This window comes from Oryctolagus cuniculus, chromosome 10 (assembly GCF_051225735.1).
Source record: "Oryctolagus cuniculus isolate XC-2025 breed Fujian yellow rabbit chromosome 10, ASM5122573v1, whole genome shotgun sequence".
NCBI classification, from domain to species: domain Eukaryota; kingdom Metazoa; phylum Chordata; class Mammalia; order Lagomorpha; family Leporidae; genus Oryctolagus; species Oryctolagus cuniculus.
In genome coordinates, this window is record NC_142876.1 from 67,352,742 (window position 1) to 67,424,341 (window position 71,600).

At 48.0% G+C, this 71,600-nt stretch overlaps 1 long non-coding RNA gene across 1 annotated transcript; it reads left to right on the forward strand.

Moving 5' to 3' along the window:
* The first annotated feature begins 27,533 nt into the window (after positions 1-27,533).
* LOC149123804 (uncharacterized) lies at positions 27,534-42,787 on the forward strand. Its single transcript, XR_016215151.1, has 3 exons — positions 27,534-27,718; positions 27,884-28,042; positions 42,597-42,787. It is a non-coding gene; the product is annotated as an uncharacterized LOC149123804 (long non-coding RNA).
* Positions 42,788-71,600: the final 28,813 nt, after the last annotated feature.

The window sequence follows — 71,600 nt, forward strand, 5'->3', positions numbered from 1 at the left end:
TTTCAGTATGGACTGACTTTAACCTTGGAAAAGGCTGAGACCCTCCAGTTGGTAAAACTGTTGAAAGCTTGGATTGGGCAGGGGTCAGTGTGGAGGCGGAGTGGGGAAGGGTGAGCCTGGAGATGAGAAAGTGGCTGAGGGCTACTAAATATGTGTAATGTGCAGAGTAGATAATATTTTACTTTATCACACAATTCTTTAAAAAGACTTATTTTACTTATTGGAAAAGCAGGGCAACAGAGATAGAGAGGGACAGAAAGAGGGGAAAGAGATCCTCCATCCTCAAATGGTGGTGATGGCAGGGGCTGGGCCAGGCCAAAACCAGTAGCCTGGAACTCCATCCGGGTATCCTATCTGAGTGGTAGGGGCTCAAGTCCATGGGCCACCTTCCACTGCTTTCCCAAGTGCAATAGCAGGGAGCTGGATCGGAAGTGGAGCAGCCTGGACTTGAACTAGGGCTCTGATATGGGATACTGGCACACAGGTGGTGCACCATAGTGTTGGGCCCTAGATAGTATTTTATAGATTGTTACTACAGGGGCGCTTTAGAAAGTCTGCAGAAGAATGGATTGAGAAGATATTTATTATGCTGCAAAAAAATTTTTTTTGAAATCCATGCATAGTGTTTCATAATGCCCATTTCCTATTATCTTTGTGAAGTCCTTGCATACAAATATGTACAAGAATGCTAGGGGCAGCACTGTGGCATGGTGGGCTAAGCCTCCGCCTGTGGTGCCAGCATCCCATATGGGTGCCAGTTCATGTCCCGCTGCTCTCTTTCTGATCCAGCTCTCTGCTTAAGGCCTGGGAAAGCAGTGGAAAATGACCTGAGTTCTTGGGCCCCTGCACCAGCTTGGGAGACCCAGAAGAAACTCCTGGTTCCTGGCTTTGGATTGAGCCAGCTCCGGCCATTGCAGTCATTTGGTAGCATTTCTGAGTCTTGTGGCACACGACAGAATACAGTGCTGGGTGCACCACTCCTGCTCTCTTGTGTGGCCTTGCTCAAGGATGAATGCAGTGCTCTCAAGTTCCTGTGGTGCCCAGGGAGGCACATCTACATTGAAATGCATTACAGGTTGAGCTTCCCTAATCTAAGATTTGAATTCTGAAATGCTCCCAGATCCCAAATATTTTGAGCACGGATGTGATGCCACTAGTAGAAAATTCCATCCCGATCTCACGTGACAGGTTGCAGTTGAAACATAGATGCCCTAAAAATATTATATAAAATTATCTTCAGTGGGCGGGTGTTGTGGTGCAGTGGGTTAAACTGCTGCCATCCCATAGCACGGTGCTGGTTCAAGCCTGGGCTGCTTGGCTTCTGATCCAGCTTCCTTGTAATGCACCTGAGAAGGCAGCAGAAGGCAGTCTAAGAACTTGGGCCCCTGACACAAACATGAGACACCTGGTTGGAGTTCTTGATTCCTGGCTTTGTGGCCATTTGAAGAGTGAGCTACTGGATGGAAGATCAATATCTTTCTTCCTCTCTCTTTGTTATCCTGCCCCTCAAATAAATAAATTTTATTTATTTACAATAAATAGAGGGAGAGACAGAGAAAGGGGTCCCCCAGTGGCTACAATGGCTGGAGCTGTGCTGATTCGAAGCAGGAGCCAGGAGATGTTTTCCAGGCCATCAGCAGAGAGCTGGATCAGAAGTGGAGCAACTGGGACTTTAACCTGTGCCCATACTGAGATGCTGGTGCCACAGGTGGATGCTTAACCTAGTATGCCACAGCGCTGGCCCCTCAAATAAATAAATCTTTAAAAACTTATCTTTAGGCTACATGTATAAGGTGTCTATGAAACATTAACAAATTTCATGTTTAGACTTTGGTTTAATTCCCAAGGTATTTGCATATACAAATATTACAAAATCTGAAAATTCTGAAATCCAAAGCACTACTGTCCCAAGCATTGGGATACAGCTCCAGGATACTCAACCTGCATTAGGAGATGTAAAAACTCCTTACTTCTGGTCATTATGCACAGGCCTTCCTCTGAAATCCGAGCCTCTCCTAGCACGGCTGGATGAGAAACAGGGAATTAAGCAAGGACCCTGCCCTACTGAGTTCAGCCCTATTAGATGCTTGTTTCCTATGAGCACACATTTTTACCTTATTTTTTTGGTACAGAAAAATTTTATCTTTAAAATTTTTAATTGGCATCCTTTTTAATGATACATATTTAGAGAGCACAGTGGGATATTTTGGTACATGTGTGCAATGAATTATGCTCAGAGAAGGGGGTAATTAGCAAATATATCACCACAAATGTTTGTTTCTTGTATTGGGAACTTGTTAGGTACAAAAATACAGTTAGAGAGGAGATAATTTCTAGGGTCCCATAGCACAGTAGGGTGGCTATGGCTAATAGCAATGTATTGTATACTGAAAATAGCTGGCAGAAAGGATGATAGGCAGCCCCCAGGCCTGGCCATTTGAGCGAGGACTTCCAGGTCTGGGCAAGAGATGTGTGCGGGAGAGGGCAGAAGGGAGACAGGTCAGTGGGGGCATTGCAGGAAGGAAGTGCAGTGGGCAGGCAGAGGAGGGCATCCAGAGAGTGAGGAAAGACCGCTGGGCTCAGGGTGCACAGTCTTGACGGACAAGGCGAGAGCTTGGCCAGAGCTGCGACTCCACGTGCCCCAGAGCTGCACAGACCTTGCATCTGTCAGCAATGTCCGAGCACTGCCAGATGGAAGCAGCTTTGTGCTCATTTGATTTGATTCAGGATCCAGAGCCTGGGCTGCTTCAGGAGGGCAGATGGCTGATGATGAGCTGGCAATAGCCACAGGTGCCACTGCTTTGGGGGTGGGGACTGGTCCAGGCCAGGCTTCTGTTCCATGAATGGCTGTTGGTTTCAGGGTTGATTTCCCTTTAGATTCCATCTTCTTCTTTTAAAATGTATTTATTTATTTGACAGGCAGAGAGAGAGAGAGAGAGAGAGAGAGAAAGATATTTCCCATCTGCTGGTTCACTCCTCAAATTCATGCAACAGCCAGGCAGCCAGGAGTTGGCCAGGCAGAAGCCAGGAGCTGGGAACTCTGCATCTTCCACATGAATGGCAGGGACTCACGCAATTGAGCCATCACCTGCTGCCTCCCGGGGTGCACATTAGCAGGAAGCTTGGTAGGGACCAGAACCAGGAATTGAACAAAGATGCTCTGATATGGAATGCTGGTGTTCCAGCATGCTGGTCTCACTCTGTGCACTAAATGCCTGCCCCTGCATCCTTCTTCTTCTTCTTCTTCTTCTTCTTTTTTTTTTTTTTTTTTTTTTTTTTTGACAGAGTGGATAGTGAGAGAGAGACAAAGGTCTTCCTTTTGCTGTTGGTTCACCCTCCAATGGCTGCCATGGCTGGCACGCTGTTGCCGGTGCACCGTGCTGATCCGATGGCAGGAGCCAGGTGCTTTTCCTGGTCTCCCATGGGGTGCAGGGCCCAAGCACTTGGGCCATCCTCCACTGCCTTCCCGGGCCACAGCAGAGAGCTGGCCTGGAAGAGGGGCAACCGGGACAGAATCCGGCGCCCCGACCGGGACTAGAACCCGGTGTGCCGGCGCCGCTAGGTGGAGGATTAGCCTATTGAGCCCCGGCGCTGGCCTGCATCCTTCTAATTGGAAAAAACTTCAATTCCGTATTCAATTCTGATTCTTGCATTTAAGCTTATAGTTTGTCATTAAAAAAAATGAAAAAAGGGGGAGAGCATGGAGAGGACTTCCGGCAGGTTCTGTGCTGGGATAGGGAAAGGGCCAGGCACCACATCTGCTGAGTGTCCTCTGCGTGCCAGACTCCTTCACATGTGCACCGTGTGCAGCTAGTGTGCTAACAAGTGCAGAAAGCATCTGGCCAGGTGTTTCCCTCTCCACAGCACAGATGGAAAAGCACAGTTGGGAAGTTGAGTAACTCGCTCATGGCTGTAAGCTGGGAAGGGGCTGAGCTGGTGGATGCTTGTCTGCAGTCTACCACGCAAGGACTAGAAAGGGCATTTCCATCAAGCAGGACTTGGAGGATCATCTCAAGTCTCTAATTCATAGAGGAATGTCTTAATGAAGTGTATGAGGGCGGAGATGGGGCAGGAGCTCTGAAAATTGCGTTGGTTCAGCTGTCTTGAGGAAAGTCAATGCATGTGAACAAGTTGTAGAGTGTGTTAGCAGCATGCACCTGCTCTGTGGAGGCCACGGCAGGATGGTGTTCAGCAGGCGCGGCCCAGCTCAGCATGGGGCTGACTTTGCAGGTGGATGTGCTCTGTGCTCCGGACAGTCTGCTCGCAAGCAAGTCTGTGTATAGACCCGTATGGGATGCTGGCGTTGAGGCAGTGGCTTTACCTGCTGTGCCAGAACACCGGCGCTGGATTTCCTCTTTAAAACAAAGAAATCTTTCCAAAAGCCCAGGAGCTGACTTCCTTTGGCCAGCATTGCAACATGTGCTAAACCCTAAACCAATTGCCAGCAGGAGGAGTAGAATGATCACGAATTTCACAGAGGAGTCGGGATGTAGCCCTTCTGTAATGGACGGACACCTGCATGAAGCCAGGGTTCTGTTGGCAAGGAACTGGCCTGCTGGAATGCAGCCACTGTCCTTCTGACTGTTAAACCCATCCTCTCAATCAGAATGACCCGCTCCATTCTCCTATCACAGCGCTGGCAGAATAGAGTGTGCTAATGTGTTTGCCCAAGGACTTGATTTGCAGCTAAGGATTGTGTAATCACCGTGCACTCTTTCAGTTAAACTGTGGGCTCAGTGAGGGGACAAAGTCTTACTCATCTTTGAAAACTTGACACTCAGCACAGTTCCGGGCATACCCAAAGCTCTATCAATATTTGTTGAATTGAATGTATGTTTATTCAAGCACAACTCGATGTACATTTTCCTTCCTCATCTATTCTCTCAAAGTCGGCACCTGTTCGGGTCAATTGCAGCTGGAATTGGAAGGGAAACCTGTTTCCACTGAAGGAGAAAGTATAAAATAAGCAGACAGATGGCAGCTGGCTAGCTGCAAGGGAAAGGGTGAAAGGGAACAATGTTGCGACTGTCGGAGTTTAGGAGCTGAATCAGGAAATGCACTTAGAAAAGTGAAGTGTGCTGTTAATACAGACACTTGCAAGTGGATTCAAGGATTATAGCCTTCAAGAGGTTGATGTGATTGGTTCCCGGAAAACGTTTGTGTTAATTCACACACACACACGCAAATACAAAAACATTGTATCTGGACTCTTCCATTTATTGCCTTTATTTCTCTCCTTTGATTTTCACCTTCTCTCTCTTTCTTTTCTTTTTTTTTTTTTTAAATATTTATGTATTTATTTATTTGAAAGTCAGAGTTACACAGAGAGGAGAGGCAGAAGATAGAGGTTGGTCTTCCATCCGATGGTTCACTCCCCAGTTGGCCGCAATGGCCGGAGCTGTGCCAATCTGAAGCCAGGAGCTAGGAGCTTCTTCCGGGTCTCCCATACGGGTGCAGGGGCCCAAGGACTTGGGGCATCTTCTACTGCTTTCCCAGGCCATAGCAGAGAGCTGGATCGGGAGTGGAGCAGTCGGGTCTTGAACCGGCGCCCATATGGGATGCTGGCGCTTCAGGCCAGGGCGTTAACCCACTGTGCCACAGTGCTGGCCCCTTCACCTTCTCTTTTATGCCTGATTTCCTAAATCCTGGGCATTTGACTCAGGTGCGTCTGCAGCTTCTTTCCGGATGTTTAGTGGGCATCAGATGCCTGCACACTGATTGCTTTTTTATTTTTTATTTTTTTGTCTCTGGGAATCAGATGTTATGAGACATAAACCAGGATATGACACTACACACTCCGCTGCCCTGCGTCAGACCCTCAGGAAGCAATGCACCTGGGTCTCATTGTCTTAGTTCTCGACAGAGCCGTTCCCTGCTGCCTCCCAGAGTGTGCATTAGCGGGAAAGGCTATGTCTCTGCAGATGAACTTTCTGTTGATCAGCCAATGACAAGTGCATTCACACTTCCACAGGGACTCAGCACTGTCTTTTGCCTCCAGAGGAAGCAACCTTTGGAACTTGGGGCCTGGTGGCACCCATGTATTAGGTGTTTCCAATTGATCTTGATTCTGTTGTTATTATTCCCCTTTCTGTTCTATATCGCAGTTAATTTGCTGAGTGTCTCATGGGTTAGTAAGCCTGTGTGCAAGTACTTTTCTCCTACTGACTTATTGATCCATCTACCCGCTGACAAGCACATTTGAGAATGTTTGAGGAATGTGGAAGTGAAATATAACTTTATTTTGGTGGGAAAAAATTGAAGTCCATGCTTGTATACTTTTTCATAATATACATTTTCCACTCACATTTTTAGGACCCCTCACACTTACCTACCTCCCTTCCTAGCTCTGTGAATGGTTCATAATCACCTGCAGCCTGGACCCCTTTAAAGCAAGATTTTTTCCCTAATCTCTCATTCAGACATTTCTTACAAAAACATGGGTGATTCAGAGGCAGGTGTTTCATGGAGCTAACCTATGAGGCTGGAGACTAGGTCAGATTCCAGCTTTGAATCCTGCTATATATCAAATCCTAGGTGAGTCATTTAACCTCTGTTGGGTTGTTTCTACCATGAGAATACGAAGATCTGCTTCATCTGTCTTGTCGACGCCGACTGAAGACACAAATATCTTGGTGGGCTAATATGAGGCGGTATTGGAGACAGTGTTTACTAGGATACATCATTGGCCAGCAGCTTGGGCAGATCCATTCGTATCCTCAGGGTAAATCAGAGGGAGCTAAAGGTTTTTCTCTAGTAATCTTAACGTTTCCACTATAGATCCTTCTATCAGTATCCTGATGGAGACTTGTGTGTTTTACAAGCTATTTACTCAATGAAGACAAATTTCTACTTCAATGTACTCATTTCACATTTTTGTTAAAATGTTGAAAGAATATGAATGACTTTAAAAGTTAAGATTGGATTGCTACTCGCTTAGATTACATGTGTAAGTCTGAATTTTTTTTTGAATTCCAGCATCACAGGTAAAAGCTTTCAAATGAGTGCTTTTCTTGACGGTGCCAGGGAAGCTCACAGTGTGTGAATCTACATTAATATGGATACAGGCTTAGCTGCTTCGGGACCTATGGTCGGGGGCAGGAGAATGAGATCTGAGGTTAAGTGGATGTAGGAAAACTAAGTGGTAGTTGGAGGTGGGGTAAGGAGAGAGGGTGGAGAAGGAAGTTTCTGGAGTACTTAGTATTTAGCACCAGCCTGAGGAGGTGGCACCACAGGTGAGCTTTCTCTGTAAGAATGGGGAAGCTGGCGAGAACTTGAGCTTCTAGCATAAACACAGGCTGAACCTGACCTTGTGGAATTTGGGCTACAAACCTATTTACAAAGTGTCACTCTCTTTGTGTGGATTGGAGGAGATCCAGCAATGACTTATGGATTCCTTGGAGCCCCATTGCAACCAGTGGAAGTTCCAAAGCAGGAAGTCAGTCCTCACACTGCTTCCTCAAAATTCCACTAACCTCCCCCACCCCACCTGCCTCCCACTTGGATTCTGTGACCCTGCAAAAACAGTGGGGCAGGGCCGGTGCCGCGGCTCACTAGGCTAATCCTCCACCTTGCGGCGCCGGCACATTGGATTCAAGTTCCAGTCGGGGTGCCAGATTCTGTCCCGGTTGCCCCTCTTCCAGGCCAGCTCTCTGCTGTGGCCAGGGAGTGCAGTGGAGGATGGCCCAAGTGCTTGGGCCCTGCACCCCATGGGAGACCAGGAGAAGCACCTGGCTCCTGCCATCGGATCAGCGCGGTGCGGCGGCCATTGGAGGGTGAACCAACGGCAAAGGAAGACCTCTCTCTCTGTCTCTCTCTCTCACTGTCCACTCTGCCTGTCAAAAAAAAAAAAAAAAACACAACAACAGTGGGGCACATGTTAGTGTATGTTGAGTATCCCTTCTGTGAACTATTTGGAATCAGAAATGTTTATTTTTTTGGATTTTAATATACATTATATATATTTGAAATAATATATACTATATGTATATTTAAGATATATTTGCATATATGAAGGGATTTCAAAAAGTTTGTTGGAAAAGTGAAATGAAATGATAAATATATTTTGGTGGAAATAAATTTTATTTTTTGAATCCATGTGTAGTTTTTCTTGATGTGTACTTTCTATGAACTTCCTAAAGCACCTTGTACATAAGGAGATATCTTGGGGATAAGACCCAAGTGTAAGCATAAAGTCCATTTATGCTTCATATACACCTTATACACATAGCCTGGGAGTACTTTTACCATGACATTTTTCATAACCCTATGTTGTGACTATGACCTATCACATGGGATCAAGTGTGGAATTTTCTATGAAGGTAAGTGTGGAATTTTTCCCATGTGGGTTCATGTTGGTGCTCAAAACATTTTGGATTTTGGAGTCTTTTGGATTTAAGATTTTTGGCTAAGGAATGGTCAAGCTGTATTACCAGTTTACTGATAAGGAACATAAGGAGCCAGAAAGATTCCATGCTCGTTTAAAAGGGACACACTAGTTAATGGCAGGAGCTGGGAGCCAACACTGGGAGAAAGAGTCTGTTCTGGCCTCGTGAGCTCCTGTGGGGTGTGCTAAGACTGTGTGCTCCTTTCCAGGCCAACCTCAGGGCCTATCCTATCCACCGAGCGGATACACCGAGCGGATACCCTAGAGAAATGAGACAATGTGTTACCCGTTCCGACTAAAGAGCAGATGTTCTTACTGCTCACTAGAAAAGCTGCGGGTTCCCCAAGCTCAGGGCTCCACAGCGGTGCCACAAGTCCACTATCAGCCTGAGCCCATGGGGTCCCTTATGAGGAATTTAAGGGTAAGAGGAACCAGTGCCCACTTGCCCACTCTCAACCTGCTTGTTCTGTCATGAACAACACGTCCTTTATTTCTGACTTGGAAGTCTCATGTCTGCTGCCGACATCCACAAAACAGGGGAACTTATTAGCTGCTAAGTGGGGTAACATCGGATCTCACCGGACACCCAGTTTCTTCAGTCTTGAAGGGAGCTCTCCCACCACAGCACACAGCTTAAATGACCCATCTAAGAGGAAGAAGTGTTGTTCACAGAGACTCTCAGGTGGTATAGTCAGATCTGCTGCGAGTGCCCCCTTTTTAGCTTACCTGGTCCCTTGGGAAGTAGATATCCTTGGATCCCAGCCGAGGCAGGAGGGACAGGCAGGAGAAAGAGTGGACAGAGACGAGGAGGACACTCAGCGGAGACATCTAATGGCCTTCAGCATTTTATGTATTCGTTGTGTCACAGCACCAAAGAGTAAGGGTGGGGAAATTCTTCTAGGGGAACTGCATCCTTGAGAATTTGTGAAATGGATTGGGCAGAGAAGGGGAGGAGTGGGGAGAGGACCCTGTGAGAGAAGAAGGCTTGCTGTAAGGAGAGTAGACACGGGACAAGCGGTGCTGAGTAGTCTAGAGTAGAAGAGGGGAAACAGGGCCTGGCCAGCCTCGCCATCTCACCCTTAAGATACCCGATTTACGTGGCTGGTGTTGTGGTGTAGCAACTAAAGCCACCTCCTGCGACACCAGCATCCCAGATTGGTGCCAGTTCATGTCCTGGCTGCTCGGCTCAGCCCTGGCCATTGTGGCTACTTGGGGAGTGAACCACTGAATGGAAGATCTCTCTCTGTGTCTCCCTGGCCTCCTGCCAACTGGTCCCCCACCCCCATAACTCTGACTTTCAAATTGATAAGTAAATCTTATAAAAAAGGATATCCAAGTTATTCGTAGCCTTGCTGACCAGTTTCTTGCAGCAATCCTGGAGAAATTCTACACAGGGAGGAAAGGGTTGACGATGACTGAGTGCGACGAGTCTTTTGCCACATGTTCACAGAAAGCGAGGCTGGCTCTGGCCAAGACACACCAACGGCTACAGGAATCTGAACCGATAGCAGGTGTTTCTTAAAATAACTTTCGCTTCCGTGAGTGAAGTAGATAGGTTTCTGTCATAAAATCTTTAACTGCTTGTCAAATATTTGACTAAAATTAAATAGCATTCCTTCAGGGAAAGTTAGGGCTCTTCAATCATCAGCAATGAGAGGTTTGTAAAAGGTTTGCTAAAGCACCTGTGTGTGTGTGCACAGGGGCTAATGGTCCATAAATAGGTAATCTTCTTCATTGCTCGAGGTTCTGTTTAATGTTTAATTTAAAAAAATCATGCCACTTAGCTTAGGTATCTAAAGTAGCCAACTTCACTGAAACAGGAGTAGCAGGGTGGTTGCAAGGGGCTGGGGGAGGGGAAATGGTGACGTGTTGCTTAATGGGTCAGAGTTTTGCTTCTGTGGTTGAGATGAGAAAATCCTGGTGATCTGTTGCACAGCCACGTGAACATGCTTCCACCACTCACTGCACACTGCCAAATGGTTAAGTGGATACATTTAATGTTAGGCATTTTTTTCAAAATCATGATTTAAAACACCATAGAGGACATCTGTGTAGAGTGGATGTAGCTTTAACTTCCTTGGTTGGTTTAGACTACAATGTTTATACAGAGGCCAGCGCTGTCATGCAGCAGGTTAAACTGCCACTTGGGATGCCAGCATCCCATATCAGAGGGACAGCTGGAGTCCCAGCTGCTCTGCTTCTGATCCAGCTTCCTGCTAATGCATTTGGGAAAAGCAGCAGAAGATGGCTCAAGTGCTTGGGCCCCTGCCATCCACATGGGAGACCAGGATGGAGTTCCTGGCTCCTGATTTGCTCTGGTCCAGCCTGGGCTATAATTGCCATTTGGGAAGTGAACCAGCAGAGAGAAAATAATTTTCTCCCCCCCCGGCCCCGTCATGCCCCGCTCTCTCCCTCTGTCACTTTGCCTTTCAAATAAATAAATCCTTTCTGAAAAGTTCATGCAATGGCAGAGACAAAAGTTAGAAAGGGAAGGAATTGATTTTCACTGAATTTTAGGTAACTCCTCAAGCTACTGATAAGAGGCAATTGGACCATTGTCCAATCTATGGAGTAGTATATGTAATATATGAACTCATCGGGTACAGAATTTGAATATTCATCTTTACATTTCAGTGAATATCATTGCATGCTTTCTTTTTTTTTTTTTTTTTTTTTTTTTTTTTTGACAGGCAGAGTGGACAGTGAGAGAGAGAGACAGAGAGAGAAAGGTCTTCCTTTGCCGTTGGTTCACCCTCCAATGGCCGCCGCTGCAGCCGGCGCACCGCGCTGATCCTGGCAGGAGCCAGGAGCCAGGTGCTTTTCCTGGTCTCCCATGGGGTGCAGGGCCCAAGCACCTGGGCCATCCTCCACTGCACTCCCTGGCCATAGCAGAGAGCTGGCCTGGAAGAGGGGCAACCGGGACAGAATCCGGCGCCCCAACCGGGACTAGAACCCGGTGTGCCGGCGCCGCAAGGTGGAGGATTAGCCTATTGAGCCACGGCGCCGGCTCTGCATGCTTTCTTGATGAAGGGAGGAGAGAGAGAGAGAGAGAGAGAGAGAGAGAGAGAGAGAGAGAGAGAGAGAGATTATTCTCAGGGAGCTGGATGGGAAATGGAGCAGCTGGGACTGAAACTGGCACTGATATGGGATGCTGGTGACACATGCGGTAGATTCACCTGCTGTGTCACAATGCCAGTTTTGATTGCATGTTTTCTTGTGCCAAAAAAAAATCATATCAACGCTTATGAATCTTCTGGCCATTATAAAAGTCACCAGTTAAGGAAGGCAATTCTGGGTACAGATCTCAAAGAGGAAAAATTAATTGTGCATCCTTGGTCATAGCAGAATCGTTCCTAACAGCCAAAGGGTAGAAGCTGTCCAAGTGTCCACTGAGGGATGAATGGATAAGAAAAATGTGGTTTTAAACACAGTGGAGCAGTAGTCACCTTTAAAAAAGAAGGACATTCTGATATTGAGAATATTACGCTTTGTGAAATGAGCCAGTTACAAAAGATAAATTCTGGAACATTCTATGCATACAAATATGAGGTGCCTAGAAACGTCAATTGCATAGAAACAGGAAGTGGAACAGGGCCTAGCAGGGACTTTCAGGGGTGTGTGTGATGGAATGGAATGGGGAGTTAGCATTTCATGGATGCAGAGTTTTGGTTTTATTAAGATGGAAATGGCTCTGGCAATGGAAGGTGGAACAGTGGGATCGTACTTAATGCCCCTGCATGGTGCACTTAAAAGTGGTTCAATTTTCTTGTTAAGAATGTTTTCCCACAATTAAAGGTAACACCAGAAAGTATTGTTGAGGTAAGGAAGGTAAGGAAGCAGGTTGTGAACCTGGCAGTCTGGATCACTTGGATCAGAAGCCCTGGCCCCCACCACGCGCTGGCCTCACAGCTCACAGGTGGACAGCAGCAGCCCCACATGATGTACGCTGTGGCCACACCCACACCAACAGGGTCCAAACACGTATGACCACCACACGTGTGCCTCCTGACCCCGTGGTCCTCCTGTGTGATCGCTGGAAGGTGGCTTACACACAGGCCCTGCCTGAGCTCCCTCTGGTACTCTTTCCACATGCTGCAACCTCCGCTCCTGTGTGCGAGGAAGATTTTCTAGCATCTGAGATGTCTGTGTTGTCATCAAGAAAGACAGCCGTCCTGACTGTCAAGGAACAACTTACTATTTTATTCCTTTTAGTTTTTTTGTTCTACTTAATACTATTGGTTGAACTCTTTAATTAACACACAATTATTCTTAGGCGTTTAAATTTAACTGAAAAGTGATCCTTGTTAAATATAAGAGTGGGAATAAGAGAGGGAGGAGGTGTACAGTTCGGCACATGCTCATTTGGACTACCCCTAATGGTAGAGTTAGAAATGTGCCAGAGGATTCCAATTCAATCCCATCAAGGTGGCATGTACCAATGCCATCTTACTAGTCAAAGTGATCAGTTTTAGTTCATAATTGATCATAATGATAGGATTAAGTGTCAAAGGGATCACATAAACAAGAATAGTGTCTGCTAATAATAACTAATAGAATTAAAAAGGAGAGAATGATCCAACATGGGAAGCGGGACACACAGCAGACTCATAGAATGGCAGATGTCCTAAACAGCACTCTGGCCTCAGAATCAGCCCTTAAGGCATTTGGATCCTGCTAAAAAGCCCATGAGAGTTTCTCAGGCATGGAAAGCCAAGACACTGTGGCAAAAAAAATGACCTAAATGAAAGATCTCTGTGAGTGAGATCCCAGTTGAAAGAACAGGCCATCAAAGAAGGAGGTACCTTTCTCTGAAGGGAGGTGAGAACTTCCACTTTGGCTATGGCGTTGTCTAAATAAAATCGGAGTTGGTGAACTCAAGAGGCTTCCATAGCCTTGGCAGCTCATGACAAGAGCCTTGGGTGATTACTGACGTCATAAATAAGTATCAATTATTAAATCAACAATGGGAGTCACTGTGTGCCTACTCCCCATGTAGGATCTCTGTCCTTAATGTGTTGTACTATGCAAATTAATGGTAAAACTACTACTCAAACAATACTTTATGCTTTGTGTATCTGTGCGGGTGCAGTCTGTTGAAATCTTTACTTAGTATATACTAAATTAATCTTCTGTATATAAAGGTAATTGAAAATGAATTATGATGTGAATGGGATGGGAGAGGGAGTAGGAGATGGGATAGTTGCAAGTGGGAGGGAGGTTATGGGGGGAAAAACTGCTATAATCCAAAAGTTGTACTTTGGAAATTCATATTTATTAAATAAAAGTTGGAAAAAAAAGGCAGCCTTTGATTTGGCCATAATCATCCCGCAGTGAGCTAATTTCTCCAAATGTCAGTGAGTGCAAAATTGGTGATTCCTAAGGAAGGCTCTCACCATGTTGGCCCAAACTGTCCATTTGGCACCGCCCTGGGAACCTGGCCAGGTGTACGTAAGAATCTGATGTTGGCTTTTTCCCATCCCAGCAAACCTCACCCCCAAGCTGTACTGACAGAGATTGTGTAATGGAAGCTGCACGATGAGAACACTTTCTCCCAAAACCACAGGTCCCTGTGTTGCTTTGTACATGAAATTTCTGCCCAGAAAAGAGCAGTGTGGGCAGTTAAGTCACCTGGCAAAGCTGCAATGGCTGGAAACATACTTTAATCCATATTTCAAGAAAGTCCAGGTTTCCCTGGTCGTCACGAAGCTGTAGGTATAGCTGGCTTAAAGGAAGGGAATGACAGAGTGAATCCAAGCTGAAAAGCAAGCACTAGCAAGTTCATGAATCCAGACCAAAGGTGGAGCATGGGGTATGGGAAACCAACCACAATGTCAAGGCCCTGTCTTTGTAAAGGGCCCAGGCTCTACAGGTAAGGCCGAGGTTTTTGTCTAGGCTCACCACTTCTCAGCTGGATGGCCCTGTAGAAATTAGGACAGCTTCCCCTCTGCCTCAAGCAGGATCAGCTACATGGCTTGTGAGGCCTAGTGCAAAAAACAATGCAGAGGCTGGCACTGCAGGGCAGCAGGTTAAGCTGTTGCTTGTGACACAGGCATCCCTTATCAGAGTTTGAGTTCCGGCTGCTCCACTTCAAATTCACTTCCTGCTAACTTTCCTGGGAAAGCAGTAGATGATGGCTCAGCTACTTGGAATCCTATCATCCATGTGGGGAGCCCCGGATGGAGTTGGCTCCTGGCTTCAATCTGGACAGCCCGAACTCTTGCAGCTATTTGGGGAGTGAACCAGTGGATGGAAAAGCTCTCCCTCTCTCTCTCTCTCTCTCTCCTTCCCTTCCTCCCTTTCCCCTTTCTTTTTTAAAATTTTTTATTTTATTTTATTTTTTATTTTTTTGACAGGCAGAGTGGACAGTGAGAGAGAGAGACAGAGAGAAAGGTCTTCCTTTTGCCGTTGGTTCACCCTCCAATGGCCGCCGTGGCCGGCGCACCGCGCTGATCCTAAGCCAGGAGCCAGGTGCTTCTCCTGGTCTCCCATGGGGTGCAGGGCCCAAGTACTTGGGCCATCCTCCACTGCACTCCCAGGCCACAGCAGAGAGCTGGCCTGGAAGAGGGGCAACCGGGACAGAATCCGGCGCCCTGACTGGGACTAGAACCTGGTGTGCCGGCGCCGCAAGGCGGAGGATTAGCCTAGTGAGCCGCGATGCCGGCCCCCTTCCCCCTTTCTGCTGCTCTCTGCCACATCTATTTATTTCAAATAAATAGATAAAATAAAAAGCTTTAAAAAATGCAGGGCCCCTGGGGGCTGGCACTGTGGTGCAGTGGGTTAATCCTCCGCCTGTGGCACCGGCATCCCATATGGCTGCTCCTCTTCCAATCCAGCTCTCTGCTGTGGCCTGGGAAAGCAGTAGAAGATGGCCCAAGTCCTTGGGCCCCTGCACCCACATGGGATACCCGGAAGAAGCACCTGGCTCCTGGTTTTGGATGGGCGCAGCTCTGGCCGGTGCAGACACTTAAGGAGTGAACCAATGGAAGGAAGACCTTTCTCTCTGTCTCTCCTTCTCACTGTCTGTAACTCTAGCTGTCAAACAAATAAATAAAATCTTAAAAAAAGTGCAGGGCCCCTCCCAAAAGTTATTAAGAGAAAATACAACCAAGGTGGGTGGTGTGGATACAGGTCACTGCCTGGGAAGCCAACCCTGGCCTTAACCTCCTCATGTAATTGATGAAGCTAATAATTGATAATTGTGGATTCAATGTGGTTTTTTTTCACTAACAAAGAGTTTAAAATGAGAATTGCTAAAAATTATTTTATTTTATTTATTTTTTTGACAGGCAGGGCTAGAGAGAGAGAGAGACAGAGACAGAGAGAAAGGTCTTCCTTTTTCCGTTGGTTCACCCCCCAAGTGGCCGCTATGGCTGGCGTATTTGCTGCGCTGATCTGAAGCCAGGAGCGCGGGTGCAGGGCCCAAGGACCTGGGCCATCCTCCACTGCCTTCCCGGGCCACAGCAGAGAGCTGGACTGGAAGAGGAGCAACAGGGACTAGAACCCGGGGTGCCGGCGCCGCAGGCAGAGGATTAGCCTAGTGAGCCGCAGTGCCAGCCTTATTTTTGTTTTGATGCATGATAATCATACATCAATATGGCATACATTGTGATCTTTAATATACATAAAATGTGTCGTGATCTACGTGTTATGTCATTGGCATATACATCTCCTCTAGTGTTTGTTATTTCTTTATGTTGGGAACATTCAAGATCCTCTGCACTAAGGATTTTGAGACACACAATTAATTGCAATCAATCATAGTTACTCCACTGAGCTATAAGGACTCATGAGAGGTCTGATACCCAAGTTCAAAGGCACAGCTGTTTTCTGGGATCAGGCCAGTAGAACTCTAGCATAGCCCTGCTATGCTACAGGTGTGCAGGATCTCAGGTGATTTTCGTCCAGCCCTTAGTGTCTGCAGGGGTGGGCGGGAGGTGATAATACCTGCCCCACATCTTCACAGAGCAGTGAGGCGGGAGGAGAGCAGGGAGAGCTTGCACGCCCCAATAAGAGGACCACACATCCTGGTGGACACTGGAATCTGGCCACTGCATTGACTCAGGTGTTTTCCTAGGCAAACGTGTGTTCCTACCTTCACCCAGGCCCCCACAGCTCCGTGCACAGGTGACAGAATCACCTCTGCTTTTCACATGCCGAAGCTGGCTTTTTGAGAGGTAGCTGGCAGTAACTCTGGGGTTGGAACTGGGAAAGATCGATTGCATTTCCACTGCAACATTGTTGAGAAATCAATGGCAACAGTGAGCAACCAGGGTGGGATTTGCTATCTCCGAATGCACAAAGATGGAATGAGGCAGTGGGAGCTGAACAGCTTTGGAATGAAAAATGCAGGTGTGATCCTCTATCCAGAAGGCTCAGAACCCATCAGAGAGTCAAGTACATGCTGGTGTCTTCATAAAGATCCAGGCAAAATCAAGGAAAAACATAACAAGACAGAAGGAACAACAGATGGAAGGTGTTGGGTCTTAAAAGTGTTTTTCATCTCTGACTTTGAGAAAATGCTGCTGGCATCAGACAAGCAGCACCACCCCAGGGCAGCTGGTGCTCCTGACCTACAAGGCCTGCACGCACAGAGGCGCAGGCTTACAGACCTGCAGTTGGCAGACATCCCCCAGCAGACAGCGCTGAACTCTGTTGCTTTCTTTCTGCTCAGAACGTGCTAGTCCTGGGACAGCCCACATGACTGGGAAGCAACTGTGCGCAAAGGGCGCTTATGAACGCCTGTCTTGCTCAGGTAGGGCATCCGGCATTGGGGGATAGGATGGCCGCAGTTAGAAACAAAATCAGCCCTCCTAGCCAACCACTCCACCCTCCAGGCACTCAGTTCAGTTTGAATTTCAGATCAACATTGGAAATATTTTAGTGTAAGTGCGTCCTATGTATCACTTGAGAAGTATTTGTACTAAAAAACTATTTAGGGGCTGGTGGTGTGGCATAGCAGGTTAAGTCACCACTTGCAGTGCCGGCATCCCATATGGGTGCTGCTTCCAAACCAGCTCCCTGCTCTGGGAAAGCAGCAGAAGATGGCCCAAGTGCTTGAGTCCCTACCACCCATGTGCGAAACTAAGAAGAAGCTCCAGGCTCTTGGCTATGGCCTGGCTCAGCCTTAGCTGTTGCAACCATTTGGGAAGTAAATCAGCGGATGGAAGATCTCTCTATGTCTCTAAAAACCTATTCATAACCTACCTATATTCCAATTAAAGCTCTTCCATCTGGGTCTCCCGAGTGTGTGGCAGGAACCCATTTACTGGTCCATCATGTGCTGCCTCCAGGGACGCGTTAATAGGAAGCTGGATTGGAGGCAGAGCAGCCAGGACTGGAACCAGCTCCCTGAAGTCGATGCAGGCTGTGCCACACACTCACCTGCGTTCTAATTTCAGCCGGCACCTGTATTCTTTCGGAAAGCCTGCTAGGAAGGACCAGTAGGTAGCACCAGGCACACTGCTCACGATAGCACTACGGGTAGGGAGGACAGGTGTTCCTCCATCTGTCTCACTCCTGGAGATGCCTTCAGAGGGGCCCCGTTCCCCAGGACCTGGGGGGGGGTGCTCAGTTCTCTGGCTGTGTTTTCTCCTCTTCACGACTCTGGCTGCAGTGCGGACAAACACATCACAGGAGCCGAGCCTCTGCCGCACGTGCGTGGCTGGCTGCCTATGGAAACTTCAGGGAACTCAAGTTGCTGGAATTAGCTGGGTTTAAGCCAGCAGCTCAACACCTCCCTGGGAAGGCTTCTCCTGGGCCTCCCGGGTCTCCGCCGCTGGCCGCGTGGGGGCAGCAGAGGGTGACAGACGCCCTCCAGACAGGCTCTCGGGGCTGGGAGGCCTGTGTGTGCAGCAGGAGGCCTGGCTGTCTGGCAGGCCCGTGCTGCGGGTTGTGCGGCTGGGCCTCGGGGTGGCTCAGCAAGCCAATGTTCTGAGCTGGGAGTCCCCGGCCCAGGAGCGGTCTCTGCTGTGCTCGGATGTCCCTCAAAGCAAAGGCGCCGTGGGGGTGCCATCCCGGGGGCTCGCAAGAAAACCGGGGGCTCGCGAGTTAAAGTTCCAGGGAGGCGGTCGGGGGATGCGCGCGCGTGTTCTGGGCTCCGATCAGGCTTGGTAAGGGTAAGAAAGCAGTTATTTTTTAAAGCCCGAGAAAACAGAAGAGGACTTGGTTTCCTTTGGCCGGGTTCTGCACTTGACTCTTCTTTTATGCATAGAGCCTCTCACCAGACCCTGAGGGTGTGTTTTGTTATAAGAGCCTGAGACTAAAGATTATTAGCATAGTGAGGATGAGCAATGCGTGCACTGCAGTGAATCTGCTAGGGCACGAACTGGGGGGAGTCAGGCCGGCCCGGCAGTGCTGGGGTCTGTCACCCACCTGCTGGTGCATTAACGCTCCACCCCCAGGGAGGTTCCGGGCCAACAACTGTGTGGCTGTCCACTTTCTGGTAGAATTAGGAAAATATTGTGATCACTCAAGAGTGCGTATCTGGGACACACACATACACAGGGCATATAACAAAACTCTGTGTGTGTGTGTGTGTGTGTGTGCTTGAGCATGCCGTATATGGGGGTACTTAAAAACCCATGGAAAATGGAATTAAAAGATAAGTTTACTTTGATGTGAAAAACTTTAAAATGCACTTGTAGCTTTTTCATAATACCCATTTTCTTTTAAAAAAAGTTTTTATTTATTATTTGTTTTCCACGGACTTTTCAAAGACCACCCCTATGCATGGATCTCAAATGTTTTTGCACTAAAACAAACTTATCTTTTAATTCCATCTTTTCCATGAGCTTCTTGAAGTCTGCTCCTCTGTATCTATGTGTAGATATGGATAGTTAGTTCCCTCCCTTGCTCTGGGCTGATGACGTCAGCGGGTCATGTTTTCCTGAACTCTCCCTGCTCTGATTCACCCCATGGTCTCTGCTCACGTCCTCTGTGTGATCAGACCTGGTTCTCAGAGGTCCCAGACGCAGCCCGTAGCCCAGCGATCAGGAAGACCCAAGGGACCTCATCTTACCTTTGGCTCCTTCTGCTGAAGGTTTGAAACTCAGGCCCCCAGCCAGTGTGTGTGTGTGTGTGTGTGTGTGTGGTGGGCGGTGGCCAGCAGTAGGCAGCTGGCTGGGCTGCGGGAAGAGTGAAGACCACGCCCAGACACCGAGCACATTGTAGCAGATCCCACCTGTGGATGGTAGCTGGGAGTTTTAGTTTCCTTTTCGCAGAGCAGTAAAGGCATCGTGATCCCCGCCCAGCCCTCCATGAAGAGGCTGGTAGAAACCGACGGAGAACAAAGGCCACCTCTTCCACCACTGATCTGCCATTTCTACCCCTGGCTGCTGGTGCAAGAGATGGGGGAATCCCAGCTCCAGTTGGCAGGTGTACGGGAGTTTGTTCTGTTAGAGGCCAAGCACTTTGGAAACAAACATAAAAATTGATTAAAAAAAATAACCGCTTTGGGTCTGGCTTTATGCTGTCTGTGCCCACCGCCGGTTTCTTTAAAGGATGGATTTCTTTTCCTCACCATGCGATCATCAAATCCTAAACTTCTATAACTTAAGGAAATACTACACTTTATGGAAAAGTTAGAAAAAACTTGAGAGCACTTTAAAAAGTTTGAGGAAAGTGGAATTAAAAGCCAAGTTTATTTTGGTGCACAAACCATTGGAAATTTGTTTTTCACCATGTGCATTTCCATGAGCTTTTTGAAGACTCCTTGGTGCTTGGGCCCTGCACCCGCATGGGAGACCAGGAGGAAGCACCTGGCTCCTGGCTTCGGATCGGCGCAGCACCGGCCGTAGCGGCCATTTGGGGGGTGAACCAACGGAAGGAAGACCTTTCTCTCTGTCTCTCTCTCTCACTGTCTAACTCTATCTGTCAAAATAAAAAAATCAAAAAAATGAAGACCCCTTGGATGCATGGATTACAAATTTTTGCATCCAAAGAAACTTACAATTCTGCTTTCCACGAACTTTCTGAAGCATCCTCAGACATAAGCAAAGTAAGAGTACCCGGCTGGCCAGCTCCCTGGTCCCATTACTCTGCGATGACAGCTGTTACAGGTTCCTGATTTTCCTTTTTGCCTGCATGCCCTCTCTCAACGGGTTTAGTTTATTCTGATAAATCTGAAGTCAAGATTTTTCTTCCTCAATGATAGATGACGAACGTTTTACCCATCCTGAGATACTCCTCTAAGCTAATTTAGTGGATGCCCCTGTTGTCGGCCATTTTATATCTTGATGTCTAGGTGGGAATCAATTGGCCCAGTGGAGGAAGAGACTTTTATTCTGAAGAACCAGGTGCCCCTGGACCCCGCAGTGCAGCGGGCACTCTGCGTGGCAGCGTTGTGGCTTCCGCCCAGGGAACTCTGCCACGGAGCCCAGCTCCTGCCCCATCGCCAAGGTGTTCAGCTCCTTGGAATAGGTTTGCCTGGGTGTGACCTACAAGCTTAAGGTTTGAATATCTGATACTGCTGGCACTGATGTGAAATCAGTAGGGGAAAAAACGATAAGCTACCTGGCGGAGGAGTGCTCCCGGGGTGTGGGGGCTGCCGGGTGGATGCAGAGGTCAGAGAGAGGGAGAGGTAATGTCACCCCCCCCGGGGGGGGGTGGACACTGGCCGCTCTGCTGCGGGGAACCGGGAAGCTCATGCTTTTGATAACCGGCGTCAGTATCTCTTTCATGTCACTGGACACAAAATGAGGCTGCGTCAAAGGGCCCGTTTCAGAGAAGAGATTGTGGAGCAGGCGCGACCTGTTGGCACAATGCCGCAGGGGCAGGCGTGGAGAGAGGTCAGAGCCCCCGCCCCCGCGGCTCCAGCTCCGCACCTGCTCAGCCCGCACCCTGTCAGCCTGGGCTTCCGCACCGCCACAGCCTGATTCTACCCCTCCTGCCTCTGCGGATTCTTTCTTCGCGTTCACCTGCTCATTACTTCTTCTTCGGAGGCACTTGGGCGTCCCACAGAAACACGTGCAAACTGCTGTTTATTCGCGAGCCTTCAGGACCTGGGCTCCCGGAGCGATCCGGTAGCGCAGGGCTTTGGGACGGCCAGCGTTCTGTGCTGGGGTCTTTTCCAGAGAGCAGGTGATCTGGGCAGGTTCAATTCTGTGCACGTGGGATGCAATTTTACCTTTGGATAACACAGACCTCGAGTCTGCCTCGCACCCCTGTGTCGTCTCCTCCTGGTCTTGTTGCACTGTCGACGTGACTTACTCTTCCATGAGCTTTTCTCTAAAAATGTTAATGTTTTCTAAAAATGTTAATGCTGTGTGGGCAGGTGGTTGGCGCAGCAACTGAAACATCACTTGGGACACCCGCATCTCATATCTAACTCCTGTTTGGAGTTCTGGCTGCTCTGCTTCCTAGCCAGCTTCCTGCTAGTGAACAGCTTGGGAGGCAGCAGCTGATGGCGTGGGTGCTTGGGTCCCTGCCACCCACATGGGCGACCTGGATGGAGGTAGGACTTCTGGCTTTCCCCTGGCCCAGCCACAGCTGTTGGAGGCATTTGGGGTGTGAAACAATGGATGGAAGATCTCCATCTCTCTTTGCCTTTTAAATAAAATGAAAATAAATAAATAAATAAATAAATACATAAAAGCAGTGTGCTAAACAAATCTTTAAAAAATAAAATCTTAACACCATGTAAACTGAAGACAAGACTACTAAGAATTTTTGTAGGAGGATGTTCTTTTATGATTTATTTATTTTATGATTTATTTATTTGAAAGGCAGAATGATAGACAGAGAGATCTTCCATCCACTGATTCACTCTTTATATGCGTGCAAAAGCCTGAACAGGGCAGAGTTAAAGCCCAGAATCAGGAATTCCATCCAGGTCTCCCACATGGGTAACAGGAGCTTGAACCATCATCTGCTGCCTCCCAGGCACACTAGCAGAAAGCTGGGTTGGAAACAGCAGTCAGGACTCAAACCAGACACTCTGGTTTACTGTGGGCATTCCCCGTTGTGGCTTAATGCAAGGTGCCACAGTGCCTGCCCCAGCGGATTTTAAGTATTTGACAACAGGAGAAGGAACAAGGTACCCCTTTCAGCTACAGGTTGAGCATCCCTAATCCAAACATCTGAAATCCAAGATGCTCCAAAATCCAAGATGTTTGACTGCCGCCATGATACCACAGTAGAAAATTTCACACCTGACCTCATGTGCGAGTTCACAGTCAAAACGCAGGCTCACTACAAATGCCGAGAAAGGGGCAGAGCAGGAGGAGTGAGAAAGAGCAACAGGAGAGCCTAAAGGATATGAGATGCCACCAGCAGCTGTCCTGGAGCCCTGCATGGCTCATCCACACAACACAACAGGCTTTGTGTCAGGCACGAGGACACGGAGGCTACAAAGCAGAACCTCGACTCCGTAAGCCAGGGCCAGCCGGGCGCCCAGCAGAGTCCGTGCGAAGCAGCAGTACCAGGACAGTGGGGAAAGCCTTGCCCAGAACCTCAGGCCGGGTCTGTGGGTGTATATGAAACAAATGAATTTTGTGTTAAGACTTGAGTCTTGTCCTCACAATACCTCATAATACATATGCAAATATTCCAAAATAGGAAAAAAACTCAAAATCGGAATCACTTCTGGCCCCAAACATTTCGGATAAGGGATACATGCCTGTATTTCCACTGGAAGGGGTTAAACAGGATAAATAGTCGGGTTTTAAAACTCCCAACTGTTGTTTAGGAAGCAGCGAAAGGTGTGTAAATAGCACCTGGAGTAGAGAAATCACCGGGCGAAGCTTTAGAGGGCCGCACGTTCCACCTGCTCTCTTTGAGTCCTTTTGCTGGTTCTGGTTCTCGGTTCTCTTCCACTGTCTCCCTTTGGTCTCTTCTTTGACTTTTTTTTTTTTTAAAGATTTATGTATTTTATTTGAAAGGCAGAGTTATAGAGAGGCTGAGTCAGAGAGATAGAGAGAGAGAGAGAGACAGAGAGAGGTCTTCCATCTGCTGGTTCGCTCCCCAGATGGCTGCAACGGCCAGAGCTGCACCGATCTGAAGCCAGGAGCCTGGAGCTTCTTCAGGTCTCTCATGCAGGTACAGGAGCCCAAGGACCTGGGCCATCTTCCACTGCTTTCCCAGACCACAACAGAGAGCTGGATTGGAAGTGGAGCTGCCGGGACTCGAACCTGTGCCCATATGGGATGCCAGCACTGCAGGTGGCAGCTTTACCCACTATGCTACAGTGCCGGCTCTTCTTTGACTTTTCATTGAAGTATAACATCTAGGTGGAAAAGCCATCTGAAGGGTCAGAGTGGTGTTTCAAGTGTGAGGTGTGAGCAGCGATTGGAGGGAGAAAGCCAAAGCCACAAGCTTTTAGCTGTAAATCAACGCTGAAGAGCGGTGGCGTTGCCTGCCCGGGTAATGGGGGACACTCTGTCCTGGTGAGTAATGTGTCTTGGTGAATGCAGGCATGACCTTCCTATGGGGTCGGCAGGGCTGGACTTGGTTCTGGAGTCGTGGGGTTGAAGAGTGATGTAGAGAAAGCTGGGAGGTACTTTGGGGCGTGCTGAGAATTGTGTCTGTTTTGATCTGTACCTTGGAGTCAGTTAACATCTGTCAAACTCAGTCTGGGTTTTGGCCAATATACAGTGTAAGGCACCATAGGGAGAAACTAAGCTAGTTAGGGATTGCGAGCAACCTCCCGTAAGCCGGCACCGATCACCTGATGTTGGGTGGAATTTTGCTCCCCTGCCTAAGACATCCAACCCTGGGTTGGTCTGTACTGGGGGTTGGTTCTGGGCAAGGCTTCCCCACTGTCCTGGTACTGCTTCTTCACACAGGCTCTGCTGGGCACCTGGCTGGCCCTGGCAGAGTCAAGTATCTGCTTCGTAGCCTCCGTGTCCTCGTGCCTGACACCAAGCCTGTTGTGTTGTTGCATGAATGAGCCACGCAGGGCTCCAGGGCAGCTGCTGGCGGCATCTCATTTCCCTTAGGCTCTCCTGTTGCTCTGTCTCACTCCTCCTGCTTCTGCCCCTTTCTCAGCAACCTCCTGCCCCCACTTCTTTTCTTTCTCTTCTCCCTCCTTTTAGTATGTTCTCATGTCAATCCAATGATCCTAATGATTTCCTTTATGCAAGTTTGCCCTGTGGGCACCTTGGGGAGGATCCGTGTTTTATTTTATTTATTTATTTTTGGACAGGCAGAGTGGACAGTGAGAGAGAGAGACAGAGAGAAAGGTCTTCCTTTGCCGTTGGTTCACCCTCCAATGGCCGCTGCGGCCGACACGCTGTAGCCGGCGCACAGCGCTGATCCGATGGCAGGAGCCAGGTACTTATCCTGGTCTCCCATAGGGTGCAGGGCCCAAGCACCTGGGCCATCCTCCACTGCACTCCTGGGCCACAGCAGAGAGCTGGCCTGGAAGAGGAGTAACCGGGACAGAATCCAGCGCCCCAACCGGGACTAGAACCCAGTGTGCTGGCGCCGCAAGGCAGAGGATTAGCCTAGTGAGCTGTGGCACCGGCCTCTCTTCTCCCTCCTTTTAGTATGTTCTCATGTCAATCCAATGATCCTAATGACTTCCTTTATGCGAGTTTGCCCTGTGGGCACCTTGGGGAGGATCCGTGTTTTATTTTATTTATTTATTTTTTTATTTTTCGACAGGCAGAGTGGACAGTGAGAGAGAGAGAGAGACAGAGAGAAAGGTCTTCCTTTGCCGTTGGTTCACCCTCCAATGGCCGCCGCGGCCGACACGCTGTAGCCGGCGCACCACGCTGATCCGAAGCCAGGAGCCAGGTACTTCTCCTGGTCTCCCATGGGGTGCAGGGCCCAAGCACCTGGGCCATCCTCCACTGCACTCCCAGGCCACAGCAGAGAGCTGGCCTGGAAGAGGGGCAACCGGGACAGAATCTGGCGCCCCAACCGGGACTAGAACCCGGTGTGCTGGCGCCGCAAGGCAGAGGATTAGCCTAGTGAGCTGTGGCACTGGCCTCTCTTCTCCCTCCTTTTAGTATGTTCTCATGTCAATCCAATGATCCTAATGATTTCCTTTATGCAAGTTTGCCCTGTGGGCACCTTGGGGAGGATCCGTGTTTTATTTCATCCTTGTACTGAACGATACTCAGCACAGTGCCTGGAAAATCGTGCTTCTCAGCAGCATGTGGAAAACCTTTAAATAAATGATGCATGAAGATGACCTCAGCATGAAGCTCGCCAGTCATGTGAGCCTTATCGTGGGAAGTAGTTTAACTGAAAGGCGTGGTGAGCAGGGACGATGTGCCCCGGTCTGGGAGGGGAGCAGCCCCTGCTGCTGCCCCAGGGCTGCAGACTTCCTGAAACATAACGAGGATCTGACGTGAGCTGTTGGTACCTGGGGCCCTGCCATCCGGCTCTTCTATGCCAGTGACGTGTCAGTGTCCGGATCCACACATGTCCATCCAACACATGTGGCCTCTGCTCTGAACAGTGCAGTCACCGAGAACAAGAAAAGAGAGGTGAAAATACCCAAACCAGACACTCCTGATCTTAGTTCATATTGGGTTGTCAGGTCCCTGCAAAACCGTATTCTCTGTCTTGGACTTAGCCACCCTGTGCTGAGTTAAATGTTTATTGAGTGCAGAACATTTGCATGACGTAAACTCAGGTCATGAACCCCAGGAATGTCTGAGACTCTGGACCGGGTGCTGGTGCCAGGGTGGAGAGGCCATGAAGACAAACCCTGTGTCCCCTCTCCCATCTGGGTTCAAGGGCACAAGCACTTGGGCTGTTTTTTGCTGTTAACCCAGGCCACAAGCAGGGAGCTGGATCAGAAGAGGAGCAAGCCCGGACTCAAACTGGCACTCATATGGGATGCCAGTGCCACAGGCAGAGGTTTAGCTCACTACACTGCATTGCCAGCCCCCACCCCTAAGAAACTTAGAGTCTGTCCAGCTGGGGAAGCCAGTGTGGCCACGTGTGACTTATACACCAGCGAGCTGAGAGTTCTATCCTCTGGGAAGCAGGGAGGGGGGACTCTCAGTTCCACCCGGATGGCCACAGCAGGTTCTGTGGGGCAGGAGGATCTTGGGAGCTAGTAGGATGATGTTTTTCCTGCATCGGCTTGTTCCCGCTTACGTCCTGTGTGTTGACCACTTAAAAGAGGTCAGGAAGCAAGCTTTGGTGGGCTTGCTTGCCCCAGAGCTGGCTTGGCAGGTGGAAATCTGTATTTTTCTGGATTGACTCATGTAATGGGTGCCTGGGGACAGGCTTCCTCCATCCCACACATCCTACTTCAGTTTGCCTTCCTGAAACAGATGTTGTGCAATGTCATTTGCCGCCAACCAGCATCTGTGAAGTCGGCACCCCTTGGCCGCTGCAGCTGGATGCCTGCGAACATCTGGTGCTGCTCTTCCGGCCACGCACTCACATCTGCAGGAGGTGCTCCAGCCTGGGGCCGTGTGATGGGGGTGGAAGGCCGGGAGTTGCCCTTTCCCCCAGGGGGTGGCATGCAGTGAGCTGTGAGCTGACAGCAGGGGGAGCAGCACGCAGGTGTTGAGTACAGACCTCAAGACTGCACTGTTTCCTCAGCCAGCAGTGGCACCCATGGTACTGATGTAGGCAGGCACAGGATAAAATTGAGCAGGGTTGTGAGCTGGAAGGCCACACCTTCACCACGCCCCTGTGTGACCTCATGCCCCTACCTGGCCACACCTGTGTGCCCACCAGCCAATCAGGTTCATTAACCACTTCCCTCTGGAAGTGGATTAAAGGCCTGGGACATGGTGGGCCCAGCCTTTTTCTTTTTCTTTGGCCTTTTTGTCATTGCTTGCCAGTGCTGGCCTGTGCCTCCAGTATGCATGGCCTTTGGACCACCTGCCTCATGCTTCCTGGCCTACATGACTCCTGGTGCTTGGTATGAATCCAGATTTATCTCTTTTAGATAAGGCCCTCACTCTCCTATGCATTTTTCCCACTAAATAAAAGCTTAAAATGTATCATGCTGCCTTGTTCACTTAGGCCAGTATTCATAATTCTCTGAATATTAGGTAAGAACTCACACAGGATTATTAATATTGGGGGTTTATTAATAAGCACACGGTGATATCGTATGGCACCCCATAGTCCGATATCAGAATTAAACACAAAAACACCTCAAAACCTCTACTCCTGAACTCCAGTGTAGCAGGTTGAAGCCAAACCTGCTTAAACTCACTGATGCATGAAGGCATCCAAGTGTTTCTAATTCAGCTGATCTCCAGGCCGTCTGGCTTCCTGGCAACTCAGAACATAACCAGAAAGAGGGCTGGAGATACAACAGAAGAGCTTTCCCGCAGACGGTTGGGACGAAGCCCCCGGCTTCCACTCGGTGGATGGCACGTGCCGTCGACGCCCAGGTTTCTGGCAGTGCCCGCTGTGGAGTAGGTTCGTGTTTGCACGCAGCTGCGCGCAGGCCGGATGCGCAGTTCCGGATGTGGCGGCCATCTGGGGGGTGAACCAACGGGAGGAAGACCTTTCTGTCTCTCTCTCTCTCACTGTCTGTAACTCCATCTGTCAAACAAACAAAAACACTGTATTTTGTTTCTCGAGACTTTACCCTGACAGGTGTTTGTTTCGGGTCTGTGGATGGAGGCTGCGGCTGCTGCGGTTAGAACCATGGATGCAGCGCAGGTGGTTCTTGTCCTCAGAAGCCATCAAGAAGAGCGAGTAAGCAATGACAAGATACAGTGACCACGCCGTGATCTCAGGGTACGAGGAGCTGGGAGGTCGTGGGGGTGAGTGATGCCAGGTGTTCACTTCTCAGAAGTGAAGCCGAGGAGACGTTGGGGTTAGCCAGATGAAGTAAAGGGCGGGCGCTCCACTGGGAATCTCAGCAAAAACATCTACAGCTTTCATCAGTCCAACACCAAACAGGTAGATGGTGGATAACTTCGAATTCTCACTCGATTTTTAAAAATATTCTGGGGGCCGGAGCTGTGACGCAGCTGATGCTCATGCCGTCATCCCATATGGGTGCCGGTCCAAGTCCTGGCTGCTCTGCTTCAGATCTAGCTCCCTGCTAATGCGCCTGGGAAAGTACAGGAAGATGGCCCAAGTGCTTGGGCCCCTGAAACTCATGTAGGAGACCTGGAAGAGGCTCCTGGCTGCAGCCTGGCCCAACCCTGGCTGTTGTGGCCATTTGGGGAGTGAACTAGTGGATGGAAGATCTCTCTCTCTATCTCTCTGCTTTTCCAATACATAAATAAATCTTTTAAAAATTCTGGTATTTAGATTTCTGTACATGCAAGCCAGGTGGCTGCCCCGACAGTTGACCCCGTGGACCCTCCTGGGTGGGGAAGCTCTGGGTGGCGATTTTCCCACTTGGAGTGATGGCCCCCAGAGTGAGATGGAGCCTGGAACGGTGGTGGTGCTGTCCATGCGACAGGGCTCCGTGTCCTGCTGCTGGTGGTGGAGAAACAGAAATCGCTCTTTCCCCAGGGCCTGGGCACTGGCGTTGTTGTGGCTACTGGGACCGATGCTCTCCAGTTCTTGCTCCATCCTCGTTTGGATAACAGGCGTGCAACTTTCCTTGCTAAAAGAAAACTCTTTCCTTAGCAAAAAAGGAAGTAGGATGTAAAGATTTTTATTTTCAGCTACTGCTGAAAACCTCATGGAGACTTTTTTTTTAATGTAAAGATTTATTTATTTAGAAGGCAGAGTTTTATACACACACACACACACACACACACACACACCATTATAGATAGATAGATCAATCCTTCACCTGCTGGTTCATTCCCCAAATCCCGAATTCCCACCATAGCCAGGGCCAGGCCAGGAGCCAGGAGCTAAATCCAAGTGTCTCATGTGGGTGGTGTAGGTGGCAGGAACCCAAGTGTGTGGGCTGTCATCTGTTGTCTGCCAAGTGCATAAGCAGGAGGCGGGATTGGAAACGTGGAGTAGACTGATATGGGACATGAGTGTCTCAAGTTGGGGCTTAACTCATTTTGCCACATTGCCTGCCCCTCGTGGAGACGTGTGATGGTGATTTAGTCACAGTTGAATTCCGGGTACTGTTTCTGCACGTCACTCACAGGTAGGGCTACCAGCCATCTTGGTTGTTCTGGGCTGAGGGATTTTCTGGGATGTGGGATGTTCAGCGTCCAACCCAGGAAAGTTTGGACGCACCTGCTTACAGAATTATCAGGGCAGCGGAATTGTATTTTCCAGTCTAAGATATCAAAAGGTATCCACTTGCCGTTCTTCCAGCCTGTCCAAATTCTCAGGAAGCAAATGATCATGTCTCTGGGGAGACACATGTGTTCTTTGCCCAACCACTCTCCTGCACCCTTTGTCCATGGCTGGCTGAGATTTAGCCTTTGTGTAATACAGGTGCTCATGTCTTATCTGTCTTTACACACTGGGCTCAGACCTCAGGATTCCTAGGTGATCATGTCAAAGCAGGTAAAGGAATCTTTAAGAAGCAGTGAACCTGGACAGAGGGTTTGGCTCCTGACCCACCAGCTCCCAATGCGATGGGTGTGGTCTCAGTGGGAAAAACAAGAAGCATGCTCAAAATAAACCAACTGATTTTATTTTATTTTTTTTTTAAATATTTATTTTGATTATTTGAAAGAGTTATGGAGAGGGGTAGAGAGAGAGAGAGGTCTTCCATCCTCTGGTTCACTTGCCAAATAACCACAACGGCCAGAGCTGAGCTGATCTGAAGCCAGGAGCCAGGAGCCAGGAGCTTCTTCTGGGTCTCCCATGCAGGTGCAGGGGCTCAAGGACTTGGGGCATCTTCTACTGCTTTCCCAGGCCACAGCAGAGAGCTGGATAGAAAGTGGAGCAACCAGGACTGGAACCGGCGCCCATATGGGATGCTGGCACTGCAGACATAGACTTCAACCCATTGCGCCACAGCACCAGCCCCATAAACTGACTTTAAAATGAAACACGGTGGAGAAGCACAAATGACAGGGCACATCCCTTACCTGTTCAGAGGTTGGGGTTGGGCGTGCTTTGGTGCGGGCGCCAACCCTTGCTTACAGGTGTGTGACTGCAGGTTCATTCCCTCACCTCTCCTCATCTGCAGAGTGGAAACACTGGCTCTTCCCTCATTGGCTGAGGCTTCTACAACACAGCACAAAGGAGGTTCTCACTCACTCACTGTAATCATTGCCGTTGTTTTTATTTAGCCCGTATTTAGTTTAGAAAGCTGGCTGCATAAGTAAATATGTAAAAATACTGCAGGCTCTATTTTTATTGATTTATTTAGGCTCTGTTTTGAGAATGAGCTCTCAGGAAGAGTGGGCAGCAGCACTATTTTAGGACATGGGAGCCCCCAGATCTGCCTTTCTCTAGAGTCCCCGACGTCACATAATAAGTGTGTATGGAGAGATATCCACACTTCTCATTATGTTATACTTTTTTTTTTTTTCAGAAATTTTGAATTTGTTTGATAAGTTTTTGAGTTTTGTTTAAAACAAAATTTTCCCTCTGCTTCTAAGTTTACTACTGCTAATGGTCTCAATATTATTTTGGGTGTCTCCCAGAAACCTAATATGTTAAAGTCTTGGTCCTCAAAGTCTTAAGATGATGCTACTAAGAGGGTGGAAGTTTAATCCTAGTCTGGTGTGTGAAGATGTGCCCTTTGGAAAGTGAGTAGATTAGATTAAATTGGGAGGGTCCCTCATGGTTGACTAATGGTGACTTTAGAAGGAGCGGGACCCTCACTCCCTCTGGCCATGTGACACTCTGCAACACTTAGGGACTTGACCACAGGAACCCCACCACCAGCTGCTGGACTAATGGGCTGCTTGATCTTGGGTTGTGAGTCTCTGAAATCAGGAGTTGACGTTCTTCTTCATGAGTAGCTTGTCTTGGGTGTTTTGTTGTAGTGATGAAAAGCTTACCATTCCAACTCTATTTGTATATACTTAGAGTTGATTTGATTTTTAATTGACTAGTTGGGTTCATATTGTACTTTATCAACTTTTGCTGTCTAATATGATAACTGATAGTCTCATGCAGCTTTTTAAACTTCAATCTAGAGGTAGACATTTGATCTAGCAGTTAAGATGCTGGTTACGACACCTGTGTCCCTTGTCAGAGGGCCTGGGTTCCAGGCCCAGCTCTGGCTTCCTGTTTTTGTTGCCTGCTAATGCCGATCCTGGGAGGCAGCAGTGATGGCTCATGGAGTTGGGTCCCTGCCACTTCTGTGGGAGCCCTGACTTGAGTTCCCAGCTTTGATCTGACTCAGCCCTGGCTGTCATGGGCATTTAGGGGGTAAATCAGCAGATGGGAGCACTCTGTATCTTTTTGTTTCCCAGTTTATAGCAGATATAAATCTAAATTAATTAAAATTAAATAGAATGGAATGGAGTTGTAGCCCAGTAGGGTTAAGCTCCTGCCTGCAAAGCCAGCATTCCATATGAGCACTGGTTTGGGTCCTGGCTGCTCCACTTCCAATCTGGTTCCCTGCTAATGCACCAGGGAAAGCAGCAGCAGATGGCCCGAGTGCTTGGGCCCCCACCACCCTTGTGGGAGACCTGGGTGATGTTTCAGGTTCCTGGCTTCAGCCTGGTCTAGAGCCTCAGCCGTTGAAGACAGGTGGGGAGTGAACCAGCAGCTGGAAGATCTTTCTTTCAAACTATCTCTCTGTAACTTTGTCTTTCAAAGAAATAAATACATCTTTGGAAAAAAATTAAATAAAACAGTAGAATGACATCAGTGAAAATGTTGAGGTGAGGACCTCCAAGAATTCTATTTTTCAGAAAACGAATTAGATGATTGGCAAAAGCAGGCAGAATCAACTTTCAGAACTCTGGCAAGTAACCAAAAGCTTTCAGCAGCCTGGGGAGCATTTGTTCAAGAACCGTAGTTTAATCTGTGTAAGAATAGCGAGCTGTGTGATGTTTTAAGGCACCCTGGATTGCTGTACCCACTCCCGTTGCCCAGGTTCTGTGGTGGTGTTGAACACACACAGCCTGCAATTATGGTGAAAACCATCAGCCTGGCAGCCACTGGTGGGGACAGAACAGGGCTGAAGCGCCTTCAAAACTCCACTACCAAGGAATTATCATTATTCTACTTGTCCGCTGATTCTCTGGATGATTTCATTCTCATGGCTTTATTTATTTGACCCAACTTAGAACTTTCCAACTATAAACATACTTTTCCCAGGAGAGTTTGTAAAAAATAATCAGAGGCAATTTTCAAACATCTCAGCTGCCCAGGGCATTGCAAACCAGTTGGGACAATCAAATGGATGATTAGAAATCTTAAAGGGAAATCCAGAGCGTGAGGTGTTCGTAGGTGCTTTGGAAAGCTCCATGTGCCCCTGGGATTCTAGAAAAGGCCATGCTGATGCACAGGGACTATGCATGGCCAGGGCTGTGCACATTGGCAAGAAGGCTGGGAAAAGCTCTCACCTTGGACTAACCTTGAGGTTCTGCATGAATGGGAAGTGAAGAACATGGCAGAACTGTACACTGCCTGGCACACAGAGAAAGTACTGGGGGATTTGTTGGTTCCAGGTATGTAAAGATGTCTCTTTAATCATTAGCTGACCACAAAGTTAACCAAACGTAGCGCTCAACTGCCACACACCACAAAGAACACAGAATTGGACTGGAAAAGTCACTAAGCAAACAACAACAGCAATGAGCTGCAATGGTACAATGTTCTGGAAGCCTCATTTCCAGAGTTCCCACATTCTGTCTGTAGAATACGTCCCCGAAAATGCCCTTGGCTGACTCAGCTCTTCCACCTTTTGCTTGCAATTCTCAGACAGGGTTACAACAAATGCAACATCCTGAAATAAGGCAGAAATGCCTGAAACAACCCAAGCTATGTCCTCATGCCTCTCAGAACAGGATGTTCTGCAGTGCTTGATCTCAGCAAGCGAAGGGACATGCGGGGTCTAAAACCAAGAGAAGAGTGCTTTCCAGGTGCGATCCTGGGATGTGATACAGGCAAGCACATATGAGACTCCATCTGCTCTGGTCAGTTTTCCTAAGCCTTGGGAAGACTGGCTCACCACGAATCTTGGGCTTCTGTTTACCTTTGCCACCTATCTGTGAATAGTAAATCTGCCTCACTGGCTTATGCAAGTGTTCTGTCTCATCAGATAGCTCTGTAATAGTGAGCTATTAGGATATGAAACATGGCTTATGGAAAGGAAAAAAGCAACTAATAGAAACTCCTTGAGGAAGTTGCGTTTACTGACCTGATTTTATAACAACGTTTTAGAAAAGATTTACTTATTTATTTTATGTCACAGTTACAGGAAGAGAGGGAGAGACAGAGTGTGAGAGAGATCTTCCATCTGCTGGTTCCCTCCCCAGATGCCTGCAACAGCCAGGGCTGGATCAGGTCAAGGCCAAGAGCTTCATCCAGGTCTCAGGATGTGTCAGGTGGGCATCAGGGGCCTAAACACTTGGGCCACCCTCTGCTGTCTTCTCAGGCCATTGGCATGGAGCTGGATCAGAAGCGAAGCAGCTGGGACTGGTGCTCATATGGGATGCTGGTGTTGTAGGCAGTGGCTTTACCCACTACACTACAATGCTGGTCCATTGTACCAACTATTTTAAATATGCACAATGTGCCAAAAAGTCATACAGGAAGAACCAAAGGAAACTGTGAAATTATCTCACTAAATACACAATACAGGTTGAGCGTCTCTAACCTAAAAATCTGAAATCCAAATTGCTCCAAAAAATTTAAACTTTGTGTGCTGATGTCACACCATAAGTGGAAAATTCCACACCAGAAAGTGCTTGTTTCATGCATAAAATTATTAAAGGACACTGAATAATATTACCTTCAGACTATGTGTGTAAGGTAACACATAAGTGAATATCATGTTTAGACCTGAGTCTCTCATCTGAGATATCTCATTACATATGCAAATATTAAAAAATCCAAACCCCTTTGTCAGAAGGAATACCTCATAACATGTAGATCAAACAAGGGAGAGAACTTAAGAATATAATGAATGTGAAGGACTTTTTGCAAAATCAACATAACCATGTGACAGAGCCTTTTGCTGGAAATTACATCCCGTACAATAGGCACTCCCATAAGGAAGAAAGGTTGGGACCAGCGCTGTGGCACAGTAGGTTAAAGCCCTGGCCTGAAATGCCGGCATACCATGTGGGCACTGGTTCTAGTCCCGGCTGCTCCTCTTCTGATCCAGCTCTCTGCTATGGCCTGGGAAAGCAGTAGAAGATGGCCCTGCACCCACATGGGAGACCCAGAAGAAGCTCCTGACTCCTGGCTTTGGATCGCTGCAGCTCCAGCCATTGCATCCATCTGGGGAGTGAAGTAGCAGATGGAAGACCTCTTTCTGCTTCTCTGTCTCTCTCTAACTCTGTCTTTCAAATAAAAAAAATTGTTAAAAAAAAAAAATCCAAACCCGTCTGAGAGCTCTGAGAGCTGAAACACTCTGGTCTCAAGGTTTTCAGGTAAGAGATACTCATTCTGTATCAACAAAGATACAGAAATTATACAACAGAGCAAAATAGAAGTGCTGCAGTTAGAAAGTATAATAACTTGAAATAAAACATTCACTAGAAAGTTTCAGCAGGAGATTTGTGCAAATAAAAGAATTAGTGACCTGAAGATGGATCAACTGATATTCTCTAATCTGATCAGCAGAAAGAAAAATGCATAAACAAGAGAAGCGAAGCCTCAGAGACCCACTGGAGATCATAGGTGGACCAACATAAACACAGTATCGTCGCAGAAGGAGAGGAGAGAGAGAGGGGGGCAGGAAAAATATTTGAAGAAATAATGACCAAAATTTTCCAATTTTGATGAAAACATTGATTTAACCTCTAAGAAGCTCAATGAACTCCAAGGAAAATAAACCTAAAGAAAATCATAGCTGTAGCCACCGTAATAAAACTGTTGAAAGCCAAAGATAACAGAGAATCTTTTTTAAAAATTTTGATCAGGGCCGGTGTTGTAGCATAATGGGTAAAGCCGCTGCTTGCAGTGCTGGCATCCCATATGGGCATCGGTTTGAGTCCTGGCTGCTCCACTTCCGATCCAGCTCTCTGCTATGACTTGGAAAAGCAGTGGAAGATGGCCCAAGTGCTTGGGCCCCTGCACCTGTGTGGGAGACCCAGAGGAAACTCTTGGCTCCTGGCTTCGGATTGGCACAGCTCCAGCCATTGTGGCCATTTGGGAGTGAACCAGCAGATGGAAGACCTCGCTTACTCTCTCTGCCTCTGCCTCTCTGTAACTCTGCCTTTCAAATAAATACATAAATTTTTCAAAAACAGATTTTTTTAAAAAAATTTCAGTCATTCACTATTTGTATGTTTTTAAAAATTTTTGATTAACTTTTAAGATTCAATGTGATGTAGATACAATTCTAAGAACATAACGATATTCCCTTCCTTCCTCCATCCCTCCTTCCTCTTCTCTCCCTCCCACCTTTTCTTCTCCCTTTATTCTTTTTTTTTTTAGTTTTTGAGAAAACAAAGTTTTACAAAAACTATATTTGCAGCAATACTGATACAGACATTCCTTTTTTTTCTCTCTTTTTTGTTGCTTTTTAACATTTAGCTTCCACACATTAGTGAGAACATGCAGTTTTTGTCTTTCTGGGTCCAGTTTATTTTACTCAACTTGATGTCTTCCAGTTGTGTTCATTTTGCTGTAAATGGTAGAATTTTATTCCTTTTTTTTATAGCTGAATGCTATTCCTTTGTGGATAATGCCACATTTTCTTTATCCATTCATGTGATAATGGACAACTTGGTTGATTCCAAATTTTGGCTCTATGAACAGTGCTCTATAAACATGATGGTGCAGGTATCTCTCTTTTTAAAAAAGATTTATTTATATATTTATTTGAAAGGCAGAGTCACAGAGAGAGAGAGAAAAGTCTTCCATCTGCTGGTTCACTCCCCAGATGGCCACAATGGCCAGGGCTGGGCCAGGCTGAAGCCAGGAGCCAGGAGCTTCTTCTGGGTTGCCCACGTGGGTGCAGGGGCAAGTACTAGGGTCATCTTCCATTGCTCTCCCAGGTGCATTAGCTGGGAGCTAGATCTGAAGTGAAGCAGCTGGGACGTGAACCAGTCCCATATGGGATGTCGGTGCTGCAGAGTGTTTTTTTTTTTTTTTAAAGATTTATGAAAGAGTTACACAGAGAAGGAGAGGCAGAGAGAGGGAGAGGAAGAGAGAGAGAGAGAGAGAGAGAGAGAGTGAGAGAGGTCTTCCATCTTGTGGTTCACTCCCCAATTGGCCACAATGGCCTGAGCTGCACCAATCCGAAGCCAGGAGCCAGGAGCCAGGAGCCAGGAGCCAGGACCTTGTTATGGGTCTCCCACATGGGTGCAGGAGCCCAAGGACTTGGGCCATCTTCTGCTGCTTTCCCAGACCATAGCAGGGAGCTGGATTGGAAGTGGAGCAGCCAGGTCTCGAACCGGCACCCATATGGGATGCTGGCACTGCAGGCGGCGGCTTTACCTGCTATGCCACAGCACTGGCCCCGCAGACTGTGGTTTAACTGGCTACATCACAGTGCCAGCCCTGCAAGTATCTCTTTGATACATTGTGTTCAAATCTTTTAGGTATATCCCCAGTAGTGGGACTGCTGGATCATATGGCAAGTCTATTTCTAGATTTTTAAGAAATTCCCCCACTTTTCCATAGCAGCTGCACTAATCTGTATTCCCACCGACAGTGTATAAGTGTTCCCCTTTCTCCACATCCTTTCCAGCATTTGTTACTCTCAGTGTTTTGAATTTTAGCCATTCTGACAGAGGTGAGGTGATATCTCATTGTGGTTTTGATTTGCATTTCCCTGATGGCTAGCGATGCTGAACATTTTTTCCATATATTGTTGGCCATTTGTATTTCTTTTGAGAACTGTCTTTAAGTCCTTTGTCCATTTTTCAACTGGATTGTTTTTGTTGTTGTTGTTGTTGAGTTTTTTAAGCTGCTGATATATCTGGGATATTAATCCTTGTCAGGTAGGTCTTTCTCTTCACTCTGTTGATTGTTTTCTTTGCTGTGCCAAAGCTTCTGAGTTCAATACAGTCCCATTTGTTTAGTTTTGCTTTTGTTGTTTTGCTTTGGGAATCTTATCCAAGAAGTCATCCCCTATACCAAAGTCTTGAAGTGTTTCCCCTACATTTCTTCCCCAGTGACTTCATAGTCTCAGGTCTTAATTTAGGTCTTTGATCCATCTTGAGTTGATTTTTGTATATGGCGTGAAGTATGGATCTAATTTCATTCTTCTACTTCCAGTTTTGCCAGAACCATTTGTTGAAGAGATTCTCCTTACTCTGTTGTATGGTCTGAGCACTTTTGTTAAAAATCAGTTGGCTGTATGTATGTGGATTAATTTCTGGGTGGTCTATTCTTTTCCATTGATCTATATATTGGTTTTTATGCCACTCCCAAGCTGTTTTAGTTACTATAGCTTTGTAGTATGCTTTGAAATCAGGTATTGTGATGCCTGCAGTTTGGTTTTTCTTGCTCAGGATCACTCTGGCTATTCGAGGTCTTTTGTGATTGCATATGAATTTTAGCATTTTTTTTTTTTACTAACTGTGCATAGAGTGCCATTGGTGTTTTGATGGGGATAGTATTGAATCTGTAAATTGCTTTAGGTAGTATAGACATTTTAATGATATTGTTTCTCCCAATCCATAAGCAAGGAATATCTTCCCATTTTTTGTGGGTGTCCTTGATGATTTCTTTCATCAATATTTGATAATTTTCATTGTAGAGATCTTTTACTTCTTTGGATAAATTTATTTCTAAATATTAGATTTTTTGGTGACTATTGTGAATGGGATGTCTTTCTTGAGTTCTTTTTCTGTGAGTTCATCATTAGCATACACCAATGCTACTGTGTTTTGTATGTTTATTTTGTAACCCGTGACTTTATTGAATTGGTTTATCAATTCTAACAGCTTTTTGGTGGAGTGTTTAGTGTTTCCATGTACAGCATCATGACATCTGCAAACATGGATAATTCGACTTCCTCTTCTCCAATTTTGATGTTCTTTATTTCCTTCTCCTGTTTAGTTGCTGTTGCTAAAACTCCCAGTGCTATATTGTATAAGGGTGGTGAAAATAGACATCCTTGTCCTGTTCCAAATATGAGCGGAATTGCTTTCAGTTTTCCCCATTCAGTATGATATTGGCTGTTGGCTTGTGATCTATAGCCTTTACAATTTTGGGGAATGTCCCCCTGTATGCCTAATTTGTGGAGTTTTTTTTTTTTTTTAAATCATGAAACAGTGTTGAATCTTATCAAATGCTTTCTCTGCATCTATTGGGATGGCCGTATGGTTTTTGTTCTTCATTCTATTGATGTAGACACTTACTGATTTGTGAATATTGAACCACCCTTGCATTTCTGGGATAAATCCCACTTGATTGTGATGTATGATCTTTTTGATGTAGTTTTTGAATCAGTTTGCTAGTATTTTGCAAATATTTGAGAATCTTTGCATCTATGTTCATTAAGGATATAGGTCTGCAGTTTTCTTTTTGTGTAGTGTCTGTTTGGTTTTGGTATCAAAGTATTGTTGGCTTCATAAAAAAAGCTTGTTTGCCAGAAAAATTCCATCCTGTTCAACATTTTGGAATAGTTTAAAGTTTTTGGAGTTACTTCCTCTTTGAATGTTTTGTAGAATTCAGTAGTAAAGCCATCAGGTCCTAGACTTTTCCTTGATGGAAGACTTTTGATTACTACTTCAGTGTCTTTGCTTGTTGTGGTCTGTTTAGATTGTCTGTATCTTCTTGATTTAATCTTGGTAGGTTATATGAATCCAGGAATTTATCCACTTCTTTGAGGTTTTCCAGTTTATTAGCATATAATTCTTCATAGTAGTTTTTTATGATCCTTTGTATGTTAGTGGTGTTAGTTGTAATATTTTCTTTTTCATTTATAATTTTATTTATTTGAGTTTTTCCTCTTTTTTCATGGTTAGTCTGGCTAGAGGTTTATTTATTTTGTTTATCTTCTAAAAAATAACTTTTTATTTTGATCTTTTGTATTCTTTTCATTTCAATTTCATTTATCTTTGCTGTGATCCTTATTTCTCCTCTCCTGCTGATTAGGAGTTTGGTTTGCTTTTGTTTTTCTAAGTCTTCAAGATGCATCATTAGATCTTTAATTTGAGATGTTTCTCTTTTTTAAATGTTATAAACTTCCCTCCTAATACTGATTTTGCTGTATGCCACAGGTTTTGATATGTTGTATTTTCATTTTCATTTGTTTCATGAAAGTTGTTGATTTACTTTTTATTTCTTAATATTTATTTGAAAGGTAGAATTACAGAGGCAGAGAGAGAGAGAGAGAGAGAGAGAGAGAGAGAGGTCTTCCATCCTCTGGTTCACTCCCCAGATGGCTGCAACGGCAGGAGAGGAGCGGATCTGAAGCCAGGACCCTGGTGCTTCTTCCAGGTCTCCCACATGAGTGCAGGGGCCCAAGGACTTGGGCCATCTTCCACTGCTTTCCCAGGCCATAGCAGAGAGCTTGATTCAAAGTAAGCAGCCAGTGCCATATGGGATGCCGGCACTGCAGGCTGCAGCTTTACCCTTTACGCCAGTAGCACTGGCCCCTTGATTTACTTGTTCATTTCGTCAATATCCTATTTATTATTTAGTAGCATGTTGTTTAATTTCCAAGAATTTGAATGTTCTATTGTTCTCCTTGTTGATCTCTAGTTTTATTCCCTTGTGATATGAGAAATTACACGGTATGATTTCAATATTTTAAAATTTGCTGAGACTTGATTCATGGCCTAATATGTGGTCTATCCTAGAAAATGTTCCATGTGCTGATGAGAAGAATGTGTTCTGTAGCTGTTGGGTGAAAAGTTCTGTAAATGTGAAATCCATTTGCTTGATATTTTGTTTCAACTCTGATGTATCTATTTTTTTTTTTTTTGCCTGGATCGCCTGTCCATTGATGACAGTGGGGTGTTGAAGTCATCCACTATTATTGTATTGGAGTCTATCTCTCCCTTTAGGTCTAACAGTATTTTCTATATATAACTGGGTGGTTTTGTGTTGGGTGCAAAAATATTTATGATAGCTATGTTTTCTTGCTAAGTTGAATTGTTTTATCAAAATATAATGTCCTTTATTTCTTTTTAAAGTTTTTGATTTAAAGTGTGTTTTATTTGATATCAGGACAGCTACACCTGCTTGCTTTTCGTTTCCATTTGCTTGATATATCTTTTTCCGACCCTTCACTTCCAGTCTGTGTGTATCTTTGTTTGTGAAGTGAGTTTCTTGTAGGCAGCGTACAGTGGGGTCCTAGTTTTTATACATTCAGCCAACATAAGTCTTTTGGTTGGTGAATTTAATCCATCTATATTCAAGGTTAGTATTGATAGATGAGAACTAAGACTTGGCATTTCATTAACTGGACAATGATTCTATGTGAACTGTTAGTGAATTTGGTGGTTCCACGTGTTTTCATGATGTTTTCTTCTAATTTAAGATGCCCTTCAGAATGTCTTGTAAGTTTGGTCTGGTGGTGGTAAATTCTCTCAGTTTTTGCTTATCTGGAAGATACTTTATTTCTCCTTCACTTTTAAAAGATAGCTTTGCTGGATGTAATATTATTGGTTGAAGTTTTTTTTCTTTTAAGACCTTGGATATATCGGTCCACTCTCTTCTGGCCTGTAGGGTTTCCACTGAGAGTTCTGTTGTTAATCTAATTGGTTTTCCTATATATGTAACCTGACTTTTTGTCTTTAGGATTCTCTCCTTGTCTTTAACTTTTGACAATTTGTTGACAATATGCCTTGGCGGAGACCTTTTTTGGTTAAGTTTGCTTGGAGTTCTTTGACCTTAATGTATCTGGGTGTCCATGTCTCAAAATTTCAAGGCCTGGGAAAATCTATTATTTCATTTAGCAGGTTCTCAAAGCCTTTTTCCTTTCTTCTCCTTCAGGAATGCCTATAATATGAATATTTGGTTGTTTAATGATATCCCACATTTCATGTAGGGTGTCTTTATTCTTTTTAATTCTTTTCTCTTTATTTTTGTCTGATGGGGCTATTTCGAAATTCTTGTCCTCGAGGTCGGAAATTCCTTCCTCCACTTGGTACCATCCTTCCCATCTATTATGCTGCACAAAGCAGCTGTGCTGGAATTTCCCCAAATGATTGTGCTTCATGCCTTCCTTACCTAATGGAACAAGCGGCTCCTGCAGAGCAGCGTGGATTGTGCATGGTTTATTTATTTACCAGGGTGTATTCATTAGGTATTTAATGAAACAGATGCATCCATGTATTCCCTTACAGCACAAATGGGTTTCAAAGTAAGATGTATGTGCGTACTTTAAAAATTACATCTGTGAGAGTACTTCAAAAAGTTCACGGAACATGGAATCAAAAGGCAAGTTTATTTTGCTACTACAAAGGTTTTAGAATCCCTAGTTTTTTTCCATAGTACACATTTTTTAAAAAAGATTTATTTATTTATTTGAAAGTTAGAGTTATATTGAGAGAGAGGAGAGGCAGGGAGAGAGAGAGAGAGAGAGAGAGAGAGGTCTTCCATCCACTGCTTCACTCCCTAATTGGCCTCAATGGCCAGAGCTGTGCCAATCTGAAGCCAGGAGCCAGGAGCTTTTTCCAGTACTCCCATGCAGGTGCAAGGGCATAACAACTTGGGCCATCTTCTACTGCTTTCCCAGGCTATAGCAGAGAGCTGGATCAGAATTGGAGCAGCCGGGACTCGAACCAGCACCCATAGGGGATGCCAGCACTGCAAGTATCAGTTTTACCCACTATGCCACAGCACTGGCCCCCATAGTACACATTTCTATGGACCTTTTGAAGTTTCCTCATATATGCACATTTTATTACTTCATTTTTGAAAGCTCTAAGTCCTACTTTCTTCCCATTCTTATTTTCCTTTAGTTTCTCTCCCAAGGGAAACCCCTGCTAGCAATATCTTGTGGCTCCTTCCAGAGAACGGTAATTCATCTGATGTGTAAAGACTGTTGCACAAATGAGATCATGTGACCGTCTGCATCTTGCTTCTTTCATGGACAAGTATTTTTTGACATTTGCCCATTCAGATTGATCCAATTCTGATTCTTGTTCATCTTTGTGTAGGTGTTCTATAGTACGGGTGACTCATGATTTTTTCAGTGCCTCATTGCATGTGCAGATTGCTGTTTCCTGTTATTATCATTAATGCTGCAGTTTTCATCCTTATCTAGACACATTGGCATGTTTCCTTATCGTGAATTAGTAGGGTGAATTCTAAGATAAAAAATGTCTGAACCAAAGGCTATGAATATATTTAAGACTGATTAATCCTCTGCCTGCAGCGCCAGCATCCCATATGGGCACCGGTTCTAGTTCTGGCTGCCCCTCTTCCAGTCCAGCTCTCTGCTATGGCCTGGGAAATCAGTGGAGGATGGCCCACGTGCTTGGGCCCTGCCCCTGCATAGGAGACTTGGAGGAAGCACCTGGCTCCTGGCTTTGGAGCTATCTGTCCTGGCTTCTCACTGTCTGTAACTCTACCTCTCAAATAAATAAACAAATTAATAAATGAAATCTTTTAAAAAAAGACTTTATTATTATGCTTTTAAATTTATGTTAATTGGAAAAGTGGACAATATTATTTCACTGAAAACTGCACGTACAAGGTTGAGCATCCTTGTGGACATTTTGACCATTTATATTTGTTTCTGCGCAAGGCCTATTTGACATTTTACACATCGTTTGAGTGAGATGGTTCTCCTTTTCTTATTTGATGTAAGAAAACAGCACATTTATTTTGAATCCTAATTACATTATTCAGTTTTGGGGAAAAGCCTTGAACCCTGTGGGCTTCTCTTCCTTGGCTGTGAAATGAGAATGTCTGTTGGGCTTCATGGGTGGTGTGCGTGTGTGTGGTATGTGTGTGTATGTGTGTGTGGTGTGCGTGTGTGTGTATGTGTGTATATGTGTCTGCACGCTCGTGCGTGTGTGTGGTATGTGTGTGTGTGGTATGTGTGTGTGTGGTGTGCGTGTTTGTGTATGTGTGTGGTGTGTGTGTGTGTGCATATGTGGTGTGTATGTGTGTGTGTGTGTACGAAATGCCTTTCACATACCTGGTGCTTTATTTATTGGAACTTTCTCAGCGATCACACCAGCCTCTGCTTCTCAGCCGGGAAAATGTAGCAGAGGGTTCCCAATTTCCCAGCGTGTTGGGGGAAAGCCCAGGGTGAGAGTCCAGGCCCTCTGCTCCCCAGCCCAGCACCTAGCTCCAGGATTTGGTTGTTCCAGCGGCTCCATGAATGCCAAGTGTTGAGATAGTCCCCAGGGACAGCCGTCAGCACTCACAGGACAGCTGCTTCACAGTCACATTTACCTGAGTTTTCTACTTGACCTGCACCTGCAGCAGACACCTGAGTACAAAATGGTGATACGAGCCGGGCACTCTGTCCTGGTTCTCCAAACATCTGAAGCCATGTTGATGTGGTTGTCTCTGTCAGATGGTAAGGGACACCAGGGCTGGGACTTGTCTGTCTCCAGAGCACAGCACAATAACTGGCAGATGGCAAGACTTCCATAGACATGAGTCGCTTAACAGCAGGGCTGCATTCTGGGAAATTTGTCATTAGGCAATTTCTTTACTGTGCAACCATCACAGAGTGTATTCACAGACCAACCTGGCCATGGTGTCGCTAGGTGATTCCCTCTCATGGGATCCCCAGGGTGTGCTTGGCCCACTGTTGGCAGAGATGTCATTGTGTGACAGATGACTGTACTGGCAGATCAACCTAGGATGGTCTTAGATGGTTCACATACTTGTTCTTTATTTGCATCTAAGGAGGTCCAAGGAGGACTTCAAGAAGCTGTCATTATCATTTCCAATGTCAACTCCATCCTCTGACTGTCCCCCTGTTATGATTGTGGAAACTGAGGGTGAATTGGTTAGCTGACCAGTGCGAAACCACACAGCTAGTCATTGGCCAAGCTCAGACTCAGATCCAGGTCAGTCTGACTCCAAAATCGGAATCCTTGCCTTTCTAACCTGCTCATAGCACAGCCATGCATTGAGCTAGCCCGTGAGAGGACTCTAGGTCTTATATTTTGCCTGTCTATCATGAATACAGTATATAGGAGCCATTGGTAGGACTGCTTTCCTGCCCTACACCCGGCAGAGCAAACCAGAGGACAGCCACTCATGCTGGAGTTTTTCCCAAGCCAAAACAGAGTTGTTTCTCTGAACTTCCAAGAAATCAGGAGGGTAGGAAAATAACCAGATCCCCTACCTAACAGGCCAGTTTTGCTGGCTTGAGAAGGAAGTCTGCTCTGTTTCAGTATGTACAAGGAGAGCAGCTTTGAACCACCGGTCTGCTGCTTGCTGTCCATGTCTGTTTTCTCTGCCTACAACCCAGCGCCTTCTGCCTGACCCATCAGAACATCCACTTTCACTCATTCTTTCATGGAATGAGGTGTTGCTGGATTCTAGAATTGCAAATAAAAAATGTGTTAAAGTCTTCTAAATTCATTGCCATTTTGTCCTTTGACCTTTCCCCCCACCCCAAACACACAGACATCAAGCAAGAGCACCTCCAGATTTGTCAGCTCTAATTGTGGTTTCCCAGCCCTGGACACAGGGACAGCGCAGCCATCCCATGTGCACCTGCCCAAGTGCTGGATGGTGGATGCCGACAGACACTTCGCATGCATGAGTTTGGTAAGAAAAGGAGTATTTCCCAAGTTCAAACTGAGTAGATATTTTGGAAGCCACAAACAAAAAACCCCAACAAAACCAACAATAGCAATGGGAAAATATATTCTGTAAGGGTTCTTCTTCTGGGGCCTCCTTATACTGAGTCTCTCTCTCTCTCTCTCTCTCTCTCTCTCTCTCTCTCACACACACACACACACACACACACAGGCAAAGCGATGACCAACAGAGGGCTTGATGCTGTGCCTCTGTTGGGTGGTCTGTGTGTTTATCACAGAGATTAACAAAGTTGAGCAATTGCTTGCTGGCGAAATTGCCAAGGACAGTCAGAGAGAGCGCCTCCTCCGGCACCCCGGCCAGTTACTCTCTTGAGAGCCGAGGAGTCACGGGTGGCCTCCCCCATGGGAAGAGGACCTCTGTGGATCTGTGCTATGCTGCTTTCCAAACACGTACTGACTTTATGCATTGGTAGCGGGTTTCAGTTCTGTGAATGCATTCTGGGATGTGTACCAATTAAAATGTGCATAGTTCTGCCTGTTGTCCTCCTAGAAGGACCACTGCTGCCGGTGGCCACCTCTGCCTTTTTATAGTCAGTCGCAGGAGTCTGCCTCTCTGGCTTGCTTGAAATCTTGCTGAAGATGTTCTCATTTCCTGTTTCACTGTTCAGGTTCAGTGGGGTGTTTGTTGGCTCTGTTGTGTTTACTCGCCAATTTGTACATAACTGTTGTCCTTTCCTACTGTACACAGTAAATATAGTTTGGTAAAAAACTGCACAAGTTTTCATTTATTTGGTTTTTAATTTATTTAAAAAGATTCAATGTACAATTTCCTTTTTTAATAAAAGAATCATTTATTTGTTACTTGTAAGGCAGAGTTACAGAGAGAGAAAGAGACAGAGAGAGCGAAAGAGAGAGAGAGAGAGAGATATCTTCATCTGCTGGTTCACTCTCCAGATGGCTACAATGGCCAGGACTGGGCCAGGCTGAAGCCAGGAGCCAGGAACTATGTAGTGATCTCTCCCTTGGGAGACAGGGTCCCAAGCACTTGGGCCATCATCCGCTGCTTTCTCAGGCACATTAGCAGGCATCTGGATTGGAAGTGGAGCAGCTAGGTCTGGAATCCGTGCTCATATGGGATGCTGGTGTTGCAGGTAGCAGCTTAACGGGTTGTGCCATAATGCCTAACCACAAAGTTTTTCTTCTGAGTAAGTCTCTTAGATGCAAGCAAGAATTCCAGCTGACTGGCCCAGCAAAGTACATACTCGTGCTGTATTTCCAGTTTTGGGTTTCTCACCGCATGATTTTAAGTTAAAAAAAAAAAAAGGAAAAATAACTTGAAAGCCCCAAATGGAGAAAAAAGTTGAAATTATAGTGCATGAATAGAACAGAAGACTCTGTGGCTAACAAAAATGATGCATGGCCACACGTCTTATGGAGACAAGGAAAATGTGGATTCGTGATGGTCACAGCGATGTGGGCAGATGACGGAAAAGGAACGGTAGGAATACACCTGGTTGTCACTTATACTGCTCAACCTCCACCTGTCAGCCGCTTTGTCAGTGTTCACCATGTTCTTCATACTCAGGTCCACCTACGTTCTGTATCTTGTATGCAAATCAGGCTCTGTAAGAATACTAAGCAGGTGCAATTGCTACCGAATCCTAAGAAGCTGGTGGGTATGGGATAAGAGAGCAAAAGACACCTAGAGTGTGTGCAGCAGAACTGCAGGATTTGGGCCAGAAAGATTGTGTTTAGTTCCAACACGGGCACATGCTGGCAAATCCTTGACCTCTCCTAGCACCAGTTCTCATCCTTAAACAACATAAACGCATAGCAACATAAACACCTGCTGCCTGGGTTGTGTTAATGGCTTCACGAAGCTAAAGAAAATAAAGGTACTTTAAAAAAATTTATCTATTTATTTGAAAGAATTACACACAGAGAGAAGGAGAGGCAGAGAGAGAGAGAGAGAGAGAGAGAGGTCTTCCGTCTGTTGGTTCACTCCTCAATTGGCCGTAATGGCTGGAGCTGAACCGATATGAAGCCAGGAGCCAGGAGCTTCTTCAGGGTCTCCCACATGGGTGCGGGGGCCCAAGGACTTGGGTCATCTTCTACTGCTTTCCCAGGCCACAGCACAGAGCTGGATGGGAAGAGGAGCAGCCAGGATTTGAACCAGTGATCACATGGGATGCTGGCACTGCAGGCGGCGGCTTTACCCGCTATGCCACGACACCGGCCTCAAAGGTACTTTTGAAGTCGTGAAGCACTGTACAAATATAAAGTATTTTCCATTCTGTGAAGCGAAATGGTAAAAAAATCCAACCTGAGAAAGCTTCCCCTGGGAGGCTCTCCTCAGCCCTGGGCTGGAAACCCCGGTGAGCCCTATCCATGGAGAGCTCCTGCAACCCAGAGAGGACACGGCGACCTCAGGACCTGTGAGCCTGGTGTGCACGCAGTCACGGCTGTGTCGCCAGGTCTGATCTTGTCCTGGTCTGTCGAGGGTGACATCAGAAGCCCACTGGCACTGGATGGACACAGCCGCACGGCTCCCCACTCACTCTCCTCCCCACAGTGTCTTGGGCACAGGTTGTGTGTCCTGTTGCTTGTGAATCAATGGAGCCTTTGCGGTCCGGGACAGAGACCAGGTGGCCATTTCTTTTTGTGCCTCTTGCTCCCTTCTGTGCTGGCATTGCTTCATCAGTCCTGGTAGAAGGTTCGGTTAGGCCCTTTGCGCAGCCCCCTCCCCCAGCCTTCAGGTGAGTTGGCCCCATTTTTCTGGCAAGACTGAGCAGCCTGGAGCAGGCACGGTGTTCTCTCCCTCCCTCAGGAAGGCAGCGAGCGCACGTCCCCCTGAAAGCATGGTGAGAGAATTAGCCAGATGCTTCCAGTAAAGTCAGAAGTCCCAGCTAATTTCATGGTCATTTCCACGCTGTTTATCAGAGATCCCTATATGGGGTTGCATGAGGCTGGCTGGGACGTGGCCGAGCGCCCGAGACATGTAAATATTTACTAAATAAACAAATGCACTTGGCGGTGGTCTGTGCCTCAGCATTCGTGTGCTGGTCATTGGGCTTCGCTCCCAGAGAGAGGCCGTTTTATGGGTTCTCCCCAGCAGGGATGAAAAAACCCGTTGGTGTGCAGACTGCCACAAAGCACATGGAGCAGTCAGTATTGTCCCCGGGACTGTGACATTCTACCTGCAGAGAGAGGGCTTCTCTCAAAGCTGTTCACTGCTGAGCATTCTCCTTTCAAAGCAGGTGGGGCAGAAGAGAAGGTGGAAGGCTTAGCTCCACTCAGACTTGGGTTCGCCCTGGTCCCACCACAACTGTGCAAATGACTCAGCCTCTCTGAACCTTGGCTGCCTTAGCTATAAACCAGGGGTTGTGAAGAGGAGGTGAGGTAGTGCATGGGGAGCCTGTGGCCAAGGTCATGCCCTCATTAAGTAGTAGTCTTTCCTTTCCTTTGAATTATCATATATATCTATTTTTTGCAGGCATTGGGGCCCTACCAACTCTCCCATTCCTTCTCCAGGACGTTCCTCCACAGTCGTGGTGTATATGTGCAGTGAAATTGAAGCCACATGTTCTGCATTTGTGTGTACTCAAAACATCGAAATGTTATTCCAGAAGATTCCTCTGATGTTTGGAAAGCTCAAAGTGGCAGCCCTGGAAGAGCCTGTCACTCTCCTAGGATGTCCCACCCAGTTGGGTTTCAAGGCAACGTGCTTGCTTTGGGTGTCCTGTCCACTTAGCCCAGTCTTGAAGAAAAAGCACTGCTCAATACAGTAGAAAGACTGCCTTGAGATGGAACTTTTCGCTATAGAACGCTTCTGCAAATATTTTCTCATTTAATCATGAGAACAGCTGTATGTACATGTTCACGAGCTCATTACATTGGTAACCCACTTTAAAGATGAGTAAAGTGAGTCTCAGGGGGATCAAGCAGTCGTTCAAAGACAAGAAACTGCTCATTGGAAACAGTGATTTTCAGAATCCGTGTTCTGACTCCAGCTTTAGGGCCTGGAAAGCAGAGACTGTTAAGCACAGCTCAGCTTCCCCTCTGAGCTCTTTTTAGCTTGGTTTCCTATGGGAACTCCCACAGAAGTTTATGGATTTGGACTAATCACATGAGGGCTGGGCTCCCTGAAAATTCTGCAGGCTGAGGGGTTTAAAAAAGATTTGGCACGAATCACAGAATCAAGGGCATTAAGGCACCCAGGATTTCCTTCAGCAGCTTCTCCTGTGACCTGCACTGGGTCCTGGAGAGCCAAGGTCAGCCATGGTGGCTATGGGTGCTGCCTTCGGGGACGTGGGCCGGTCTTTCACTCAGTCCTCTAAATTCACAGGGGGAGCAGAAGGGTCAGAATAAAGGAAAGCGACCTTCCCCAGGCCAAATGGCTGGCCAGTTAGTATAGACTTACCTGAAATGCTTAGAGCCGGGAGTGCTTCTCTCTCTCTCTCTTTTTTTGTTTTGATTTTGGAACGTTTGCATGTGCATAATGAGATACAAGAGTGCTTCAAAAGTTCATGAAAAAAATGAATTAAAAATATGCGTTGGAGCGAATGTTTGCTGTAGCAGCCAAAGTGCTGCTTGCGATCCCACACCCCATGTCCTGGTGCCCGGATGTGTGTCCCAGCTCTGCCTCTGACTCCAGATTCCTGCTGATGCACACCCTGGGAGGCAGTGGGGATGGCGCAAGCCTGGGTCCCCGCCACCCTCATGGGAGACCTGCACTGAGATGCTGGCTCCTGGATTTGGCTCAGCCCAGGCTGTTGCAGTATGTGGGGAACTAAACCCATGGATAGAAGATCTCTGCCTCTGTCTCTCCGCCTTTCAAAGAAAAATAAATAAGTGCAACATTTTTAAAAGTATGAGTTTATTTTGGTGCAAAAATATTTGAGATCCATGCATAGTTTTCTCATTCTATGCATTTTCAATGTATTCTGAAAATTTTGTAGCCAAATAAGTTCATATTTTGATTTCTCTTTTCCATTAACTTTTTGAAGTATACTGCGTGTTGGGGTGTGAGACTGAAGTTCCAACACAAAATTTATATTCACCTAATGCATAGCTGCAGAAAGTTTTTTTGAAAAGATTTATTTATTTGAAAGTCAGAGTTACACAGAGAGAGGAGAGGAGAGGAGAGGAGAGGAGAGGAGAGGAGAGGAGAGGAGAGGAGAGAGAGGTCTTCTATCCACTGGTTCACTCCCCAGTTGGCTGCAATGGCTGGAGCTGAGCCGATCTGAAGCCAGGAGCCAGGAGCTTCTTCCAGGTCTCCCATGTGGGTGCAGGGGCACAAGGACTTGGGCCATATTCTACTGTTTACCCAGGCCATAGCAGAGAGTTGGATCAGAAGTGGAGCAGCCAGGTCTTGAACTGGCACCCATATGGGATGGCAGCACTGCAGGCGATGGCTTAACCCACCATGCCACAGTGCTGACCCCACCCAATGCAGAAAGTTTTATGTCACATTTCTCATAGTTTTGTGCCTGAAACAAAGTTTCATGATGTGGAATTTTCTACTTGTGGCATCATGTTGGAACTCGGGACGTTCTGGGTTTTGGAGCACTGCGCATTTCGGACTTTTGGGTAAGGGTTGCTCACAGGCCCCCCAGCCTCTTCAGTGGACTCCCACCATGGCCATGCCTTTCAGCCCAGCCCTTCCCAGGTGTGGGAGTGGAACACACACCCTTCATCCCCAGTAGCTGCTCCAAAGCTCTGGAATTTTCTTCCTGTGATATGGTCGGTGGTGCCCACTCGGTGGCTGCTCTTGGGAGAGTGGTCAGAACAGTGTGCAGGGGGCTCCCCGGCAGGAGCAAGGGCTGGTCCCCAGGTGCTGCCCTCATCTTGGGACAGGTGTTAGCCAAGCGTCTTGGGACCTCTCTGGCCTCTCCTTCATTCTCAAAAGCTCAGGTCTCCTGGTTCCTGTCCCCCGCCATCTCTGAGTGTGACCATGGGTCCCAAGGGATGCAGGCCGACTCCAGGAGGAGTTTTGATTCCTCTAAGTGGTGCCAGGAAACAGGAAAACAACCAAAACCCAACACAGAACCACAACACCGCACAGCTGGGAGACCAGTCCTAAAACATCAGGCCCCATTCTGTCTAAACCAAGCCATCTGGTCACTTTACTTTAGCAGGACAAAGAGTCTTTTTTCTCCAAGCCAGGATTTTAGGTCTTTAATCTTTTCCAGAAGTAAAGGGTTCTCATTACGTCCACATCTTATCGCATCACTGTATATCATAAAGATGCCGTTATCGCCTCTTCCTTCTGATTAACTGGCCCTGAGTGATGCTAGCCAATGTTATTAGCTGGGCTCTAAAACAATGACACCAGTATCAGCCAGCCATCAGCAGAGGTCAGATTCACAGGCACTGTTGAGTAATCCACAAGAATCTTTGCAAGCGCTTCATAATAAACAATGACAAGAACGGTTCTTTGTCCAAACCACAGCTAAGAGCTTTTTTTGTGGAGATAGGCTTTGGCACCTGCAGCTGGAGCCCCAAAGCATCCAGCAGACTCGATTCCAGTGTGTGGCCTCACTCGCTGGCTTGGGTCCCTGCGTCAAAACAACAGAAGGCAGCAGAGACGTAGCACCTGGTGTCTTAAGTCGCCAAGTAGCCAACAGGTGTTATCCCATCCTCAGCTTAAGCACTCTTTGGAAAGCAGCTCGACAGTGAAGTTGGGCGTTGTTTCCAAAATCAAAAGAGGAGCATGGATTTGAGAGTAGCGTGTCAGCTTCACGGCTGTGCTCAGAGAGTTTCAACGTTTTGGATTCGGATGCTCCACCCATAATCCACATGTTGATGGATTATTTTGGCTGCAATGTGTAGACTGGGTTGGAGAGCAAGACTAGCGGTCAGAGACCAGGGAGGAAGCTGTGTTTCTAACTCAGGGGAGCCGTGATGGTGGCCCGAGCAGAGGGAACAGCTGAAGAGGTGGATTCAAATTTGTCTGCGACAAGGCAGACTGGGCAGGACTTGGCGCTTACCTGGATGCACGAGGCGAGAGGAGGAGGAGTCAGCACTTCCCAGGTGTTCCTGCTTCTCCCTGGCCGCCTCGTGCCATGCTTCCTGCCTCCCAGACCCAGAAACTCCTGTCTTATCCCCCTCCCTTCCCCAACACCAATCGCCAGTGCTCTGTGCTCAGCGAACCCAAGGATAAACAAGGCTCCGCTGAGAAGTGGTCCTGTCCCCCCAGGTAGCCGGCAGGGTCCCACACAGGTCTCCCCCAAAGCCCAGTGATGTTCCATGTTCCCACCCATTCTGAGACTGCCACAGCACACAGTGGGGGACAAGTCCAAATGCCTCCCCATGTCCCAGTCTGCAGGGTGCATCCCCTTCCCTGCCCCCCAGGCACCAGCCCAACCTTCCCAGCCTTTGGTTCATCTGCACACCAGCTCTGTGGGAATTCTGGCTGAAGTCGTATTTGTGGCAAGCAGAAGGCCCAGAATCCTTGCTCCACTGCACTGCTCCTGGGTTCCTACCGCATCGCTGTGTGGACCTGGGGCCTCGCCTGAGCCCGCTGGTCCCCCTCGTGGTGCTGATGGTGGTGGTGGGAATCTGTTTCTGCTCTGCCTACCATGCGGTGGCAGGTCCCTGGACCTCCCAGTTCTGCAAAATCCCTTTGGCTTAGGAGAGACTAAAGTGATTCTGTATTGGGGACAGTCTACCAAGGAGTGGAGAAGACGGCAAATAACACGGAGGAGGAAGCCGGCTCCAGGAATTTGGTAGGTTCAGGCCACACAATCCTAACACCTTCCATTGCAGGTGCAACCCTCGATTCTAAGTCCAAGCAAGGGCAGCTGCATGGTGCTGGGGGTGCAGCTCACATGGCCCATAACTGCTGCCCCATCTCCATCCCATAGGGGCTGCATCAAGAAGCCCCTGTGTCCCCCCCCCCCCCCCCCCCCCCCCGCCGAGATGAGCTAGCAGAGCTGGTGCACAGTCAAACCCAAATCTAGTCCCTTTGGCCCACGGGCACAGCAGAGACTGGAAATACTGGTTTCGTGTTGCAAACCATGTTCATTTCACCTTGAGCAAATTGGGCTGCCAGTGATATCTACCTTCCTTTTTCTTCTTTTCTGCGTTGTCTGAATGCATGTGTTATCTCTGTAATTGGATGAAAAACAAAGCTTCACTTTGAAGAGAAATTTGGATGGTATCATCTGAGGAGAGGCCCGAGGACTTTCCATGATATCCCAAGCTTACCTACCTGCCTGTGTCCCTGGCAGCCAAATGCACGCACAGCCTAGGGAAATGAGCTGGAATGAGTTTGCCTGGGAGTGGAAGTAAAGTGGAAATAGCAAAATATCAAGTTCTTCAGGAACTTGTCCAGTAGGGCTATGGCGGGGGTGGGGTAGGGTGGGGTGGGAATCTGTTTTGAGTGAATGGAGAGAATCCTAAAGCTCAGGACCCACGGTGTGGTTGACACCAGATGCCCCTAAGGTCCCGTGTTTGCAAAAGTCCAATGTCCAGCAGTCCGGCCTCAATGAATGTGGTGAGCACAAATGAACATTCAGAGCAGCATTTGGGCATCCAAAAAACACCAGGGCACTTCAAAATGTTCATGGAAAACGTAATTAAATGATGAGTTTATTTGATAGGAGAACATTTTGAAATCCATGCATAGTTTTTCTTTTCTTTTTTTTTTTTTAAGATTCTATTTATTTGTTTGAGAGGCAGAGTTACCAGGAGAAAGGGAGAGACAGAGAGAAAGGTCTTCCGTCTGCTGGCTCACTCTCCAAATGGCCTCAGTGGCTAGAGCTGAGCTGAGCTGATCTGAAGCCAAGAGCCAGGAGCTTCTTCTGGATCTCCCATGCGGATGCAGGGGCTCAAGCACCTGGGCCATCTTCCCCTGCTTTCCCAGGCCATAGCAGAGAGCTGGATTGGAAAAGGGGCAGCCAGGACAGGAACTGGTGCCCATATGGGATGCTGGCACTGCAGGCAGAGGCTTTACCTGCTATGCCACAGAGCCAGCCCCAGTTTTTTCATAACATGCAATTTCCATGAACTTTTGGAAGATCCCTCGTGTGCATGCATTTCCAAAATTATTTTGCATCCAAATAAACTTATCTTTTAAACCCCATTTTCCAGGAACTGTTGGAAGAACCTTCTCAGAGAGTGCAGCCACTCAGTCTTAAAGCCGCTGCTCGCGTTCTGAAACTTTGCTCTGCCGAGTGATTCTCGAGTGCTTCCTGGGCTGCTGAGAACAGGGCCTCTGTGGCTGATGGGGCCTGACGCTCAGGACCGAGGATCTGTTGACGTCATTGTCATGGCAACAAGGTGTTGTCGCATTGCCCCTCGGGACTAGCCTCATACTCCTGCTGCCAGTGTTTGTGGCTGGCGGGCATCCTAACTGAACGGCTCTTTCACGTTTGCCTCTTCCTGCAGGTGTGGATTGAGCGGGCTGTGTGTGTGGCAGGCCCTTGGCGCCGTGCTCACCCACCCATTTCCCTTTAGCCGTGGACATTTACTCTGCTCAGTCCTCCTTTGCGATGAGCTTTCTGGTCATATCCTGTGCAACTCAAGCCCTGGCAGGCCCACTCCGTCAGCAGGACCAGAGACGCCTGGATCCCAGGAATAGCACAATTCCAGCATCCAGGTAGGAGGCCAGCCACCCCAGAATATCATAAACAGCACCCTACAACCAGAATTTAGAGATTATCTGGGAATCAGAGGGTCTTTAGAAAACTCATGGAAAAATGCATATTTTGAAAAAAAAATTCATGGATTTGAATTAGTTTTGCATTGAAATAAACTTATCTTTTTATTCTATTTTCTATGAATTCTTTGAAGTGCCTTCATATATCATGGCATTGTGGTGAGGACTTGATGAGCGAACGTTAAGGGCCTGACGCAATGCTATGCCATGGCAATTGCATGACGCTCAGTGGGGAGTGCGTGCAGCCTCAGTAAGGTGTGTGGGTGGAGCCTCTGGTGTTCAGAGTACACCTAAGACCACGCCTTCCAAGGCTCCTCCTAGTCTCCCTGCTGCTTGACAAAGAGACTGCGAACACTCATGGCTCCCCAGTGCGGTGGGATTGGGTGTGACTCCACGTGGGCCCCAGAGAGCTTCAGACAGTGCTTAGTGCTTGTCAGCTCTCCTGCACACCCGGTAATTCCATTGAGAATTACTGTCTGATCAGTCATCACATTCGCCGTGAGAAAGGGCATGGGACCCCTTGGCAGCAGGGGAAATGTTTCTCTCTCTCTCTTTCTTTCTTTTCTTTTCTTTTCTTTTTTTTTTTTTTTGACAGGCAGAGTGGACAGTGAGAGAGAGAGACAGAGATAAAGGTCTTCCTTTGCCATTGGTTCACCCCACAATGGCCGCTGCGGCTGGCTGGTGCATTGCCACCGGCGCACCATGCTGATCCAAAGCCAGGAGCCAGGCACTTCTCCTGGTCTCCCATGGGGTGCAGGGCCCAAGCACTTGGGCCATCCTCCACTGCCTTCCCGGGCCACAGCAGAGAGCTGGACAGGAAGAGGGGCAACCGGGACAGAACTGGCACCCCAACTGGGACTAGAACCCGGTGTGCCGGCACCGCAAGGCGGAGGATTAGCCTAGTGAGCTGTGGCACCAGCCATGGAGCAATGTTTCTTTCAAGAACAAATCTTCACCACCAGAGAAACGTGGCGACTCCACGCGAGCACTTTCAGCTGCTCCTTGGCCATCGGCCAGTCCTGCTGTTTATCTCCTCCTTGCATTGTAAACGGCTCCTCCTCCCCTACTGGGATTTAGACACCCAGAGCTAGAAGGATGTTCATGGAGGCGCCGTGAGGTTGAGCCTGGCCTGAGATGCACCCCGAGGTGAGATAGCTCAGAGCCTGTGGTTCCCAGGACCACTGCAGGGAAGAGGGGACAGGGGCTGACAGGGACAGTTCTACAAGGGCAGCTCTTCCTCTGAGAACTTTCCACCACCTCTCTTCTGCCAGTGACGCTCTGCTGGGCGGCGAATTAACTGGTCATTAAGATGAAAGGGTGTGTGGGGGGGAGTTCAGAGCAGGGCTTGCTTGCCTCCCTGGAAAACAGCCTTCAGCTGTGGTTTGAGATGGGTGATGCTCGTTAAGAAAGCATTGTCAACAACCACATCAGATGGAAAACCCAGAGGCGCAGAAACTCGGGGCTGTCCTTGCACTGGAAAAATGTTGCAATGGTGTGAACCAGCAGTGACCTAACAGGCAGGGGCCCTGCAAGGGGTCCCCTTGTGCCTGGACAGCGGACAGAGGGCCTGGTAGCAAAGGATGCAGCCTGGCTCCCATGTCCTTGGATTTCCAGCGCAGAAGACAAAGTTCTCACGGGTACTCATGGAAGACAGGGAGTTGCAAATGTCGAGCTGAAAGCTTACAAACGGCAGTGATTCTTAGCACCCTGAGGGCGGCATAAAACCCTTCCTAGATCCGACGGGATTCTCAGAGAGCTTTCTGTCACTGGATGTCCTTCCATAGCTGATCAGGAGACACGGGACTCCGGGTGGGCACAGTGCGACGATGGCATCCAAGTTTTCTGAGTGCCTCTCTCACTGCACAAAGGCACTGGGCACTGGAGGCCCTGAGCGGGAAGTGTACTCCGCAGTCTGAATGGTCCAGATGAGGGGGGTCTCCAGGGAGCTGGCATCCAGGGAGCTCTTGTGCAGCCGAATGTTCAGAGCAGAGCCCCGGAGGCTGGGTGGCCGTGAAGGTGTTCTGCTTGCATAATATCAACGACATGGCCCTGTGTGCTGTTCCTCTACCACCCCAGAGGGTGGGGACTGCTTAGTCTTTGGGGAAATCTTTCCTGTACTGGGAAGTCCAAGGTCAGAGTGCTGGCAGACTCAGAGGCTGCTGAGGTCCCACTTTTTTCATAGATGGCACCGTCGCCCAGTGTCCTCACAGGATGGAAGGGACAAGGCAGCTCTCTCTGGGCTTAAACTCGCAGGGGCATCGATCCTATTTGTGAGGTCTCCATGTTCATGGCTTCATCCCCCAAGGGCCCCACCTGCTAACATCCTCACGGGGAGAATCAAGTGTCAACCCATGAATCTTGGGGGGACACCAACGTTAGTCTGCAGCAGTTAGATGGGTCAACTTGCCCACGTGGTTACGGAAATATTTTGCTTGTAGTTCCCAAACTCCGATCACCTTGAAGAAAATGACACGGCCCACAGTTCCTTCTGCAGGGGAGGATGCCTGAGTGACCCCAAGCTGCCTGTTGCCTGCTTGTCGGCTCAGTTCTTGCGCCTGGGACACTGAGAGATGGTGGGAGAAGGATGAGCATTTTTGCTCTGTGTCATAAATGAACCCCCCATCCGCTGTTTACCTAGAAATTAGTGTGAAGGTTTAAATGATTGCTCAGAGTCTTGGCTGTCAGCCAGGGTTTCTTCTGAAGGGGACGCCGAGCTCTGCTTGGCTGCAGGAGAGAGAGCAGGTGCACTGCCCAGTGGCACCTGCAGCTTCAACCTGGGCAGTGTGGGGATGTCTATAGGAAGGTGTCCCTTACTGCTGGCCAGCACTGTGGACTCAGGGGACATTAAACCAGGTCAGATGAGGCTGCTTGGGCTATATGAGGGCACCTCTCAAAGTGCATGGAGGGGCTGGCACTGTGGTGCAGCAGGTTAAGCCATCGCCTGTGGTGACAGCATCCCATATGGGTGCTCGTTCAAATCTTGGCTGCTCCACTTCTGATCCAGCTTGCTGCTAACGTGCCTGGGAAAGCAGTAGAGGATGGCCCAAATCTTTGCACCCAAAGGCCCAAATCCTGCACCCATGTGGGAGACCTGGAAGAAGCTCTTGGCTCCTGGCTTTAGCCTGGCCCAGCTCTGGCCATTGCAGCTACTTGGCGGCGGGGGTGGGGAGGAGGGAGTAAACCAGTGGGTGTAAGATCTCTCTGTCTCTTCCTCTCTCTCTCTGTGTAACTCTGCCACTCTGCCTTTCAAATACATACATACATACATCTTTAAAGAAAAGAATTCATGGAAAATGGAATTAAAAGAAAAGTTTATTTTTGATTCAAAAATTTTTGAAAAACAGGCATGGATATAATGTATTTTGATATGCATTTTCTGTGAAATTTTTGATACTTAAAACAGGATCTTCTGTTTTCTCCGACCTGAGGTAGCTAATAGAGAAGCTGAAATGTAATGTATTGGGGTGAAATGGACATTTTGAGATTCGATGATTGTTTATAGCCCATGTCTCTTCCGTTGAGGAAGTTCTTTTTGTTTTTGTTGTTGTTTGTTTTCTTTTTTTACATGCTATTTGTTGAACTCTTTTACTAAGTGTAGGGTTAACTAAACAATCGTTAGTAAATTGAAAATAGATCTTTGTAAAAATTAAGAGTGGGAATGTGAGAGGGAGGAGGAGGAAGGGTTGGAGTGTGGGCAGGAGGGAGGGTGGGGGAAGTGTCCCTATGTTCCTAAATCTGTATATATGAATCACAGGGGACTTTATAACTTAAATAAAATTAAAAAAATTAAGATAAATCCAATAAAACTAATTTAACCCAGGCCTGATTCTACTCCCTCTGTCTCTCTTTCAGCTGTGGTAAAATACACAGACCAGACCACGAAACTTACCATCGGCACCATTTGCAAGTGTACAGTTCATTACTATTAATTATATTCACGGTGTTGTGCAACCACCACCACCACCCTTTGCCAGAACTTTGCATCTTGCAAAACTGAAACTTTGCAGCCATGAAACAAAAGCTCCCATCTCCCCTATTTTCCCAGTTCCTGGCCACTGTCTGCTTTCTGTCTTGGATTCTGACTACTCCATTACTCCATGTAAGTGAAGTCACACAGCCTGTCTTATTTCACTAAGCGCATGTCTTCAGGATTTAGACCTGCTGGAGCACGAGGCAGAATTGCCTTCCTCCCTAAAGGTGAGAAAGTGCTCCGTTGCTCAGCCACCAGCCACTGCACTTTGTCCAGCCAGCTAGCCCTCGCCACTTGGGCTGCTTCTCCCTTTTGGCTGCCGTCAATAACCCAGGTGGGGTCCCCGCTCTCCTGGTACTTCTGTGCTTGGTGTTTTGAGGAGCCTTTCTCTGCTGTTTGCTATAGCAGCTGTAACATTTTGCATTCCCACCAACAATGCCCTAGGGTTCCAATGGTGCCACAGCCTCCCCAACACTTGCTATTTTCTGTTTTTCCTTGTCTTTTGATACTAGCCATGCTGGCGCGGTGAGGTGGTGTCTCATGGTGTCCTACTCGTGTGATGAAGGGAAGTCAGCTCATTCAGGGCCTCTGCTGAAAACCTCAACAGCAAAAGCCACGTCTCTCTGGGGTCTCCCAGCCCTACAGCTCATCCCTGAAGGACTTCCGGCCTCATCTCCTACTGATGCCACCCTTTCCCCATTCCCCACTGGATTTCAGACCGCCCCCCACCCTATCCCCAGCCAGCCCTGGCATTGTCTCTGTGTAGCATTCTCCTGTATCTGCGTAGTGTGCCTTCACTCTGCCCCAGAAGCAACATGCCTATTTTTCCTACAAAACCAACAGCCTTAGTGCTGTCACCAGATTCCTCTCTCAGCCCAAGGACTATTTTCTCAGAACCCCAGCCCGTACACAGTAGGTGCTCAGTGTTTGCCAATGAACGAAAGAACACTGCTTGTGCTGAACCATACACCAAGGCCTCATAGAGTGACCCTTCTAGATGCTGATTTATAACCAGGTTCTTACTAAGTGCTACCTCTGTTAGTTTTCCATCCGTTCTCCAGGGTTTTCTGGCACATAATCACATCACCTGTGTTTCATGATAACGTTGCTTTACCTTTTCCCTTCACATATTTCCAGTGTTATTTTAAATAATAAGGGTGTCAGTGCCATCTTTATCTTTACCTTGCTCCTGACCTACGACAAGGGAGGGCTAATGTCAGCTGGGGACTCGAGGCAGATAGCTTCCCAGTCGGGGAAGTGCCATCTGCTTCTCATTTAGTGAGGACGTTTTGGTTAAAGCCAAAGATGAAGGGTTAATGCTTTTCAAAGCCTCCTCAGCATCCAGGGTGTTACTGTTGTGTAAGACAATTACCTTAACGAGTTTCCAAAGATTGGGCCCTCTTGTCTCTCTACCTTTGAAAGCCAGCAGTGCTCCTGAGGACTGGGGCTCCGCCATGTCCCCTCCTGGGGCTCACCGGGCACTGGGACCGGCACGGTGGCAGGCTTCCCAGGGAGCCCCTCAGGATGGTGCCTGTTCCTGAGTCAAACAAGTGAAGAATGTGCTTCAATTAGAGGCAGCTTAATCTAATCCGAGATGGATTTATATTTAGCCGGGCGCTGACACTGGGAAAGAATGGAGCTTCCTCCGATGCGGAGCTGGGGAGCTGGCTTTGAAGTCCGGGCTCTGTGATCTCCAGGCTCCTCCTCCCCTGTGCTCGCCCCCAGATGTTTCTCTCTTGAGAGTTCACGCTCCTTGGGAAAGCATCAGCGTGCAGCAGGAAGGAAAGCTTTGGGCATCCACGGACCTCACTGTCTCTGCTAAAGCTGCTGCAGGGACAAAGCCGCAGGGTCCCTGTCTCCTCATTTCCACATGGGTGGATGACAGCATCACCCAGTCTGATTCTGAAGACGAGGGTAGTCCTCTCCTTACCCAGCAAGCGTGCACTGCAAGACCCTCATGGGAGAGTTCTGTAAACGTAAGCGTGCAGGTCCCCCTGGGTGTCTTCCTCCGGAACAGCCTGGCTTTCTCTGCATTGCCCACTGGTTTTGCACAGCATCCCTTCTGTGCAATCAGCCTCCACTCCGGAAAGGCTGCAGCAGCTTCTAAACTGGCAGGTGCAGTCGCTCCAGTAATTTCTTTCTTTCTCTCTCTCTTTTTTAAAGAGATTTATTTACCTATTTGAAAGGCAGAGTTACAGAGAGACAGGGAGAGCCAGAGATAGATAGATAGATAGATAAATAGATAGATAGATAGATATAGATAGATAGATAGATAGAAAGAGAGAGAGAGAGAGAGAGAGAGAGAGAGAGAGAGATTTTTGGTTCACTAGCCACATGGCCGCAATGGCCGGACCTGGGTCAGGCCAAAATCAGCTGCCAAGAACTTCATCTGGGTCTCCCACGTGAGTGCAGGAGCCTAAGCACTTGGACCATCTTCCACTGCTTTTCCAGGTGCATTAGCAGGGAGCTGGACTGGAAGTGGAGCAACTGAGACTTGAACTGGTGCCCATATGGGATGCTGGCATTGCAGGCAGAGGCTTAACCTGCTGTACTACAGTGCTGACTTCCACTCCAGTACCTTCTACATTTTCCAGTGCAAACCTTTTACCTATATGGGTGGGTAGCACATATAGGTGGGTATGCTGGACCAAGGGTAGTTTGTGTCCCTGCTGGCATGGGATGGGGTGGTGTAACATTTCACTGTGCTACTTAGATCAGTGTGCAATTAAAAACCTGTAGGTTGTTTGTTTCTGAAATTTTCTATTTGGCATTTTTAACCCTCAGTTAAGCACAAGTCATTGAATTGATGGAACTCAAAACTGAGGATGAGGGAGGAGGGTGATTATAGGGTTAAAAAATGGCCAAGACGTTACTGCATTGAATTTCTGTCTTCAAACCAAATCCTGGAGAGTATTTCGTAGAGGGAACAGATCTTCCCTGTTAGAATTCTGGATGTCATTTTTTGGTAGGCAGATGAGACAGGAGGAGCTTTTGTAGATTTTTTCTTTTTTTTTGATTTATTTATTTATTTGAAAGTCTGAGTTATACAAAGAGAGAAGGAGAAGCAGAGAAACAGAGAGAGAGAGAGAGAGAGAGAGAGAGAGAGAGAGAGAGAGGTCTTCCATCCACTGGTTCACTCCCTTTTTGGCTGCAATGGCTAGAGCTGCGCTGATCTGAAGTCAGGAGACAGGAGCTTCCTCTGGGTCTCCCATGGGGGTGCAGGGGCCCAAGGACTTGAGCCATCTTCTACTGCATTCCCAGGCCACAGCAGAGAGCTGGATCAGAAGAGGAGCAGCCGGGACTGGAACCGGCGCCCATATGGATGCCAGCACTGCAGGTGGCGTCTTTACCCCCTAAGCCACAGCGCCGGCCCCTGTAGATTTTTCCTTACACGGCAAGAGCCCCATGGGATGTCAGCCTGTAGCCCTCTGGTGTGAAGCTTTGCAGTCTTCACTCCCAGCAGGAGACTCGCCTTCTGAGGTGAGCGAGTGTTGTCCATCACTCCAAGGCTGGGAGGCGACAGTGCCCACAGCCGCGCTGGGCAGCGAGTCTGGGCTTCCGTTCCTGTTTCTAAAAGGTTTAAAAAGTCGGGCCAAGAAGAATCCAGGAACTCAATTTGGGTCTCCCACATGGGTGCCCAGATACGTGAGGTGTCATCGGCTGACCTCCAGGGTACACAGTAACAGGAAGCTGAAATCAGAAGTGGAGCAGGGACTCCAACTCAAGCGATTCCATGTGAGATGCAGGCGTCCTAAGCAGCATTGTAACCACTGGGCCACACGTCCACCTCTACACCTCTTTCTCTACAAATTACCCAGCCTCAGATATTTTGTTAAATACATAAAATGGAGTCATACAATAGCCAATATTACAATTACACCTCACTTACCCTCTTTTGGAAAGGAGAAAAGGTGTCTCCTTGGTGCATGGAACAGTGAGTCTTTGGATTGGCCGCAGATGCTACAACCAAGCTGTTTGAGTGTTTGGATAGATGTTTGGTGGCTAGGAGAGAGGCAAGACAACAGGCTCTTGGGCTTAGAGACTGCGAAAAAAGATGGGGGAGGGGGGAAGAGAGAGTGACTGTGCCACAGAGATTTCAGCCCCTTAGCCTATCTCAGGTGGCATTCCAAAGCCAGTCCCTCCCGTGGCGTAGAACGGTTGGCTTGAATAATCCTGTGTTCTGCTCTCAGCCGGTCCTGTGAAGAAATGAACTCGGTCTAAGTTTGTCCCGAGGGGAAGGAGGGTGACCACTGGTATACAGCAGGCTGATGCTCCTTGTTCAGTGCTGACTCTGAACTCTGAACTTTTTCATCTGTATAAATGTTTTTAAAGATTTATTTATTTCCTTGAGAGGCAGAGTTACACAGAGAGAGGATGAGAGAGAGAGAGAGAGAGGTGTCTTCCATTCACTAGTTCACTCCCCAAATGGCCACAACAGCCAGAGCTGGGCCAAGCTGAAGCCAGGAGCCAGGAGCTTCTTCTAGGTCTCCCACATGGGTACAGGGGCCCAAGTGCTTGGGTCATCTTCTGTTGCTTTCCCAGGCACATTAGCAGGGAGCTGGATTGGAAGTGGAGCAGCTGGGACTTGAACCAGCGCCCATATGGGATGCCAGTGTTTGAGGCAGTGGCTTTACCCACTACACCACAACACCGGCCCCCATGTATAAATGTTTTTCTCCTTTTCAAATAAAATTTTTTAGCACACCATGAGATGCTGTCTCCAGAGACAGACCGCTAAGAAAAGATTCCTAGTGCCCCACAGGGCTCCAGGAGGCACTTTTTCCAGGTGGGATCTTACTGGATATCCTTTGCAATGACCTTGTTGTATACAGGGGTTGCTCCAGGAAGTTCACTCATTAGTTGGTGGCTTACTCATAGTTTCTGCTTTTCTGATTAGTTTATTTTTTATTTAAATGTTTATTTATTCATTTTTATTTAAGTTTGAAAGGCAGAGAACCAAACACACACACACACACAAACACACATACACACATACACACACACAGGTAGAGAGAGAGAGAGAGAGAGAGAGAGAGAGAGAGAAAGGTATCTTCCATCTGCTGGTTCACTCCTCAAATGCCTGCAATAGCCAGGCTGGGTCAGGTCAAAGTCAGGAGCCAGGGCTGGGTCAAGATCAAGGCCAGGAGCCAGGCACTCCATCAGAATCTCCCCCGTAGGTGGCAGGGATTTAAGTATTTGAGCCATCACTTGCTGCCCTCCAGCAAGCATTCGCAGGAAGCTAGATGGGGAGCAAAGGCAGGACTTGGTTCCAGAACCTATGATATGGAATGGGTGTGGCTTAACCTGGGGTGGCTTAACCAAGGGGTGGCTTAACCTGCTGCACCCTAATGCCCAGCCCCTGAGCATTTTCTATGTATTGGAGACAGTATCACAAATTTCAGTCAAGTGGCATGCCATTGGATCTGACCATACAAATTACATTAAAGTGTTTGTTTTGAATAGTTGCCACCTGCAAGAAATGTTCTATAGATAATATTTTATTTTAAAAATTAAATATGAAGGTAATTAATTTTGGACTTGTTTGAAGTGACTTTATATAACATTCTCTAAAAAGTTAGGGTGAGAGTGAATTGGGAAAGACAAACCAAAAAACACAAGAACAGGTAATACCTTACTCACTCGTTTGTGTAAATGGTCTTCCATTCGAACAGAAGGATTGGCAGCATCCACCCGTGTGGTCTAAAAATCACATGGATACTCACACTTGCTAAGGACCAAGACATAAAAATCCATACACACAAATCCATACATTGCACAAATTCCAAATCATTTAGACTCACATAATTGATAGATGTCAGCTTTTAAAAGCTGACAATGGGCCAGTCCAGCCTCACGCTGATGAAACTGTCATTCTTCCCTTATTTTTCTTTTAGAATCCAGTCCTGCTTGAGCTACCCAGCCAGGACTTTCAGCTCACCGGATGGGAGACACATCTCTCACTTCATCTCACAACCTGGCAGGTGTGCTGTGCACCTGCACGCATGCGCATACTCCTCTGCCGGGCATCCTGCGGAACAGGTGCAGCTCCTACTCGCCTTCGAAAGAAAAGGAGCACCAACAGGACACCTCTGGCACCTGCGGGTACAGGCACACAGGCTCCTCCAGAGCCTGCATGTTCTGGCAGGGACATGGGGTGTGTGTGTGGTGTGTGTGAGGCTCTCTGGGGACAACTACACGTGCAGAACAGGAACCCAAAACTCTTGTCCCTGACTTGCAGTGGATAATACACAGTGGAGTCCCCTGGACCCAGAAGTGGGAGGGCCTCTTTTTTGCCGTTAGACCTCCCTCCTTCCCCCTCCGTGGTCTCCTCTGGGCCTCCCAGCCCTTCCTCCTGTCCCCACCACACCCACTGTCCCTGTCCCTTTACAGGCTAGAACACTGTGTAAGACATGGGGAATCTCAATTCTGGGTGTTCTTAGGCTGTGACAAAGGCGTGGCGGTGCCCTGGGCCCCCAGTGACTCACACGGAGGGTGGAGTGCTGTTGAGATGGTCTCTCTCACACATGCGGGGCCTCTTCTTGTCCTACTGCCTGCCATATTCTGACCCATTGCACTAACGCAGCGCCTGGCTCTTTGGATGGGGATTTTCCATTTGTTGGATGCACTTAAATCGTCTTTTGGGGGATTGCCTTGCTAAATATTTTGGTTCTTAACTCTTGAGAGTTTTGCTGCTTTAAAAAAGGTGGCTTCCTTTTAATGCGCTCAACGCCTTTGCTGGGAGAGAGCAGAGTCTCCACCTGTGCTGGTGGAATTTCAAGTCCACCATTGATGATAAAAGCTACAATAGGAGCTGGAAAAAAAATTAGAGCACCAAGTCCTGTCTGCCCCCTTTTCCTGCCTTGTTTTTAAAAACAGAGGACAAATGTGGAAACCATAATATTGCCTCAAGTAATGAAAACATCTGGGGTTTGGCTCCCTCTTTCTGTCTTTGCATATTTATTATTGCCTTAAGATTTATTGTACCTACTTTTTTTACCAAGCAAATGGTGTTGCGGCTGTGAGCAAGTGAGCTCACAGAATCCTTACTACCATTCTCCTTTGTAGAATGTGTCTAATCTATTTTTATTTATGATTTATTTATTTTCACTTTAGAGGAGAGAAAGGGAGAGAAGGAGAGAGGGAGAGAGAGGGAGAGAGGGAGAGAGGGAGAGAGGGAGAGAGGGAGAGAGGGAGAGAGAGAGAGGGAGAGAGGGAGAGAGATATATCTTCTATCTGTTGCTTTACCCCCCCGCCCACCCCCAATGCTGTAACAACCAGGGCTGGGCCAGGCTGAAGCCAGCAGCCAGGAACTCCATCCAGGTCTCCCATGTGAGTGGCAGGGACTCAACCACTTGATCCATCAGCTGCTGCCTCTAAGGTGCACGTTAGCAGGAAGCTGGAATGGGAGGCAGAGCTGGGACTCAACCTTGCAGGCGAGTGCCCCAAGTGGTGTCTTAACCGCTGTGCCAAATGCCCAGCGCTCTCTGATCTTACTTACCACCCCTCGGCCAGCGCGGGTTTCGTTGTCTTCCTCTGTTGGCTCTGAGTGTCTCGGATATGCTTTTCTCACCCAATTTGCAGCAAGTTTGCCTTTTTGGAGGTACCTAAATGCACACCACCCATGGTACATAAACGCAGGGCACAAGGAGTGCCTCCTTATAACCTCCTCTTGGAGTCTCCTGTCTCATGGGGGTGACCTCTGAGCACCTCACGCTGCATCCACACAGGGGAGAGCACACTGGCCATGTTCCTGTTCCCTGTAACGGGGAGTCTGGGTGATGCGTAGGACAGTGAGTCCCTCTGCAGAGCCTCTGCTTTCTCATTAAAACAATTCTTTAAAAAGAGTTTATTTATTTATTTGAGAGGCAGAGTTACAGACAATGAGAGGGAAAGATAGAGAGAAAGGTCTTCCATCTGCTGGTTCGATCCCCAAATGGCCACAATGGCCAGAGCTGGACCAATCCAAAGCCAGGAGCCAGGAGCTTCCTCTGGGTCTCCCATGCAGGTGCAGGGGCCCAAGGACCTGGGCCATCTTCCACTGCTTTCCCAGGCCAGAGCAGAGAGCTGGATCAGAAGTGGAGCAGCCGGGACTTGAACTGGCGCCCCTATGGGTCTCGAAGGTGGAGGCTTCACTTACTATGCCACAGCACCGACTCCTGCTTTCTCTTTTATAAAATGGCAGTTATGTCTGTCTCACCCATCTCCTGGGGGCTAAAAAGGGAAGGCCCAGCCGAGAGCCGTCCAGCACCTTTGGAGCTTTCTCCGTCCCAGGCAGGTGTGGGGAGTATCCCTCTGTGGCTCCTCCTCTCCTGCCTCAGGTGAACAGGTGCACGGCCAGCCTTCTTCTCTCTGCACTAGGATGCAGGGCGCCGGCAAGTCTGCTGCCAGTGGCTGGGGTGGCCATTCCTGTGGGGTGTGCTTTTGCTTCCGTCAGTAGTGCACGGGAATCTGCTGCCATCCTGGCTCCCGCCCCGGGGGACTCTCTCACCTCTCCCACTGCACCTCGGCTGGCAGGGGAGGGGCCGGGAAGTCTGGTTCTGTGCAGGTGTTCCTCTGCTTGCACTCCACAGATCCCCCTCTGGCTGCCTCCCTGCACAGCCAGCAACAAAGCCGGCATTGTCCAGCCCAAGTCCTTCCACACTTGTGCTATGCACAGGAGCGTGGCTCATGCCAGCAGGTCTTCTTCCTCTGTCACTGCCAGACTCGTTTTACACGGGAGGGAAATGAAATCCAGAGACGCTACACCACCTGCCTAAGGCCACACAGCTTCCTCCTTTAGAGCTTTCCTGGCTCTGCGCCAGATCTGGCCCTGACTTCAGGGCTCGCCATGGAGTGCTGTGCATGGTGAACACAGCCTGGCATGCACTGCATGCCTGGGCACTTCCTTCCAAGCCCACACAGCCCTGTAAGCAGGGCCACAGAAGGCAGGGTGCTGCGAGGCAGAGTGGACAGTGCTCAGAGGTTCTGAGTTCGAGTCTTACCTGCACTGACTAGCTAGCTGTGCTAATTACTTGATCTTTTTAGGTCCTATTTTTTTTGTTGTTGTTGTTGTAAAATAAAATGTTTGGGCTTCAAGGCCCATTGCAGCTCACAAGTTCAAATCTGTGACTAAATGGAACCATATTTAATGAAAGCCTGCAGTTTGAAGACGTTTTGTAATGAAGACTGGATATTTCTGGGAAGTGACTACTCAGTCAGTTGTTTGGATGATTCCAGATTCTGGTACATCTGCCAGTCAAGAGAAGAGCTGATTCTCTGGAGGTGATGTCCGAGAGACCCAAAGAGCTCTGGCCCCAGGGGCAGCTGGAGGGTCCACCATATCTGCCTCCAGCAGGGCGACCTTGCTGGCCTCTCCATGGGAGTCCGGCATGCGTTCTGCTGGATGCCCAGGCAAAAAGAGGTGGCACTGGGACCTGCAGGAATGATGGCAGCTGCAGCAGGTCCCCAGCTCCTGGTGGCACGTGTCACCCTCAGTGCCAAGTTCAAGTTCCACCTGCCTGTGGAGCAGGGCTGGCCACTTGCTCCACATCCCAGTCCTGCCCTTGTGGGATTTTCAGGGTGTGCAGGCCGCGTGAATGCTGACCTGCGTATATACCCAAACGCTGATTCAGTTATTCCTACAGAGCAAGGGAGCCGCCTGATGAATAATTCAAAGTTGCTGCAAATCCACAAATCTTCTTCCCATTGCCTGCTTCCAGCAGGCTCTCCATAAATGTTTACTGGATGAATGAATAAATATTTACTGGATGAATGAATACATTAACATATGAATGACTATTGGGCAATAACTTGGTGGTATTTACGTTTGCACATCTGTCTGTTGCATGTTCTGGGGAGGCACAGCAGCTGTCACCAAATGACAAAGGCACAGGATGAGAACAGGCTCCGAAGCACCCCGGGGGCAGCAGCGGGGTTGGGAAGCATCACCCAGGCAGACGTGGGCTCTGGCGTGAAGCCCCCGGAGTACGGAGCCCTGACACCCCCGAGACACACCGTGCTTGCTTTGCATGGCTACACGCTTCCGTTCTGTTGTATAGCCTTTCTCTCACTTGGATCAGGACTATGGTGTGGTTGGCAGAGTGTCCCCCTCCCCCACCCACCGACGCCAAGATGGTCACGCCCTCTGTTTCCAGAGCTGTCACTGTGATAGGTCTGTCACCTGCAAAGAGGACTTTGAAGATGGGATGAAGGTTAGAGACCTGGTAATAGAGAGATTGTGGTGACTCACCCAGGTGGGCCTGACCATGTCACACGCACCCTGAAAGCAAAGGGCTGTATCCCGCTGGGGTCGGAAGGAGAGAGGCTGGGGAGAGTCAAGGCCTGAGAAGGCTCCGCATGCTGCCGGGAGCAGTCATCTTGATGTTGGCCTTGGCCTTGTGGGGCCCTAAGCAGAGCACAGCTGGGTCCTGGACCTCTGACCCACAGAAGCCGGAAGTAATTGGTACGTGGGTGTTGCTTTAAGCCATCAGCTTCATGGCGGTTTGTCCCAGCAGCAAACTAACACAGACAGCAAACATCACCGTGAAGGGTTGGACCACATGATCTCTCACACCTGTCCAGCTTTCAAATGCTGAGATTTGACGTAAAACATTGACTTGCTAAAAAGACCAATAGCTTAATTTAAATTTTTAAAATTTTTTATTTATTTGAGAGGCAGAGAGACAGAGAGGCAGTCAGAGAGAAGTCTCCATCTGCTAATTCATCCCCAAATGCCTGACACAACCACAGGCAGGGCTGATCCAGGCCCAAACCAGGAGCCTAGAACTCCATCTGGGTCTCCCAGGTGGGTGGCAGGGACCCAAGTATTTGAGCCAAGGGCTGCTGAATCTTAGGGTGACCATTAGCAGGAAGCCAGAATCAGGAGCAGAGCCAGGGTTAGAGCCCAGGACTCGCATACCAGAGGCAGGCATCCCAAAGGGCAGCTTAACTCCTGTGCTAAACTTGCACCCCCAGACCCAATCATGTTCAATTCAGGCTTTGGAGTCAGTGGGAGTGGACTTGGACAGGTGCTTCAGAACCTGACACGGTGCCACTTTTCCATGTTGCAGCCCCGACTCTGGCAACAGAGGTTGTAATACTGACCTCACAGAGACTCAAGGATTAAATGGGGTAGCGTGAGAAACACCTGGCTCCCATGTGCTGAGTGAACACCACTCCCCTGACCTCCCCACTTTTAAAATCCTGCGTTGCCATTCCTGTTCACAGCGGGGGGACTTTTTGGCCAGGACTCCGGGCTGGCTAGGGTTACAAGGAACCTGACTGAGGCCCCAGCTCTGCAAGGAGCAGCCTCCTTCACTCTTCCCTTTGGATCTGGAAGTCCAGTCTCGAGTCCCGGCCTGTGGACGGCCCCAATTACAGGGAACTTCCATCGGCCGGGGCCAGGAGCCTGGCTTTCCCATCAGGCTCAATTCATGGCTGCTGTTGCTATCACTCGTGAGGTTGGTGTCACTTCTGATATTTGGTGTGGCTCTAGACCCCTGTAAGTGCTCTGGCCTGTGCATTCCCCAGGACTTGCCGTCTAGACTTCAGAAAGCTGACGAGAGACATCTTTTGCTGTGGGCTCTTCCAGTGTTTGAAGCTGAAGTTCAGCCTTTGTCTTGCTTTGTGACCCACCCTCCAGCCTGACCTGGTGTAGGAGAGATGTTAGACCAGCCAGTCATTCCTTTAAGGATGACAGGGGACTGACCACAGAGGTGGAGAACACACCGAGTGCCCACAGGTCACTGTTTTCATCACTCTACATCCTCTGCTGAACGTACTGAGTTTGTGTTGTCACCAACAGGTGCCTCATCCTCTGTCTCCTTCTGGAAGCACCTAGAACCTTCACCAGGAACCCAATTAATAAAGAAATCACATTATTTCCTCATCTTCTAGAACAAGTGCAACTCAAGACCAGTGAACATCACCTGTGGCCCATCTTTAGCTACAGCAGCAGGAGGAACTTTATTTAAATGTAAGTTAGGGAAATATCTAGCCCCATTTAAGTAAAGTCCTAACACTTAAAATGACATCTAGGAGGCTGACGTTGTGGTATAATGGGTAAGCTGCCACCTGTAATGCCAGCATCCCATTCAGGTGCCAGTTCATATCCCGGCTGCTCCGCTTCCAATCCAGCTCACTGCTAATGGCCTGGGAAAGCAGTAGAAGTTGGCCCAAGTCCTTGTGCCCCTGCACCCACATAGGAGTCCCAGATGAAACTCCTGGCTTCAGCTTGGCCCAGCTTTGGCCATTGTGGCAATTTTTGTGGCCATTTGGGGAGCGAACCAGTAGATGGGAAATCTTTCTCTCTGTCTCTCCCTCTCTGCCTATATCTCTGACTTTCAAAAAATAAATTAAAAAAAATTTTTTTTTTTTTTTTGACAGGCAGAGTGGACAGTGAGAGAGAGAGACAGAGAGAGAAAGGTCTTCCTTTTGCCGTTGGTTCACCCTCCAATGGCCGCCGCTGCAGCCGGGCGCACCGCGCTGATCCGATGGCAGGAGCCAGGATCCAGGTGCTTTTCCTGGTCTCCCATGGGGTGCAGGGCCCAAGCACCTGGGCCATCCTCCACTGCACTCCCTGGCCATAGCAGAGAGCTGGCCTGGAAGAGGGGCAACCGGGACAGAATCCGGCGCCCCGACCGGGACTAGAACCCGGTGTGCCGGCGCCGCAAGGTGGAGGATTAGCCTATTGAGCCGCGGCGCCGGCCAAAAAATATTTTTTTCAAAAAATGGCATCTATGTATACATTGGGATAATTGGGTTGAATTTATTTATTTATTTGAGAGAGAGAGAGGGAGATGGAGTGCTCCCAAGTACTGCTTCAGTCTCCAAACGCCCACAGGGGCTGAGACAGGGCTAGGACCAAAGCCTGGAGCTAGGAACTCAGGCCAGGTCTCCCACATAGGTGGCAGGAACCCAACCTCTTGGACCATTTCCACTGTCTCCCGGCACCTGCATTAGCAGGAAGCTGGCATCTGAAGCCAGAGTCAGGAGTCGAACCTAGGCACTCTGATGCTGACCTAGGCTAATCGCCCTCTC